A 57,628-nucleotide genomic window follows, 5' to 3' on the forward strand; every position below is an offset into this window, starting at 1 on the left:
AAACATTAGAAAACATTTTCTTTTCTACTCTATTCATGTAGCCAGTCCAATTTTAGCATGTTGGGATTGTCAATGCTTGTAATATTTTCACTGTAGCAATTTTAATCAAGACCTTCTTTAATGGCATTTGTTGTTTTGAAGCACGATATGCACTCTGCATTAAACTGCAGGCAGCAATACATTTTAACACCTACAGTACAGTGCTGGATCAGGAATGGGACATCCTGAAGAAATTGTTTGCTTGATAGACCGATAACAGAAACAGGAAAAGAATGGACAATGCCTGAAACAATTAACAGTTTAAGTTAACCCAAAACTATTGTTTCAATGTTTTTGGAGGAAAAGGAAAAGGAAAAGTCTGCATGGATCAGAATTTGAAATGAGTTTCCTTTCATCTCTGACAAAATTCTGATTTTATCTGATTTGAAAATAAATAGTATGAATTTAGTGATATATATATGTCCCAAACTTTTGAAAATGTTAATAATGAGAAGAAGAAGAAAAAGTTTTTGAGCACCAATTCATTATTGTTCATTATTACCAAAACATTAGTGCTGTTTTTACCATATTTTTAATCAAATAGATGCAGAAACTTAGAAACTTTTGACCATTTGTGCAACTGCATGTACACTGTGTTTTAAGATGATCTATCAAGTATTAATTTTATAAGAAAATAACACTGTTAGCCACAAAATTACTAAATACAGAAAATGCAGCTTTTGACTGACCGGTCAGTAGGCTTAATATACATAATGTCAAGGTGAATGTTCCTTTCAGCAGAAAAGCACTTCATTTTGTTAATGTGCTCTTCATCTGTTTAGAGGATTGTACTGATGTTGCTCCTGGCTTGCTTTCTGCAGTGTCGGATCAGCAGTCCAGCAGCGGTCAACAGCGACACTGACCCCACAGCCGGCAGAATAGCGACAGGCAGGTCTGGATTTCTTGAGATGCTATGCTGTGCTGGATTAAAAGAGTAAAGGATCATGTCAAGAAAACACAACACAAAATATAACAATTCCATTTGAGAGCAATACTCTTACTACAAACAATTATAATTATAATTGAGATCACGTGACCCTTCAGCAGCAATGCACGCATAGTCCTTCGCTCTACTCACTTTGTCAGAAATTTTATATATCCTGTCAGTAAATTCTGAATCACTTTTTACCTAGCCCACTATGAGTACTCAAGCAGTCAAGGACGTTCGTAAAAGAGAGATTGAACAATCGCACATAAAGAAAATATTCAAAGATTCCACTATCTCCAGAGAGGATCTGGACGCTGCTACAGCTAACAGTATCAAGCTAGCACTCAAAGAGCAACCAAGTACACTCCATTCGGTTGGGGCTTCAACTGTAATAGAAGCAAGACTCTGTACTGTCTCCTAAACTCCATGATCTACATTTGGATATACAAACAACCAACGATTCTGTAAACGAGCTAAAAGTAGAAGTTGAAAAGCTAGCCAACACAGCAAAGCAGAGACGGGACCGGGTTGATTCCGTTAAAGCAGTCATAAACTTAAGAAATCAGCTGGAACAACTCACCGAAAAAATGACAGACATTGAAGATAGGAGCAGGAGAAATAACATACAACTGGTGGGGTTGCCAGAAGGAGCGGAGGGATCCCTTCACCAAAAGGCCGAGACATCGAGATTGACCAGGCACATCATGTGTATGACGAAAGGAAAAACTCAGATCGGCCGCATACTCTCATCTTCAGTGTACTAAGATGGCAAGACAGTTCAGTGATCTTGAAAGGATTTTTTTCCCGACTTTAGTCTAGCCACAACTACCAAGAGAAAGCTTTAATCCAGTCTTGAAGAAGATGACAACACTTGGTCTCCAGCCCTTCCTAACATATCCGGCGATTATTAACCATTTTTAGTGAATTGTTGGAAAATTTTAATTTACTGTACATGTACTTAATACTTGGTAGGGGCTCATTTTGCTTTAGTTACTGCCTCAATTCGGCGTGGCAGGAAGGTGATCAGTTTGTGGCACTGCTGAAGTAATATGAAAGCCCAGGTTTCTTTGACAGTGGCCTTCACCTCATTTGCATTTTTTGGTGTCTTGTTCCTCATTTTCCTCTTGACAATACCCCATAGGTCTGGTGAGTTTGCTGGCCAGTCCAGCACACCAATACCATGTTCATTTAACCAACTTTTGGTGCTTTTGGTAGTGTGGGCAGGTGCCAAATCCTGCTGGAAAATGAAATCAGCATCTTCAAAAAGCTGGTCAGCAGAAGGAAGCATGAAGTGCTCAAAAATTTCTTGGTAAACAGGTGCAGTGACTTTGGTGTTCTAAAAACACAGTGGACCAACACCAGCAGATGTTATTGCACCCCAAATCATCACAGACCGTGGAAACTTAACACTGGACTTCAAGCAACTTGGGCTATGAGCTTTTCCACTCTTCCTCCAGACTCTAGGACCTTGTTTTCCAAATGAAATACAAAACTTGCTCTCATCTGAAAAGAGGACTTTGGACCACTGGGCAAGTCCAGTTCTTCTTCTTAGCCCAGGTAAGACACCTCTGACGTTGTCTGTGATTCAGGAGTGGCTTAACAAGAGGAATACGACAACAGCCAAATTCCCAGACACGTCTGTATGCCTTGACCCCAGCCTCACTCCATTCCCTTTGAAGTTCACTCAAATTCTTGAATTGATTTTTCTTGACAATCCTCATAAGGCTGCAGTTCTCTCGGTTGGATGTGCATCTTTTTCTTCCACACTTTACACAGCTCCGAGGTGTGAATCTCCCAAGGGCTGTACCGCAAAGTTTCGATTTCAAAAGATTTACATGCTATATAGGCTTTGCTCTCCTAATTAGAAAGGTGTCAAAAGCTGTATTCACTCAAGTGGGTTAAGCTGTGTATTTAAGAGGAGTCAGTGCGCTGGCACAGAGGCATCAGCGGAAGCATCAGCCCTCGTGTGAAGACCGAGGTTGTATATACTGTACCAAACATAGTACACAAAACTTCCTTTTCCTCATTCTACTTCCTTTCCTCTCTCCACCACATTCATGTGCTTCCATTATATTCGTTTTATCTCTCAACTGAAACATTCGTAATACGCAGATGACGGCTCAATCATGCCAACCTGTGTGGTATCCACATTTCCTTCCATTGCACCCCTTTCTTTTTCTATGGGCCTCTAGAATTGTCAGTCAGCTGTCAACAAAGCTGACTTTATTCCAGCATTTGTTACTCAGTCAGCTCTAGTCTATTGGGCTTAACTGAGATCTGGATTAAACCTGAAGACACAGCAACCCCTGCTGCTCTTTCCAAACAACTTCTCTTTCATCCACTTTCTCTGTCAGTTTGGGAGAGGTGGGAGTATTGGTCTCCTCATTTCCAAGAGCTGGAAATGCCTCACATGCTCTTACAAGTTTAACAATTTCCTGACGTTACAGTCACACTCCCTGTAAAAATCTACATTATAGTTTTTTAAACCCCTTCAGGTCAGCTGGGCAGCTTTCTAGAAGAACTGGATATGCTGCCATCCTCATTCTCTGAGGATGGCGGGCTTCTAGTACTTTTTGGTCACATGACCATACACCCTGAGAAGCCAGATGTTGCTGACTTCCACTCTCTCATAGACTCTTTCCACCACAGGTACCCATAAATCATGTAACCAGCTCAAACCCATCTTTACACGCAATTGTATGACAGATAACATCTTGGTCAAACCCTTATCTCAGATGATTTCTTTTTCAAATTTAATTGACATATACCACCTTCTGGCCCACCAACCCCTCTCCGTTTAGATAAAACCTAAAGTCTCTTTCTCCTCCTCAACTTTCCTCTGTGGTATCATCCTCTCTTCCCACCCCCACACACTTCTCAAAATTAGATGTGAATTGTGCCACAGATATGCTGTTTTCTACCCTAACTTGCTGTCTAGACAGTATCTGTCCTATTTCCTTCAGACCAGCACATGCTTCTCCCTCCAACTACTGGTTGACTGATGTCCTTCGTGAGCATCGGACTAAACTCAGGACAGCAGAGAGAAAATGAACCAAATAAAAAAATTCAGCTGATCTCAGCAAGTATCAGTTACTGCTATCTTCATTTTCACACTGCCAATCAATGTTCTAATAATTTTTTTCTTGATGAGCAAAACTGGTCTCTATTGGTTGGACATTTCACCTACTTGAGCAAAAACATTCTTTGTACCAGACCTGTACAGCACACACACAATTAAACCAACATGGTCATATTTAAATAAAACCAAATGCTAATAAAAATAAGTAAAATTAAAATGAAAACTGTGATTAAAGCTAATCATAATATTAATAAAAACTGATCGTCTATAAATAATACTAATATAAAACAAATGCAAACTGACTTCCCATTCAATTAAAATTCCTCCAGAATGTTATAAACTCACCCTTGACTGTAATGTTCATTGTGCTACTCTCAGTGCCAAAGTCATTTTTTGCTTCACAGATGTAAATCCCTGCATCTGTTATCTGGATTGATGAAAAGTTTAAAAGCACAGCTGATTCATTCCTAACTCCCGTCGCTGCGGTCTGGGACTGTCTGTACAGTTTCAGTTCTGCTGGCCTGCCGTCTGAAGAACAGAATATGCTTAAGTTCTCTCCTTCTTTCAGCTCTCCTCCATGGCTTAACTGGATTTTGGGGGTGTTTGGAGGACCTGCATTTAAACGAAGCTTAAAGATCATGACCAGGTTTAAAATGGTAAGACAAGACAGCTAATTTCATCCTTTTAATTTACCCACCTACAACAATGACGTTTACACTCATTTGCTGGCTTCCCACGTTATTGCTTGCATTACACCGATACCAACCTGCCTGAGACCAGGAAGCATTACTTATTATGAGCTTGTGGTTCTGGCTCTGCTGTTCAGGCTCAGTCACCCCTAGTTTCCACCACAAGATTGTTGGCTTGGGGTTTCCGTCTGCATGACATGTTATCTCCAAATGATCGCCAAGCTTTACCATGGTATTATTGCTGGAAACTGTCACAGTCCCTGGACCATCTGGGAAAGAAATGTAGAGTTTTCATTGATGATACATGAAAAGTGATTTAATTCTATGTAAACTTGCTAAAGGAATATTCTGGGGTCAATACTATTTAAGCTCAATCGACAGTACTTGTGGCATAATGTTGATTACCACAAAAAAATAATTTCTAAAAATTAGTCTGGGTCATACTGAGGTCGAAGTGTATGAGGCATTAAAATACTCAATGTTTCAACAATACAAGACGTAATCAATATGTGTGTTAAGTGTGAAAAATTATTTACTTTTCTGTGTAAAGTTATAGACAATATTAAAACTTATCTGATATGACAACGTAATGCCTAAAACGACTCTAAAAATTAGAGAAACTTAACAGCTGCAATACTACACAAGTTTTAAAAGAAGGCAAAAAATTGCCAAATTCACTTCCACCGTAAGTACCTCACTGTGATCTTTATTTTTATAAATGAGGCATAAGTAAATTATTTTTGTGTCAACATTATGTCATAAATGCTTTTGTTTGAGCTTAAAGGGATAGTTCATCTAAAAATAAAAATTCTATTCATAAAGTCATAAATTACTAATTCGCAGGTTGATTGTAGTCATTGACTTCCATAGTATGTTTTTCCAGTCAGTGGCTACTGGCAATTGTTTGATTATTTTCATTCTTCAAAATATCTTCTTTTGTGTTCAGCAAAATAAAGAAACTCATACAGGTTTGGAACAACTTGAAAGTGAATAAATGATGATAGTATTTACATTTTTTGGTAGGGTGGTCATATGCGTCAATTATACAGGACACGTCATGGCCAGAATTTTAATATTGCCCAAAATATCCAGGTTTTGGTTATTTGCACTGTGCAGGTCAATCACTGTGTGACATTCATGAGAGATATAGAGAGCAGATCAGATGGCTCCTTTTACTTTCCTAATTTGGTATCTTTTTTTAATCAGTTTGCAGCGGTGCTTCAAGTCAAACGAAAGAACAAATCGTACATTGTTCCTTGTAGATCTCATCTTCTCACGAGCAGCACCATGATTGGTCGATTATGTATAATACCTGCATGTTATTGGTAAAACTGCTTTGGGTGTTTTAGGCAATATTAAAATGGGGCAGCTGTGGCCTAATGGTTAGAGAGCATGACTAGTTACCAGAAGGTCGCTGGTTTGAGTCTCGGTGCTGGCAGGAGTTGTAGGTAGGTGGGAGGGAGTTAATGAACAGCGCTCTCTTCCAGCCTCAATACCCATGGCTGAAGTGCCCTTGAGCAAGGCACTGAACTCCATGTTGCTCCCCGGGCGCTGGATCTATAACTGCCCAGTGCTCCGGGTGTGTGTTCACTGCTGTGTGTGTGCACTTGGATGGGTTAAATGCAGAGCACCAATTCTGAGTATTGGTAACTATACTTGGCAAATGTCACAACTTTCACTTTCAAAATCCTTGCCAGGATGTGTCCCGTATGAACGGTGCATATGGCCACCCTGTTTTTGGGTAAACTATACCTTTAACTTGTACTGAACCTGGGATGTTCCTTTAATAATGACTTACATTCAGCAGTTGTTGTTTTGTTCCAATCATTGAGATTCAGGGTTGCCTTACAACTAATATTCTTGCCTAGATCATCGACAGAAGGTGTGTAATTGAACACAGAGGAATAATTCTGAACATGGTCTGAATTTTTTGAATAAAGTTCTTCCTTTTGGAGGGATTTATCTCCACGAAACCACTCAATGTGAAACATTTCCAAAGGGTAAATGTTGTGGACTGTGCAGATGAGCTTCTTTTCTTGGTTTGCAATGAGACTCTCGATTTTGGGCAGTACGGGATCTTCTGGAAATGCTGCAGAAAACACACTTTATCACAACAATATCTCAATCATTTACACAATAAAAAATACTCTATTTATATCATGGAATATAAATAATAATAATAATATAAAAATAATGAAATATAATAACCATTGAAACACAATTTTCTATAAATTTTCTGTCAATTCCTACTAATAACATTTTTATCACTACAGAGACAATCAGCTTTAAATGGATACAAAAAAATGCAATCAAAATTGATGCTTCAAAAACCATGCAAAACAGTAAAGAACACGAAAAGAAAAGAAGGGTATCCACACTACCCTAGATGAATCAATGTTTTCTGAAGAAAAATGTTAGGTGTAAGAGAAAATAAGATTTTAAGATTTAAAACTTTTACCTAAACTTCCAACCATTACTTAAAAAAAGCATGTTGTGAAACATAATGTAAGCGTGTTGTGAATCTTGCACAGAGAACTGTAACCTTTTGTTTGTATTACACATCTGTTGTCATATCATTTAAGTGTTAAGTTTGAGGGATCCAACCACCAATGTTCCCTATATTTTTTTTTCTTGCTATGCAAAATGGTTCTGCACTGGGTGGAAATTTCTAGCACCTGAGCAAAAATATTTTCCACACCAGACCTGTACAGTGCACACACACAAAATTGTGTAACTTTTAACTTCAGTTAGCTATTTATATTTGACCCTTGATGTAACTAAATGATGCACATTTTAGTTTAACAGGAATTCTAATCTTAAGGAATTCTATTAAAAATCATGCAGAACAGTTCAATTCTTTATAATATTATAATATAATATATAGGGATGGCTAAGTTAATATGTTATTATCGCCAACAATTATTTTACCACGTTAACGCAGTTTTTTTATTATTATGAAAGTCCATTGCTCGCTGGCTCTGAATACACATACAGACAAATCATGGGTCACAGGAGGAGTGCTCCCAATCAAATTATTTAGGCTAAGCATCAACATTCACAAACCACTGTCCAACAAGCTCGTAATCGTGACTTTATTCGTTGGAAATAGGACGTTTCCGATAGCATGTGAAGACAACCGAGAAGCGTTCTTGCTCAACACAGTGAAGTGTATCGTTTTGTTAACTTTGTGATTTATTATTTTGAGTTGTATGGAACGCAGTAACACACGTCCCTATCACAATATATTGCTTTACAGATCTATCGTTTTTGCCGATCTGCACTCCTGTGTGGTTAGCGTTCACACTCACAGATCTATATAAACTGAACCACACTCTTGGCCACCTCTTCCAACCGAGCCAGGGACTGTTAAATGGAGCTATCACACTTGTCAAACAAACCAGGCTTTGAAGGTTAAGATTGTCTAGTGTGATCACACCATAATTATTCTCCCGCATCGAGCACACACGAGTCTCTACCCGCCCATCAAATGTTGTTCAGCGCCACACTCTGCTGCGATGGGTCCTGCGATCATGCAGGTCTCAATAGGAAGATGCCTGGTATAATGTTATGATCGAGGCACTGGACTCTGAGCGTAACTTGTTTTTCTATAACAAAATATAAAATATTTTCTATGAAAACTTAATTTTCCTGACAGTGACAAATGTCTTGTTTTATATTTAATTTAATTACATTAATGTTAGAAGTTGAGATTTAGGCTAAAATGAATAGTTTAACTGAGCTATGTAAAAGGAACACTGCTGTAGAAAGCACCTTATTTGTTTAATGCATTTACAAACCAAATGTTATCACACTTTTGTTCATATACCAGTAGGCCGACTTTTAAATGAAAAGAGTTCACAATACATTACTTTTGAATGCATTATTAGTTTTGTGCATAACAATGCAATTCATTGTGATTAAAATTTTTAATCTTTGCTCAGCACTTTCAAAATTATAAACACAACACTTCATTTTTCATGAGCTGAACTCTAAGACTAAGACTTTTCTGTGTACACAAAAGGCCAATTTCTCTCAAATATTTTCCACAAATCTGTCTAAATCTGTGTTAGTGAGAACTTCTTCTTTGTTGGGTTAATCCATCCACCTTACAAGTGGGGCATATAAAGATGCTGATTAGACAGCATGATTATTGCACATGTGTGCCTTAGGCTAGCCACAATAAAAGGCTACTTTGAAATGTGCAGTTTTACTGTACTGGGGGGTCCAAAAACCAGTCAGTATCTGGTGTGACCACCATTTGCAACATCTCCTTTGCATAGAGGTGCTGGATATATAGCTGGCCACTGCTCCGGGAGTGTGTGCACTTGGATGGGTTAAATGCAGAGCACCAATTCCAATTATGGATTACCATGGATTACTCTGCAAATTTAATGACTTTTACTTTTTTATTTATTTAGGAAATGTGTATAGATCCTTGCAACATGGGGCCGTGCATTATCATGCTGCAACATGAGCTGTTGGTTGTGGATGAATGGCACAACAATGGGCCTCAGGATCTCATCACAGTATCTCTGTGGATTTAAAATGCCATCAATAAAATGCTCCTGTGTTTGTTGTTCATAACATACGCCTGCCCATACCATAACCCCACCGCCACCATGGGCCATTCGTTCCACAACTTTGACATCAGCAAACTGCTCAAAAACACAACGCCATACACGCTGTCTGCCATTTGCCCTGTACAGTGAAAACTAGGATTCATCCGTGAAGAGAATACCTCTCCAAAGTGCCAGACGCCAACGTATGTGAGCATTTGCCCACTCAATTTAGTTACAGTGAGAAACTGAATTCAGGTCGAGACCCCAATAAGGACAACGAGCGTGCAGATGAGCTTCCCTGAGACTGTTTCTGACAGTGTGTGCAGAAATGCTCTCATCTTGTTGCGTGTTGAAGTCTGTAGTGGCTTTGTACAGGGCCAAGGGCCGGCCTGTGGCATAAGCAACATTTACTAGAGCGCAAAATGACTGGGGGGCGCCTCATGAAAATGTTTATAATTTTAGTTCACATAATTTTAGTACTGATCGATCATCAAACTGATTAAAATCATGTTAGAATAAAATAAATAGACAAAAACGAAAATTCTTAAGATTTAACAACATGTCATGTTGGACTAATTTAAGCACTTTCTGCATCATGACTTAATTATAATACATCCTCATAATGCATTAATTAGGCATGATGCACGCAGTTAAAATAGTTTTGCCATTTATATTCTATTAAAATAATTTCTAAACAGGCCTGGATTGGCCGATCGGGAGCACCGAAGGATTCCCTTTGGGACGGTCTGTATTTTTGTCCGCGAGGGCGGTGTTGTCATGCCACTGGATTGAAATATGGATGCTATCTGCTTGCACTCATAGCAGCCCCACTCTTTTTATTTAATATTTTCTCGCAGCCCATATTGTTTTTTTCACTAGACCATATCAATAACAAATTCTCAATTGATAATGAATCATTCTTTTTGTGCAAATCATTGTTTTATTTGTGAACTAGCCATTTGGGAAACGTTTTAAGACCAAGCGGAATCCTATGTTGGCTGCTCCCGCCTCACAGCGAGCGGGACTCACGCTAACTGCACCTTTCACCGTCCGCTTTTTGATAGTGAGTTGTTGGAGCTATGCGAACAAAAAATAATGGATCAAAGAAAATGGATAAAAAGTGGCACTGAAAAGGAAAATACAAAAAAACGAAAACAAAGTGGGCTGGTCTAAGGTATGAAACTCCAGGGCTGAAAATGGCCATTCCGGCCCAGTTTCTGCACAAGGCAGGAAGCGACACAAAGAAGAAGAGCAGAAAAAAAAACAATCTAGAGGTAAAAATTACAAGTTAACAACTGTGTATTAGCCCATGTGGTTTATGTAGTATTTTGAACTAGCCTTTTTATAACATTTTAACTGGCAACACTGACACCGTGGAATTTTCTTTAAAACAAATGTGAGCTTCTGTAGGGTTGTTTTAATTTCAGTTACTTTACTGCTTGCTTTTAATTCACCAAAAAGTGTCTAAATATCTTTTGAAAAAGACCGTGACTATAATCTAGCTTTCATAAAATGAAATAGGCTAATTAAATTTAAGTAATTTTCTACTGTATGCAGATAATTGAAATGAAAGGTATGGGTATGCTAATTAGACTAACTAACTAGCTAGCTGGCTAACATCTACAAATAAATTACAAATTGTTGCATTTATTTTATTGCCAGTTAGACTAATTTAGGCATTTCATAACAACAGACAGCAGTATGGAGTTATTATTAAGGTTGTCTATGTAGGATATCTATGCAATGAATATAATGTTAAACATTCAGTATTAACACTTGTATAGCTGACGTGCGTGAGCTGATAAAGCACGCTGAGTGGATTGAGCGTGCATCGGTTGACATGCGCGAGCTTGTCGAGTGAACATACATTTCATCACTGGAAAGTTTGTAATTCGGTCGGATATGTCAAAAACAAGTAAAACAATGCACAACTTACTTAATGGTAGGGAGGGGGAGAGAGAGAGATAGAGATAGAGAGAGAGAGAGAGAGAGAGAGAGAGAGAGAGAGAGAGAGAGAGAGAGAGAGAGAGAGAGAGAGAGAGAGTGCTCGCTCCATAATCCATAATCATATGGATTAAAACTTTATAGGGGCATTTACTATAAACATAATTTTTTTTCAACCTTGGGCATACATGACTTTCTGGCGAAAGTGAATCTAGCAGCTTGTGTGTAATGCGCTCTGCAGTATGTTACTCCTTTCCCTCTCATTCTGCAACAGAACAAATACATGCATGCGTTGCGCGTGTTTTGCTTGCTTGAGAGTTTCTGAATTATATGAGTGGCTTTTGGAATATAAATCGCAGCACGTTTCAGATAAAAACAAAAAACGTGACTTCTATTTGTGAAAAATATCAACGATTTATAACGAGTGGTTCCCTTCATTATTACAGCAAAGCGCGTCATTACAGTATTAAGTCGCTGCAATGGAGCAGCTCTAATGCTTTTAAATTACAGATTATAATGTCGTAATGTCGAATGGACCAGATGGCTGCTTGCCTGCGCTGGATTGCCTCTACCCCCAATTTCCATCCACCGTTGCAAAGTCGTGTGTTTGTATTGATTATGTGCTTCTGTTGCTGAGGTGTTTTTCCTGTTCTCACACTGTACTCGCAAAGGAGCATAGTCTGGGTGTTGTTTTTTTCTCCTCACTAATGTTATGCTGTATTTCTTCCTCAATTCCCTGTCTTTCTGTCCTGTCTACCCCCTTGTCATATTGTATGTATGTATATAAGGACAGGTTGATGGCTAATTTTGCTGGTACTTGTGACTAGTGACAATAAAGGGCTACTACTACTGCTACAGATTAAAAAAATAAATAACAAAGAAAGTCACAAAAACTTGTAAAATACATTTTAATGGGCATAAGTGTGAAAATAACCAAAGGATAAACAGTTAAACCAAAAATTATTCAGATGCCAGATTTTTTTTAAAAAAATTATATGTTTTTTTACTAGTGGGTGTAGGACTGTTACAGAATACCACAGGAGGCTGAGGAATAACAGAAAGACAGTTTATTAAGGCACAAGCAGAGGAGCGGGTAGTGCTGGGTAGAGTGATGAATGGCAGTGATGAATGGATCCGTAGTAGCAAGGCGAAGACGTCAGAGGAGGGAGGTGTACCACACACACACATGGAGGAGGCTTGGATCTTCGGGGACTCGCTGGAGAGAGGTAAGTAGAGGTAGAGTTAGTCCTTAGAGTTAGCATACAGGTAAGACCTTGTCGCGAACTAGACCGGATGCTGACTGAGTGCGTGTGTGTGGTATTTATAGTGCCGATGTGATTGGATGGTGATGAGGGTCAGGTGGAAGTGCTTGGTATTCAGGTGAGGCCGTGCGTTGTAAATTAGTGGAGGTGTAACCTGGCGTGTTTGTAACAATACCCCCCTCCCCACGGCCCACTCCTGAGGGCCGAGGACCCCGATGACATGGTGGACGTCCTTTTCCTCTGGGAGCTGGTCGGTTAGGATGATTGGAGTGGAAGGTGTTTAGTAAGTTCGGATCCAGGATGTCGTTGTTTGGGACCCATAAACGTTCCTCTGGACCATATCCTTCCCAGTCCACTAGATATTCAAGTTGTCCACCATGCCACCGGGAGTCCAGGATGTCTCTTACTTCATAGGCAGCACCGTCTTCTAGGAGGAGTGGAGGGGGGGGGGCTTCGGCTTTGCCAGGTTCTGTGGAGGGAGAGACAGAGGGATGGTGAGGTTTCAGGAGAGACACATGGAAAGTGGGGTGAATCCGGTAATCAGGAGGTAATTGCAGTTTGTAAGTGACCGGATTGATCTGCTGAAGGATGGTGAATGGGCCAATGGATCTGGGACATAGCTTGTGGCAGGGCAGGCGCAGGCGGATGTCCCGGGTGGACAGCCAGACCTTCTGACCGGGTTCGTAAGTTGGGGCCTCGGATCGGCGAAGGTCACCTGTTGATCTACACCTGCTGGAGTTGTTGGTGGGCCGCGTCCCAGACCCTCTCACTCTCCCGGAACCAGTAGTCGATGGCGGGGACATCCGAGGGTTCACCTGACCAGGGGAAAAGTGGAGGTTGGTAGCTGAGTACGCACTGGAATGGAGTGAGTCCGGTGGTAGGTTGTCGCAGGGAGTTCTTTGCGTACTCGGCCCACCCTAGGAACTGGTTCCAGGAGTTCTGGCGGCCGTGACAGAAGGTACAGAGGAAGGTACAGTTCCTCTCCGTCTGCCCGTTTGACTGGGGATGGTATCCGGAGGACAGACTGATGGCCACACCTAGGAGTGAATGGAAAGCCTTCCATACCCGGGAGATGAACTGAGGACCTCTATCTGAGACGATATCTTCTGGGATGCCGAAGTACCTGAAGACATGGTTAAATAATAACTCCATGCTGTTTCCATGGCCGTGGGCAGACCTTTCAGGGGGAGAAGACGACAGATTTAGAAAATCTATCCACTATGACAAGAATGCAGATATTATTATCTGAAGGAGGGAGATCAGTAATAAAATCCACCCCTAGGGTTGACCACGGGCGATTAGGGACGGGCAGAGGATGGAGCTTGCCTGATGGAAGATGGCGTGGGCTCTTGGAGATGGCGCAGTATGTACATCCGTTCACATACCTTCTGACATCCGAGGCCATGTTGGGCCACCAGAAGCGTTCCCTAAGCAACGAGAGGGTTTCATTGACCCCCGGGTGACCAGTGCCAAGAGATGTGTGAGTGGAGTGAATGAGTGGAGTGCGCTGTGTCCTGGGGATGTACTGGTGTCCCGGTGGGCAACCCGGCGGGGTGTTGGTAGCAGGATCGGTCGGAGGAAGGGTCTCGGCAGACCAGGTAATGGGGCTGATGATGACCTTCTCTGGGAGAATCGTTTCGGGTTCCTCGAGATTTTCTTCGGGGGCGTGACACCGGGACAGGGCGTCAGCCTTCACGTTCTTTACCCCTGGGAGATACTAGATGGTAAAGTGGAAGCAGGTGAAGAATAATGCCCAGCGGGCTTGTCTCGGATTTTAACCTCTTGGCAACTTGAAGATACTCCAGATTTTTCTGATCCGTGAGAACCAGAAAGGAGGTGTTTGGCTCCCTCCAGCCAATGCCTCCATTCTTCCAAGGCCAACTTGATGGCCCACAGCTCACGGTTGCCGATGTCATAATTTACCTCCACCGGGTTGAGCTTCCGGGAGAAGAAGGCGCATAGGTCGAGGTGACTGGGATAACCCTGCTGTTGAGATAAGACCGCTCCTACTCCAGTAGTAGAGGCGTCGACTTCAATGACGAAGGGTCGGTCGGGGTCAGGATGGACCAGGAGGGGAGCGGTTGTAAATGCCTCTTTGAGGGCGTTGAAGGCCTCTGTGGTGGATGGAGTCCAAGAGAGTGATTTCGGTTTATTTCGGAGGAGACTAGTGAGAGGGCTGGTGATGGTACTGTAGTTTTGGGTGAATCGTCTGTAGAAATTGGCAAAACCAAAGAATCGTTGGAGTTCTTTGATGGTGGTTAGGAGTGGGCCAATTTCTTACAGCATTCACCTTCCCCTAGTCCATCCGGATGCCACTGCTGTTGATGTTGTAACCAAGGAACTGCACTGAGGGCTGATGGAAGGAGCATTTCTCGGCCTTGAGGTAGAGCTGAAAGGCCCTCAGGCGTTGCAGGACCTCCGCAATGTGGCGACGATGTTCCGCTAGGCTCCGGGAGTATATGAGGATATCATCAATGTAGACGAGGACGAACTTATGGAGGAACTCCCGGAGCACCTCATGAATAAAATCCTGGAAGACGGAGGGGGCATTAACAAGTCCATACGGCATCACACAGTACTCATAGGGGGGAAAGTGGGTATCGGAATTTGACGGTTATGTTGTTGAGAGCCCGATAATCGATACAGGGTTGTAAGCCTGACAGGTTCTGGGGAGCTGACGGCTTCTGGTCAGCAGAGTGGCGAGGTGGAAAACGCCTGGCCCTGGTGCTCTTCTAAGCACGACTGCATACAGGTGGCGAAGCGGATGGAAAGCTGGATGAACTGTTCAAGTCAGATGGTGTCCTCGTATGCAGCGAGATGCAACCGCACTCGAGGTTTCAATCCCTGACGGTAGGTAGTCAGCAAGGCCTGTTCGTTCCATCCACTGGAGGGTGCTAGAGTCCTAAACTGAAGAACATATGGGCCATGGGACTGGCATGTACGGAAAGTGAGGAAGTGCTGGTGTCATTGGCGGAAGTGCTCGCTGGTGTTGGGGATGCAGGTCAAGTAGTGAGTGTCCTACGTAGTGCATCGACCAGGTCTTGAAAGGGGTCCGTGAGGCTCATGCTTGTGCCAAGTGGTGTTGGTCCGGACTTCTGTTACAGAATACCACAGAAGGCTGAGGAATAACAGAAAGACAGTTTATTAAGGCACAAGCAGAGGAGCGGGTAGTGCTGGGTAGAGTGATGAATGGCAGTGATGAATGGATCCGTAGTAGCAAGGTGAAGACGTCAGAGGAGGGAGGTGTACCACACACATGCACGGTGGAGGCTTGGATCTTCGGGGAATCGCTGGAGAGAGGTAAGTAGAGGTAGAGTTAGTCCTTAGAGTTAGCATACAGGTAAGACCTTGTCGCGAACGAGACCGGACGCTGACTGAGTGCGTGTGTGTGGTATTTATAGTGCCGATGTGATTGGATGGTGATGAGGGTCAGGTGGAAGTGCTTAGTATTCAGGTGAGGGTGTGCGTTGTGAATGAGTGGAGGTGGAACCTGGCGTGTTTGTAACAAGGACACTATAGTTAATCTTTATAAGTAAAGTTAGCAAAATAAAGTAAACTGTGACACATTATACCCCAAAAATTCTGAACCTGGATGACAGCATGGCCAGGAGACAGCAGGCAGTCATTAAGGCTAAGGGTTGCCCGACTAACTATTGATAGATGTGTAAATATTGTCATACTAACAGCTGTCTGAATTTTTTTTTTTTTTTTTTGGTTAGTTGTAATCCATTACATACCTTTCTATCACAGTTATCTAACATTATCAAGATGAATTTGTTCTTGTGATATTTTATTACCATCTTCTAAACTTTAGAGATGAAACTGTGATAATGTGTAAAGTTAAAGGTGTGTTTTGAATAAATTTTGGTTTGACTATATCTACTTAATAAATGAAGCTAACATGCTAACATTATACATACTCTTTTGGTTTCTCTACCCAATATTTAAAAAATGTACAAATGCAAAAAAAAAACAAATAAATAAATAAATCGGTATTGGCAAGTACCAAAAATAAAAGTATCGGGTATTGTATTATATTTGACAAACTATTTTTACTGCCTAAAATCAAGTGTTGTGACTTGTGGAGGGCTCCTACTGCCCTAAATAAGGAGGTGGAGTTGTCAGTTTGAAGTTTCTACACTACATTTTTGGTAGAGAAATTAACACTAAATTCATGGGCAACAGCTCTGGTGGACATCCATGCAGTCAGCATGCCAATTGCACGCTCCCTCAAAATTTGCTACATCTGTGGCATTGTGCTGTGTGATAAAACTGCACATTTTGAGGTGCCTTTTATTGTGGCCAGCCTAAGGCACACCTGTGCAATAATCATGCTGTCTACTCAGCATTTTGATATGCCACACCTGTGAGGTGGATGGATTATGTTGGGAAAGGAGAAGTGCTCACTAACACAGATTTAGACTGATTGGTGAACAATATTTGAGAGAAATAAGCTTTTTGTGTACATAGAAAAAGTCTTAGATCTTTGAGTTCAGCTCATGAAATATGGGGGCAGAAACAAAAGTCTTGCGTTGATAATTTTGTGAAGTATAATATAATATTTGAAAAAATGTATCAGATATTTCTCATGAATTCCTTGCTTGAAGTCAATTATTAAGGCCTATAATATAATATAATATAATATAATATAATATAATATAATATAATATAATATAATATAATATAACTTAAGCATTTACACTGAGAAAATAGAATAGTAAATACTAAAGTATTTTAACTGAGAAAATAGTATAGAAGAGAATAGAATAGAATAGAAAACAAGCTGAAGCATTTAAACTGAGATCTGTAAGCTAAAAATTAATCAAGCCACTCTTCTTTTAGCATGAAGACATTTTTCACGTCGTTTGTTTTGGCTCTCGAATCGAGCTAATTCATCCGCAACCAATCATTCTGCTCTCTCTGACAAATAAGGATTTCTCACACTCTTCTGCTCTGTGTTTCATGGAAACCTGGCTGAATGACGCCATACCGGACAGCGCGGTCCATCTGCCAGGCTTTCAGCTGTTTAGAGCGGATCGCGAAGCATTGTGCCATTGTGCACTTAGTGTGAATATCATATGACTAAAAAATGCTGCTATTTGCACTTAGTGTGAATATCATATGACAAAAAAAAGCTGCTATTTGCACTTAGTGTAAATAGCATCTATCGCTAAGAAAATATGCTATTTTCAGTTAGTGCAAATAGTCGCTGCCTTTCTGTAATAGCCCCCTTATTATAGAATTATGCTATAATAACCTCTATAAATACAACTAATTATATACACTATTAGCACTTTAAAAGAGACAGAAATGTACTTTGTAGATGTTTGTGAAAGATGTTTTCTGTTCTGTTTCATTTTTAAATCATACCCTATATATTGCATCAAATTTAGTATATTTTACTATATTTTTGGGGTGGATAATTTTATCAGCTGTTTATTATTCATGCAACCATATATATTGCTGTTGTAGTTTTTATTTATAACCATTATGTAGCTGATAACTTTGTCTAGGTTCGGAGCCTTACTCAAGGGCACCTCAGTAATGGTATGACTGGCCCGAAATAAACAAAATAAACCAAAATGATTTAAAATCTTTTGGAAATTACATAAGATAAATATATTGCTGACCCAAAACTGCAACTTCCTATTTTATTAATTTTCTAAAGTGTCAAATTAAGAGGAAAATACATGTCAAAAAATGCTTATAATAGCTGGATCTGGCAACACAGAGGCTGCGTCTCGCGCTCTCCCTCACAACTCTCTAAAGACTTCCCTTATGAAATCACAGACATAGATTATCTTTGTAAAAATCTGTTTGTGTTCCACAGAAAAAGATAAAAAAAAGAGAGAGAGAAAAAGAGGTACATATCTGCAACGTCATTAGGGATGAGAGAAGCTTCATTTCTGAAGTATCCCTTTAATGTCATCACAAAACAAAAGTAAAATAGTTTTGTACAAGAATAAAACTGCTAGTTGTAAATTACTAGCAAAACTGGAATAGGTTGTATATATATATATATATATATATATATATATAACATTACTTACAGAAGATCTTTATATTTGAAGTTTGCTGTAGGGGTCTTCCATCACATTTAGTTGTGCACACGACAGTTTCACTGTGTGTTACAGAAATGTTCCTGATCAGTAGTTGGGAAACAGTATGCTCATTTTTAATTTCTGCTCTAAGAAATTGGTCCCCTGCAGATGTCCACATGAAGGTCACATTAACCGGACAATCAGTCACTCGACAGGTAATCTCCAAATCCTCACCAACATGAATCACTCGCTGTAATGGAGTTAATACCATTTTTGAATTGTTTTCTCCTGTGGAAAAAAATGTGTACTGTCAAAATAATGAAATGTGGAAGGTTAAAATTGAATAAACAAATCAAGGTGTGATGTCATCTTACCAGTTATTACACTGTGAATATAAATCCACAGCATAAAAGTGATGCATTTCACTCCACACATTTTGTTTTTGTTGTGTTTCACTAATTCAGCATGCAAATTCAGAAACAGCACGATAATGGTGCTGAATATTCCCACCACAGCTCTTTTATGACCAAGATACTGATCAACCATCCCGCCTGTTCCTTTTAACTTTCTGTTTCTCCAAATTATCCATTCATTATCCATTCAACTCACTTATCAGACTCCAAGCCACACCTGCTCACATTTCCTCATATATTCCAAATTGTGCATATAACTAAATGGTTCTTGAATATTTAGCATTGATTTACTGTTTTGAGTGTATCTTTTTGTACAGCACAAATCAGTCAGTCACAGTCTTTAAACATGAAGAGATCTGTGTAATGACAGTGGTTTAATGCATCTAAAGTATATTCCAGTTAAAATTACAACTATCTGTACAAAATGTTTTACAAATCATGATTTCTGTACAATCATATTCCTAAACATAATTGAATCAATATCATGTGATCATACATGCATATTTCTTTCAAACACACCCATACTGTCACACAACTGCATCTGTTAGAATTGTGACTTTAAAAAAAAAAAGAGAGAGAGACAGAGCTGCTTCATATAAAATTAGTCGAACAAATGTCAGCAGATACGTTCCATTTTGGATGTTGAAAAAAAGCCAATTAACTACTGAATAAATTTGTAAATAATCCATCAGAATTATATAGCCCAGAGTTTGGCTTTTTAAGCCCAGAGTCTGATTATTATTATTATTGTTTTTTTTTGAGAGGATGATATTAATACATTAATATGAAAGGATGTGATCAAATTATACTTAATAATGGAATACACTAAATAGCTTTTAAAACTTGAACTGATTTTTAACACATTAGTGCTTGGTTTCTCTGACAAGGTTTAAGCCTAGTTCTAAAATGAATGTTTGAGCTGTTTTAACTGAAAGCAACTTGCACTCATATATCTTAAAATATGTCAGTGCCATTGATTTGTATTAATATGCACACCAGTGATGTTTTTTTTTCAAAGCACATTTAAAAAAAAAACTAAAGTAATCCTGGCTTAATCTAAGTGCTGTCTGTGAAAGCAGGCCTACCCTTACGAAAAAGTAGTATACTTCAAATTAATTTTACTAAGTATACTTAAGTATCCATTGGTTACACTTATGGGTCTGTCACATGATTAAGGAAAGACTCAAAAACACGAAAGTCTCATGAGATGAACTAATCAATTCTCTTTCCAGCTCAGGCTTCATTGACTGAAACAGGTGAACTAGACTAATTCCAGTACAGAACCTATATAATTTTGCGCATGCGCAACTGAATGAATCACTCTCCCAGATGACTCATTCTTCCCGAGTCACATTAAAGATTCGTTCAAAATGAACTAAAGTGAAGGAAAATTGGTAAAACTGCAGTAGTCAGTGAAAATCAAGCGTTGGCCACCCTTACCAAAAAGTAGTATACTTCAAGTTTACATTATTATGTACGTATACTTAAGTAAAGTTCAAGTATATTTTTAAGTATACTTTATGTAGCAAGTATACAAATATCTAGTACACTGTAAAAAATAAAACGGTGTTTTATTCAGTAGAGTTGATATTTTTAGTATTCCAGACAGGAAAATGTGTATTAATATAAATGTATGCAGAAAACCATGTTAGACCAATGTTTTGCATATCAATGATGTGTAAACATGTTTTTGAGAATAAACTGAACATAGAAAACGTATTAAGCACAACAGCCAATTAGAATGCGAAAAGCGCATGCGCATGTTGTCTGACATCCGGGGTTTCAACATGGATCTCAACGCGGGCTTTCCTCTCCCTCGAAGTTGTCTTTCTCTCATCTGCAAGTTATCCAGTTAGGACTATCGGGATTGACGGCGTAAAAGTAAGTATTAAATTACGTTTTGAAACTACACTTTAGTTGTGGAATGATTTAGAAGAATTGGATGATTTTCAAAAAAAGCATTTAATCGAAAATATTTCGTCAGAAGATGTGCTAGTTTGAATTGCACTGTCATCGTTGTAATACTAACAACCTAACTTAAAATCCCACTAATTTTTTTTTTCGGTGTAGAATTCCACCATTAAAGTGTGGTGTTCAGATATTATACCTATGTGGCCAGAAATATATTGTAGCCTATTGTTTCAATACATTTCGTGTAAGTTAATTGTACCACATTCTAAGTTGATGAGCTAAACTTGATGAGGTAGTCATGCCTGTCTATCAAGAACTAGAACATATTGTCTAACTTGCAGCTAGATGCTAACAGCAGAGGTGGTTTAGAAATCATAGTACTAGACTAAGTTAGCTAACTAGCACGAAATCAAGGATCTTTGGTAACAGTTAGCCCAGCATCCAGCTATTTTGTTCGGAGTAACCTATGTTATATGGCTAGTGAAGATATTTTTTCAGCTAACTTGTCATTGTAATATTCTATTAGTGGTTTTACTCTTAATCTGATTTACACCTTAAAACATGATTAATGGCCTTACATTTTGGTTATGGTATATATACTTTTATGGAACTAAAATCACATTATTTACTTGTAAAAAATGCTATGGAAACACACTTTATTTAGCTAAAGTAAACTGGCATTTTAATTATTTCCTTGAATGAACAATATAGCCTCCGGCTTGATGTAACCTAAGCAGTTTTTTTGCATTGTGTGGGTCCTATGTAATATTTTGTATTATGTAATATTAAGTCTTTGAATGTCATAATTATATGTTTCAGGTGAGAGAATTGGCACCACATGCATTGCAAGTTTTGCGATTATTCCGCAGACCAAGACCGTCTCATCAGACATCATCAGCTTAACCACAGAAGACCAAACCATTGGCCGTGTGTTCACCCCAACTGTGTGTGTGTCTTCAAAACTCAAGGAGCTTTAAGGTCACATCTTTCAAGAAATCATCGCAAAGGTGCATCTGTTCACCATCAATCTAATTATACATTCAAATGTGAATGTTGTGATTAATAATAACACTCATCATTCCAGAAATACATGGAGAAAAAAGTAACATAGAAAGATGGGATGGAAGAAGATTGCCTCAGCTACTAGTGAACACACAGAGCACACAGTGAATCGAACCTGCAAGCCTTCGATTACAAGCCCGAACCCCTAGCCAGCAGGCCACGGCTGCCCCATTACAATTACAAGATGAAGATGATGTGTGTGTTTTGTGTTGTGTGTTGAAAATCACCTTTTAATGTTTTGACATCTCTATTATAGGAAACTGATCCAGATGATGTGGCCATAAAGGGAGTGGCTGTGGGGGTGCTTTATGTCCTCGAGGACTGTGCTGTGGAAACCTCCTCTTCAAAGGTGCAAAACATTTCATTGATTGTGGAGGAATCTGTAGTTGTATAGGACATCGCTGATACTCCCACTGCTGTGGCATACCTTTTTGGCCTTTTATACGCCCTCAACATTTCCTACCCAAAACATCTCAAGTACACTTTTGATACTCTACAGAGCGTCTTTATGGAAATGGGACCTAAATGCACAAAGCGTGTCCGATCGCTTAAGAACAAACTAGCATTGTGAAATACTGGAAAATGGGGCCAAGGGCAATTTCTGTATAGGCCAATAGTAATATGAATGTACTGTTCTTATTGAGTAGCTCATGTTAAAAATAGTTTGCACCTTCATGTGTGGTTGATTTCAATGTTTTGTTTTTTTGCACAAATGCAAGAGACACTTATGGCATTCTTAAGGATATCGTTAGGATATCTTTCAAGTTTTTTGTTTTGTTTTTTTGGTGTATGGTGCTTACAGTAACATACAATATCCCAGATCTCTCCTGCCTTGGCCTTCTCTTCTGTTTTGCTCCTTGGCAACTCTAATGCTGATGGACTCTTCTAACCAAATGTTCAAACTTCCACACATCCCAAGAGGATTGGTTACAGTTGCTCAATAACCATCATAATACATGCATAAGATCATCACAGACAAACATTTACATTAAACACACAATCATATGCACACAGCCTAAAAAAACACCATATTTTATTTTGTATCATGATGCTCTAACGTAATGCTGGATGGGCTCTTTTAACCAAAATGTTTTTGAACTTTTCGCATTGCCCAAACAGTAATTCTGTGTAAATTTCAGGTTTTTGTGGACGTATTTGATGTCAAATTTTATGTGTATTAATAGTTTTTCATTTATGGTGGTTGTGTTGATTGCATATTTACACTTTTCACATTTTAATTGCAATTTGACCTGTATAGGCCCATGTTTCTGAGCCCCAGAAGTTCTGGATTGTAAACCTCTTAAATTGGTATCCTTTCTGTGGTTTCATTTTGGAGTTATATGGTATGTCATTTGACATGCATTTATAGTTCTTGTATGTTGGTTACAATGGTAACATTTACTCCCAACACGTTTTCATGTTCAGCTACTGTGAATTACGGCTGTTAGGGCTATGTTCTGAGTGCCAGAACACTGTGACAGTGTCTACTGTGACATTTATCTTAATTGAAAACATTTATGTGGCCTTTCTGTGTTTATTTTTCATTAATATTATTTTGAAGAGGTTTAATTGCACAATGCCACCTATTTTTTTGTTTTTAATCAGTACAATACACCCTTGGTCACAGTGAAATAAAATACTTGAAATGTATGACATTGTTTGTTATGGATTTATTTTAGTTTGTGAATTAAAAAAAAATATGTAGGCCAAAGGAAAATAAGTGAGTTTCCAGTATAGTGGAAAGAGAATCAATATATTCTTGATAAACATTTTCTAGTGCTGTGAACGAGGCTATTGACTGAGCAAACATATATTCATTGGTAGAACGAGGAATTTAAAGTGCTGTTCATCAACAGAACTAAGTAATATTAGTAAGGACAACAACATTATTGTTGTTGGGGTAATCACATGGCTAAAGCGCTGTCCCTTATCAGAACTAAATAATATTAGTAAGGACAACAACGTTATTGTAATTGGGATAATTACATTGCTAATCGTTGGGAAAACATAAAAATGTGAATGCAATGTGTTGCCTTGAATTTTTCAATATTAGCAATGATTTTTTTTTTACAGTGTAGTGTGTTCTAGTACTTGTAAGTGTACTGTTTCAATACTCCTTGGGACTAAATTGGCCCACTTTCTAGTATATAAAAGTATACTTTTAAGTATCCTTTATGTAAAACAGTAGTAAACTTTGAATACACAACTAGTTTACCTCTATGTTTGTAGTTTGTACTGCAATTATACTAAAAGTGAACTTTGTCAGTAAACCTATGTTTAATAATTACATACTTTGTACACTTTGAAGTATAGTCTCAGTAAACTACTAGTTTTATACTGCAAGTATACTCATTCGTTTTCTTTAAGTGAACTTTACATCATACTTTATGTATACTACTATGTCCCTATTTAGGTTTTAATTTGTATAAATTTTGTTATATGAATATCTGAACTTACAAAACATCCAAAGAAAGAACAGGGTATCTGCTTGTAAACAAAAACATTTTATTCTAGCTTCATACATTCTTTTTTTAAACACTTTAATGTTGGTAAGTTTCATAAAAAGAAAGAAAGAAAGAAACAAAGAATGAAAGAAAGAAGTAACATTTTGAACAAAAAGCTGAAAATAGATTATGAATTGGATTCAGAATGATAATTAAAGCATAGGTTAGTAGTCGATCAACACCCCAATGCTTGAATGTAATTATTACCTCTTTATTTGTCAACATTTTATTCCATAAGGTTATAGTTTTGATGCGGTTTCATGTCAGATGATCATTTTAGATTACATGTGTTCGTATCTGTTGTTTCTTTTTCTTCTTTACTTATGTTTTCTTAGAAATTCTTTTCAGAAGATGTGTACTAGCGCCCTCTGCCGTATAACAACGAAAACATGGATTCTAGGAGCACAAGTATAGTTCAAATATATTTAGACTTTTTCTAAGTACTTAAATTTCAATTTAAGTATATTTCTGAGAAGTACATAAAGCCAATTTCTGAGAAGAACATAAAAAGTACACTAAAAGCGTACTTTTCTATTTTTAGTTTAAAAGAAATATACTAGTAAGCACACTTTAATAAACTTATTTTTCATAAGGGCACTCGCTGAAATGGATCTGCTGAGGTACCACCCTAAAAATCTGCTTAGTCCACCACGCAACGGACCTCTACGAGAGTTTGGCTGACCACCGGAGAACAGACTACAGCTGGTTCTGTTCATAGGCCTGACTGTACAATTAGCGCTAACGGTATTAGCTCCAGTAAGGCTGTTAAGGTTGGCTTTGGCCTCTTGATTGAAGTTTACATGTGAGGGAGGAAGTCAGGGTCAGCAGAGGTGTACCCAAAGCTGAATCCTGATGGAGGTGTGAAGGAAGGAGGTGTGCTTCTCATCATCAATGAAGTTGTTGTCATCGTAAAGGTTGCTGAGGGAATGGGCTAAATGGGGACTGAAGCTGTGCAGGGTGCATAAAGCAGGGTTAACAAAGTCTGGGTTTGTAATGTTTGTGTAATGAGATACCAATGCCACAGTACAGTTTATATCACAGTTTTGGTGCCATGGTTTGGTTCTGTTTGCTGTGGGGGTAGCGTTCATGGCATTTCACTTTTAACTTGATAATAATAATAATAATAATAACAACAACAAGAAATTGCTGTCTGTTGGTTAATGTTAATTAATGCAATAGCAAATGAGACTTTAAAAAATGTTACCAAAAAAACTATTATAATATAAATTATAATATAAAATAATGCAAACAAGTCACTGAAGAACATTACTTAGGCTACATATAAAATGCATGTGCCATGGATAAATAAAATGGAATAGCTGGACAATAAGGTAATTATTTTAATCAAATATTTAGTAACTCAATCGGACACTCTAGAGTCATAAGCTGTTTGAGAGTGCATTGAAGACCGTTTCTCAGAGAGTGCATGAGTACTTTATTGGTTAAAATAGCTAAATTACTTTTAAATAGTAAAATGACCTCTTGGCCAGCAGAAATTAAATTACCTCTAGGTGGCGCTTTTTGAGCAGCTAGGCAATCTGCTTATTTTTTTAGCTTTTTAAACTATTTTAAGTTAATATAGTTTAGAAATTCAAGGACAGATCATTTATTTGTATGATTACATGGCTAAACTGGTGGTCAGGACAGGATGGATTTATTTCTGGGAGATTTTGGATGGATTCTTGGTAATTCAGCCTACTCTTCTAAAGCTGGGTGGATGATAGTAAACTATCGCTGAGGAAATTATCAAGTAATTGTTTCCCTCAATTACTTACAATGGCACAACCTGGACATTTGATTGATTTCCATGTTTTAAGAAGTCTAAGATGTGCATCTCCTTTGGCTTCTAAAGTTAAGAACATACTGCAGCTAAATGTGATTCTATGACTGTAAGAAAGATTCTAAGAAAGCTGGGAGAAATGACATTCGTTCAATAGGTACAATTGCTGGAAATCCCCCTACTTCTTGTGGAACTGCAGTGGATACTAAAAGACAGTTGACTGAGCAGAGACCATTTGTATCTGACTATTGCTACCATCCTAAGAACTTAATTCGTATCAAGATAAATCAACACAAATCAATACCATCTATGCCTGGTTTTCTCCTTTCCAATGTGCTCTCTTTATGCCACCGATGTGATGAGCTACACACTGCGGCAGTGAATAAGGACTCAGCAGTTTATTGCCATTTCAGAGACCTGGTTAAATGCTGGTATTCCAGATTCAGTTGTAATGTTTCCTGGATATACAATACATCAGCGGGATTGCGAGGGTGGTGGGGGGTTGGTGTGGGGGGTGGAGTTGCCTTAATCTGTAACACCATGAAAAAAATTTGACTGACTCAGCTAGAAGAGCATGAACATGAAGCTTTGTAGGTCTGGTTATGTCCCAGTCATCTTCCTCAAGGTTTAAGTTGTATTATTGCTGCTGTGCTCTATTTTCCACTGCGTTTTTCAGTAATAGCCCAATACACAGTATTTGGATAGGTGCCCTGCTCAGATATATTGAATGTAACTACCAGCAGGCCACAATTTTCATTCTGGGTGATAAAAATAAGTGTAAGTCTCTCTCTTTTTATTTATTTATTTATTTTTTATTTGTGCAATTTGAAGTGTGCTACACACAGTTGAGTGGGGCTGTATAAACCACCTGTAGTAACACACTCTCCTCTATGTGCACTAGACACTTTTTCTCACACACACTGCTGTGTGTACATAATCCCAAAAAAGACTCAGTAATATGTATATGTTTACATGCTCATGCACTACAAATTATCTTGCACTGTTCCCCAGCCAGCTGCTTGACTTACAATGTTTCTCTTTGCACATGTACAATGCATTGTTATAGTTTGTATTTTGTTTTTTAGTTTGTATCAGCAAACATTTATATATAATATATTAGAGGTGGAATAATTACAAATACTATGTTACAGTAATTGATGACATTTAAAAAAAAAACTACTTTCTTGGGTATAATTAAATTGTGGCACTTTTACTTAATTTAAATTTCTTTTTTACCAAAAGTAAGAAAAAAAAAAATAGATAAAGGAGCGCTGATGGAGTGCACAATTGCTACTCAAACTAGCCCAATTGCATCGTGAGGGGGGCTTCCCATTAAATATCACGTTCCAGGGGGTAAAATACACATTTTTGGCAAATTTACCACTGATAAAATTCGCACTCCGGACTAGCCTAAATATCACATTATCGGGTCACTTTAACCCACGGCAACAATGATAAAGTAGCCCAATTCCGTGGGAAAACTGCAGACTTGGCAAAAGTCCAAAACAGCCCATAATAACTTATGACAAACAGGATTTACTAATTTGGACAAAGACATCCAGCTATGGCTACATCTAAAAAAAAATAGATAAAAAAAATGTGGTACTTTCAGGTCATTTCCAGGTATTAAATATATATCATATGAATAATGAAGTGCTAATTGACTTAACATTTACAAGAATATTGAAACTATTTTGCCTTATTATGTGTTTGTATAAGCCTAAAATTGTCAAAAAAATAATAATCTAAAATACAAATGATTGGTTATCCTTAGCAGTGTATTTGATTTCTTAGCCAATTAAAAGACATAAAGAAAAATAAAGCCTGGCAATAAGACAAGTCAAAATATCTATCATAATATCAAAATATTTTTTTTACATTTCTGTCCCCCTCATTTCTGAAATGATGGCCATGCCTTTATGTGTGCAGTACAGAAAACAGAGCACAGGACTTCTTGTGCTTGAATAGTTTAAAGCCATATCAAAATGAGCACACAGGAATCAATAAGAGGAATCAAAATGTACATTTTTTAACAACTAGACAATTCCTTACCTTAAGCATCCTGTTCCAGAATTGGAATAGCTTTTGGATTCCCAAACCTAGGTATGGTGTAATATGTTTTTCTTTCTTTTTTTGTCCTACTGAAAATGTTCCTGGAGTTCACCTTTGTTATTATTACAAACTATACTTTTTAATGTGATTTTAAACTGTTCAAGTCACGAAGACTAGGTTTAACGCATATTATCAGTTAAGGGTAAAAAGGCCACATATCACAGAATGTTTCTTTTTTAGAGTCTTACTGCACACAAACTCTTTGTGGCTCTTATATGCAAACTGAATAATAGATGATGTAACAGACCTTTTGAAAAGTTAATGTGTTAAGTTCATGAGACAACCTGACCTGAGTCCTGCTGCCTCTACACTAACGTTACGCTAACACCTCATGTTACAAGAAAATCACCAATCATTGAACGTTTCAATCATTGGGCCCTATGAAATCCATTTTATTTTTCCCAAATTCCGTTTTTTTCATTTACATTTTTCTGGATTACATTTTTTTTATGTTTACATTTTTCTAAGCTCTTTTTTAATGGTTAAATTTAATTGTATTAATCAAAAAGCATGTCTAATTAATTAAAATCACAACACATATATTTTCACAACAATTTATTGAAAGTTTAACAAAAATTACATGTTAAGGGCCCTATGGAAGGTTTTATTTTTTCTTCACCATATGTTTTATTGTTACCTAATTCTGTGTTTTAGCGTGTCTAATGATTTAAATGCATAAAACAACTTACTTTTTTTTTTTTCTTAAAATAGCCTTATTTTTCCCCCTCAGAATTCTGTTGTGTAGGCTATTTACATTTTTCTGATTATCAAATGAAGACATAAAACATTAATTAAATTTTTCTTTCGCTTATTGAAAATTAAGCAAATTTTATTTTTTGGTAAAGAGGGGATTTACTATTAAAAATAAAACATGGAAAAATGTTGTGTGGTTATTCCTTAAAAATAATGTTTGTACATATTAGTAGTAGTAGTAGGCTATGTACATTCTGCTGGACAATAGTAATACATTTCTGTCAAATACCGTGAATAACTTTACAGTTCTGTGTATGTGATGTGACGCTAGTTTTACTGAAATCAACGGTCAAATGCTCATGAAGTGACTCTCAGTGCAGTTTTGGAGATCCTCGTGTGTTCAGGTCCTCATTAAGTGAGACGACAGAAGCTGAAATCACCTCAAGCATCACGCGCACTTCAGTGTGTGTAATAAACGAAGCCACGCTTCTGCGCCATTCATTAATACAGACACGTAGAACATGCAGGATTCATATTTAAATAGACTTTTCTGGCTTAATATTTACAGGTACTAGCCTAGTCCATATCGTGATTTGATGTAAGTGCAATGACCTACTTTTGATTAATTCATTAAAAATTGGACAAATTCTGTGACATTCTGCGTTAAACTGTAAATTCAGTTTTTATGACTGGATTCGGCGATTCCGTCTGCGTTTTCTGCATCACGGAAATCACAGGGCCCTACAATCATATATCAATTTAAAGAAATATTAACATACAGTAATAGCGTAATCATGAAATATTTTTATTGGGACTCGAGTGGACTCGTTAAAAGGTCTGATTCCTAATATGTTCCAGTCCCTGTCAATACCGAGTCAAAATGCATGCAGTCCATGACAAGACCAAGACCATTAAATACGAATCTGAAAACCGATGCAACTGGTTCTTGACTCGAGAACGAGTCAATATTTTGTTCGTTATCTGGCTCAGCTCGGTGTTCATCTTGAGTTCTCTCTTCACAGCAGTTCAGTCAGTGTACTGTTTGAGTAAATGAATTACTCCGGGATATTGGTTTGTTTTAACTCAGAGGGAGTTTCAGCCAAGTTAAAAAAGTTAACAGCTTAAGTCATTTGTGGATTAATGCTTAAACGATGTGAACCGTTTCAAACGATTCAGTTCGATTTGGTGAACTGGTTCAAGAAGAACCGGTTAAATGGAAAGATTCGTTCCCGAACAGGACATCACTACACTGCAGCGTTGTGAATGCGCTCACAAAATGTATTTTCGATGCTTCAACAAATTCTAACTGCCCCTGTACATGGACTACTTTGATGATGTTTTTATTACCTTTCTGGACATGGACAGTATACCGTACATACATTTTCAATGGAGGGACAGAAAGCTCTCGGACTAAATCTAAAATATCTTAAACTGTGTTCCGAAGATGAACGGAGGTCTTACAGGTTTGGAACGACATGAGGGTGAGTCATTAATGATATAATTTTCATTTTTGGGTGAACTAACCCTTTAAGTACAATTTCTTAGTACTCTTTCCACCACTATAATATATTTATACAGTAGATTAGATGTGTATAGGTACAGTATTTATGTGAAGAATTTGTATAGTTAGTATTTTTTAATTTATGTATAGGTAAACCATATATATATATATATATATATATATATATATATATATATATATATATATATATATATATATATATATATATATATATATATATATAGTAAAAATCTGTCAGGAGGTTAGTTGGGCATAGGTTTATACTCTTTTTAATTGTTTGTTGTATGTCTGTACAGTTGCATCTGAAAAAAATCAGAATATCATGGAAAATGACTTTTTGTAATAAACATTTTTTTAAAGCAAATTTTCTTTTTTCTTTTTTTTTTTGATTCATTGCACACAGCCTGAAATGTTTCAAGAGTTTTACAGCTTATGGCTTACAGCTTAGGAAAATAAAAAATGTAGTATTTCAAAAAATTTGAATATGCCGTTTTTAGCTTGATTAGTTTGATTCATTTTGAGTATGAATACTGGGTACCTCTTGGGCTAGTTTAGAACATGCAACCAGTGGTGTCAAAAGTATTGACATTCATTACTTAAGTAGAAGTATAGATACTAGGGTTTAAAAAGACTTTTGTAGAAGTTGAAGTATCAACTCAAGCTTTTTACTCAAGTAAAAGTGTAAAAGTACTGGTTTAAAAAACTACTTAAAGTATAAAAGTAAAAGTAATGTAAGGGAAAAAAATGCCATTTAGAACAAAAGCTTAGGCCGCACCACAGGGGCCTATTGTGCACTACCCCACCTCCTCAAAAAAACATTATTCTAAAAGCCATAGGCCATAATGACTATAATGTTATATTAAAATGTTCATGTTGAAAAATTTGGGATGCACTAGGCTACCTGTTTCAGCCGCATATATGCCCATTGAAAATGAACGTACTTTAGTACAATGCAAATACATTAAAGAACTAGAAATATGATGACTAGTTGCCTAGGGTGACCATATGAGCCATTTTCCCAGGACGCGTCCTTGCCAGAATTTCTATATTGCCTAAAACATCCAAAGTAGTTTGACCAATAACATGCAGGTATGTTACATAATCAACCAATCGTGGCGTGTGATAAGGTGAGATCTACAGAGAACATCAGAGTAATGCAAATACACGTACATGTTAGGTGTTTGTTCGTTCATTCAACTTGAAGCGTCGCTGCGCACCAATCATTGTATGACACTTATGAATGCCATACAATGATCGATCTGCAAAGCACAAACAGCCAAAATCTGGATATTTTAGGCAATATAAAAATCCTGGTAAGGACGTGTCCTGGGAAAAATGGCTCATATGGTCACCCTATAGTTGCCTATAAGTATTGTTATGGTGCAAAAAGTCAAACTTCAGAGGCATGTCATCAATAAGCTTTAATGGAATGTAAATGTACATCCAAGTTTAGCTGCAGGAATCTGCGAGGGCAATGGACAAGAACATTGGTGGAGGCTAAAAAACAATTAGCCTTGTATGGTTGTCTATATACAAGAAAGATTATAGTGCTGTCAAAATAAATGATTAATCCAAGTGATTAATCAAAAACTAAAAATGAAAAAATAACTCATAATCCTGATACCTTCTTGATTGATAGCTTCCTGTATTTGCTATGTCCAGTCTGTGTGTGTGTGGGGGGGGGGGGGTAACGAGTTACAAAGTTGGTATAGCCTACTTATCACAACATTGTCAATCGCGTCGTCAATCGCAAACGATAATTTATTAAAACGTCTCGCTACCGAACTACCTACAGTAGCTTAATTTGTGGAGGACGAAGAGAAAGCACCCATTTGGTCTATGAGCCAGTGAGAAATAATCCAGTGCCATTTCGATACTTTTAAAACGGTACCGGCGCCTAAACGGTGCCTGAACCGATACTTTAAAAAAAAGACCCACAAAAAAACTATGGATAACATTAAAGAATATTTAAAATAAATACATAGCTTTCACTTTGGATGCTCTTATTTCCCAAGTTATGCTTAATCTAAGGCTAATAAATGTATTTCATAATCTGGGTCATTACTTAATACAAAAACCACACATAATGTTTCGACTGTATCTCTGTCACTCACTCTGATATTTAGTTAAAATGAGTGCTGTCTGTCACTGTCTTTAATCCATTCTGTGAATGACTGTATGCTCATTCTTTATAAAGTAGCAACAGTCGTTTGTAAAGTAGAGTACTGTGCAAAAGTCTAAGGCACATTAGTATTTTCACCCCAAAAAAGGGTTTTAAGCCAGTTATTTATATATATGCTGTAGTGTGTCAGTAGGAAATATCAGTTTGTCATTAATTTTATTAATAATCTAGTGCGATTTTGAATGCACAAGCAGTCTGACAACGGCGAAATGAATGTTTGGAAATTTAAACAGATATTTTATACTGAAACAGCAAAGTATATAAATAACTGGCCAAACACCATTCTTTAGTGAAAATACTAACGTGCCCAAGACTTTTGCACAGTAGCTGGTGTATGTATAAAGTACGTACGATTAAATTAAGTATATTTAAATAAGTGTAAGTGTTCGTTCATATGTGTTAAGGGCTAGATTTTTGCTGGAGGAAACAGCTGTTTAGTGATGAGCGGTGAACGCAGCGAAAACTTTACAGAAGATGAGAAACCGACTGCTCCCTCGTGACCTTTTGTAAACTGTATTTATGACAAAGAACTGCACAGATACGGATATTCTAACAATCTTTCGATAAACACATACCTTGTGTCCTCTGTGTTTGTTTCCGCTCGCGCTGCTCCGCCGCGGTCTGCGGATTGAAGAGCGCGCTGAAAGACGGAGAGGAGACCGGTCTGACGCCGGTTTCATATCAAACTTAAAGGGACTGACTCTGAGGCGATCACAAATTTGTATACAGTTTATGGAGCTAAATGCTACAGCCCCGCTCAGGCATTTAAAAGGCACCGAAATCTGCTTCCTCTTATTCAGTTTTTTTTTTTTTTTTTTGAATGATGACAAGCCGGAATGAAAACAAGCCGAAATGAAATAGCAGTAACGAAGCTATTTTTAAAATGTAAGGAGTAGAAAGTACAGATACTTGCGTGAAAATGTAAGGAGTAGAAGTAAAAAGTCGGCTAAAAAATAATTACTCAAGTAAAGTATAGATACCCCAAATTTCTACTTAAGTAATGTAACGAAGTATTTGTACTTCGTTACTTGACACCTCTGCATGCAACCACAATTATGAGAAAGACTAATGACTTTACAGTTTTCCAGAAGACTATCATCAACACCCTCCACAAGGAGGGTAAGCCACAGAAGGTCATTGCTGGAAGGGTGCTGTATCAAAATATATTCAAAGAAAGTTGACTGGAAGGAAAAAGTGTGGTAGGAAATGGTGCACAAGCAACAGGGATGACCACAGCCTTGGGAAGATTGTCAGGAAAAACTGATTCAAGAACTTGAGAGAGCTTCACAAGGAGTGGACTGAAGCCAGAGTCAGTGCTTCAAGAGTCACCACACTCAGATGTTTTCAGGAAAAGGGCTACAGCTGTGACATTCCCTATAACCAAGCCACTACTGAACCAGAAAAACAAGAAAACAAAAACAAAAAAAACATCAGAAGCATTTCACCCTGGGTAAGGTGAAATAGAACTCGACTGCTGCTCAATTGTCCAAAGTCCTCTTTTAAGATTAAAATAAATTTAGCATTTCATTTGGAAATCAAGATTGGAGTCTGGAGGAAGACTGGAGAGGCACAGAATCCATAGTCCAGTGTGAGGTTTCTGAAGTCAGAGATTATTTGGGTGCCTTGAGGTCTGCTGGTGTTGGTCTATGTGTTTTTTCAAGTCAATGCAGCAATCTACCCAGAGATTTTGGAGCACTTTATGCTTTTATCTGCTGACAAGCTTTATGGAGATGCTGATTTCCTTTTCCAGCAGGACATTAGCACCTGCCCACAGTGCCAAAACCAGTTCATTTTTTTTTAACTACTTCCAAGAGGTTATCACCACTTCCAAGGTCGCTATCAAAGCAACCTGGGCTTCAGTAATGCCTCAGCAGTGCCACAGGCTGAACGCCTTCATGCCAGTGAGTTGAAAACCTTTCATGCATGTTTTGAAGCAACAGTCTGCCGATGTGCACAGATAAAAAGAACAGCTGCGTCAGTGATTCGTGCAAAATCACTGTATTGGATGATGAGGTTTGTTGAGCTCTGAAGTGTGTGAACATCAGGAAAGTGGCTGGTCCAGACGGGATTTCTGGTCGTGTATTGAGACCATGCGCCACTCAGCTGGCTGGATTGTTTATATCCATCTTTAACGAGTCCCTTGCGCAGTCAGTTGTTCTTACCATTGTTTTATCTGCTACAGGTAGGCAGACACTTCTGCAGTCTGATGGCAAAAACGGAGAGACACAGAAGGAGTTTCTTCCCCCACGCTATCAGACTACTAAACATCAACATTAAACATACTGCACTTTAGAGACTCTGGTAGTGAAGGCTTACCCAATAACTCTCTGCAAACTGCACTTTTTTTAAATAACCTAGCTATGCAGCTTATCCTCACTGCACGTTGATTACATCTCTGCACATGCATGTGTAGCAGTTTCTGTGTAACATCTCTACATGTCATCTATGTAGTAGTTTAATGCATTGTGTATTTGTATCTTATTTTTTCTTCTTATTATAATTTTTTTATATTTCATCATTTGTAATTAATTTTCTTATTTTTGCACAGTCTAAAAAGAGTATGCCCGAACTACATTTCACTGCTTGTTGTATGTAATATAACTTGTAGGTAACAAATTAAATCTTGAATCTTGAATCTTTTTATGATTGATCTTTGAGAAAATATTCACATTTTATGAGATACTGCATTCCCCATCGAGGGAGAGACGATGCGTCGATAACGCCTTGGCAACGCATACTGTGTGAGTGCGTCTGAAGCATCCATGTCAACTAGTCCAATGGCGAGAGTGAGCGTCAGGAGTGACGTCACGACCAGGAATTGATAAAAACCCCAACCGGAGCAACCGGTGTTAGCTTTCTGTGCCTCAGCAAGCGATCTGTGTCAAACCTGTCTGTCATATTTACTGTTGTCTTGTACAAGTTTATATCATGGTGAAACAACTTTTCAAACAGTGTGTTTCTCCCTGCCTGCATTATTTAACGGGTGGGGATACACACGAGCTTTGTGTAGTTTGTTTGGGAGTGGAGCATGCAGTATCAGCCTTCGAGGAGACTGATTGCCAGCATTGTGAGAAGCTTTCGCTTCGCATGCTCCACTCCCGCTCCCGCTTGTCACTCTTTGATGAGAAGAGCGGCGAGCCTCGCGCTCCTCAGGGTGCAAGACCCGCTTCTGCCGAGGCAGAACGGGGAATGCATTCCTAGGGTTCACAAATGGATCTCTCAGCGGGGTTGGAGACGGGTCCGAGGGTTCTTTCTCCTCCCTTACCTGGGAGATCCATAGCTCGATCTCCGGTGTCGGAAGCCCGCCCCGCGGAATAAGCCATATTTGTCACGTCTTTTCAGCCCTCAAGTGCGCATTTATTCTGATATAAGAGGACTGAAAGAATATGGTAATAAAGCGATGCCCCGGGCGGAACAGACGCTCGCGAGCTATCTTTCCCCTGGTTCAGCATCATCTATTAAGAACCCGACTTTGCCCACGAAGCCGTTAAAGATAACATCTAATTTAGTGGGTAAAGCTTACACAGCAGCAGGTCAGGCTGGAGCTTGCCTTCACTCGATGGATTTGCTTCAGGCTTATCAGTCTGAGCTGCTGGAGGATGTAGATACCAATGAGGGAGTCAGCCGTGACGAAATTCGTGAACTTCGTCGGGCTAAAAAAGAAGCTTTAAAAGTTTTCTCCCTCGCCGATCTAATCCTCCTGAGGCTGCTGGGCGTGCAAGGCAGCCCCAGCCGTCATGCTCCTCATATCGTGTGTTTCAAAAAGAGAGTGTTGCGTCTCGCGCTCCTCCTCAAAAATCACGGGGACCGAGCCAGCACTCACAGCCAAAGCAATTGAAGCAGAAGCCGGATCTGAGGACCGTTCTTCTCGCTAAGAAAGCTTCGGCTCAGAAGAAAAGATCCTGACACCAAATGGGTCAGACCTGTGAGGGCAGCCTCAACCGAGAAGGTGCGGTGTACACCTCAGTATAGTCTCGGTGCTCTCACAGGGCCATTCTGCCAACCCCGCCACCCTTGGTGCCTCGGGGCACAGCGGTCTCCAGTGGGTCTCTGGCGCTGTGTCTCCCAGACGCTGCATCAGGCTCGCTCCCTCTGAGGGGGGTTCAAGAGCAGTTAGCTCGTGTGGTTCCTGCACTTCGGCTTCAGGTCCCCGAACTAGCTGTTCAAATTACACCAGAGGCCAGCCTCGAGAGGTAGAATTCCCTTAGTAGAATGTCTGATAGAATGGAAAAGTCTGCCGAATATATCTCAATGGGTCCTGCAGATAGTAGAGAAAGGTTACAGAATCCAGTTCGGTTCTCGTCCCCCACGCTACAATGTAAAGAGTGTGCTCACAGTAGTGCATCCCGAGCAGGCTCTGGTCATGGAGCAAGAAGTAAAATCTCTTTTAGCAAAGAATGCTATAGAGAAGGTGTATCCTACCGACAGGGCATCGGGTTTTTACAGCCGTTATTTCATTGTTCCAAAAAAGGATGGAGGGCTGCGTCCCATTTAAGATCTTTGTCTGTTGAATCGTACAGTTCATAAATTAAAATTCAAGATGCTGACACTCAAACAGATCGTGACTCAAATCAGATCCGAGGACTGGTTCGTCACGATAGACCTAAAAGATGTGTACTTCCATATCTCCATCCTCCTCTGCACAGGAAGTTCCTAAGGTTTTCTTTCGGGGGCAAAGAATACCAGTATCGGGTACTTTCCTTCGGTCTAGCTCTCTCACCCCGCACATTCACGAAGTGCGTAGATGCAGCTCTGGTCCGGCTCAGGCTGCAGGGCATACGTATTCTAAATTACTTGGACGACTGGTTGATTTTAGTGGAATCAGAACAGTTGGCGGTTCGGCATCGAGATGTCGTCCTCGCTCATATGCAGAAGTTGGGTTTGAGGCTCAATACCAAGAAGAGTGTGCTATCTCCATTACAGAGGACCACTTTTCTTGGGGCGGTATGGGATTCGGTCACGATGCGAGCCGCTCTTTCGCCCATTCGTATAGCCAATATCCTCACAGCCACATCAGAGCTAAAGCTAGGCCAGTCACGCACTGTGAAACAGTTCGAGAGATTGTTGTGTCTCATGTCAGCAGTGTCCAATGTGATCCCCTTTGGCCTGCTGGGCATGATACCTTTACAGTGGTGGCTCAGGACCAGAGGGTTCTCCCCAAGTGGAAACCCACTTTGTACGATCAAGATCACGTAGCGGTGTCTCCGCGTCTTGGTCATATGGAGAGAACACTGGTTCCATTCCCAGTGTCCGGTATTGGGAGCTCTTTGTCATCGGGTTACTATCTCGACAGATGCTTCCCTTACCGGCTGGGGAGTGGTAATGGAAGGCCGCTCAGCTCAAGGTCTGTGGGAGAGCCATCATCACTCCTGGCACATCAACTGCCTGGAGATGATGGCTGTCTTCAAAGCTTTGAGGCACTTCCTGCCAGACCTGAGGGACCATCATGTGCTAGTCCGCACAGACAATACATCGGTGGTCTCTTACATCAACCGTCAGGGGGTCTGCGCTCGCGCCCACTCTGTAAATTAGCACACCAGATCCTCCTGTGGCAGTGTATATACCAGGGACTCAGAATATTGGAGCAGACACCCTGTCGAGGCAGGTGCTGAGGCCAGGGGAATGGAGGCTTCACCCCGAGGTGGTGGAGCTCATATGGGAATTTTATGGCCAAGCAGAAGTGGATCTGTTTGCGTCTCAGTACATGACCCACTGTCCACTATGGTTCTCCCTTACTCATCCAGCCCCCCTGGGGTTGGACGCTATGGTACAGACGTCTTTTTCCCTGTTGCTCTGCTCCCAGGAGTTCTGGAGAGAGTCCGCCAGGACGGAGTAAGTCTACTTCTCGTAGCTCCACACTGGCCGAGTCGAATCTGGTTTGCGGACCTGATCCATCTCCTCGACAGTCCTCCCTTGGAGATCCCGATCAGGAAAGACCTTCTATCTCAGGCCGGGGGCACTATATTTTACCCCCGGCCAGAGATTTGGAAGCTTTGGGTGTGGCCTCTGAGGGGGTGCAACTCATAGAGAGTGGTCTCTCAACTGAGGTTGTGGAGACCATTCTTAGCTCCAGAGCTCCAGCTACGAGGAAACTTTATAGACTCAAATGGAATGTTTTTTCTTGTTGGTATTACCAACATCAGTGTGACCCCGTCCACTGCTCTGTTGGCTCAGTTCTTGAGTTTTTACAAGACCACTTCACTTCTGGTCTATGTCCATCCACCTTAAAGGTTTACGTGGCGGCCATTTCGGCTTTCCATGCCCCGGTGGGTGGTGCATCTCTGGGTCGAGACCCTCTTATCTCTCGTTTTCTTCTTGCTATTTCGTCCCTTAAAAGAGTCGGAGACCTTCAGGCTCTCTCGGTTACTCCCACCTGCCTTAAATTTGCACCTGGGATGGTCAAAGCATTTCTCTACCCTAAGCAGGGATACGTCCCTAAGGTACCGACCTTTGTTCCGAGACCTATTGTTCTGCAGGCTTTCTGTCCTCCCCCGTTTGCATCATCGGACCAGGAAAAGTCTAACCTCTTGTGCCCGGTGCGAGCATTGGACACTTATGTTCATTGTACTTCTTCTTTTCGGAAATCTGATCAGCTGTTTGTTTGTTTCGGGTCACCTAAGCTAGGTCTTCCTGCCACTAAACGGACACTTAGTAAGTGGATAGTTGGGGCTATCCATCTTGCCTATGAGTCTTCTGACCTACCGTGCCCTTTGGGGGTCAGAGCTCATTCTACTAGGAGTATGGCGGCTTCTAGAGCCTTATCATCTGGGGCCTCTCTTCAGGATGTCTGTGATGCGGCAGGCTGGTCCTCGCCACTCACATTCATCAGGTTTTATAGCCTAGACCTGGACGCTACTCCCGGGTCTCAGGTTTTTTAATTCTTGAGGTGTTAGTTCTTTCTGGCTGACACTCAGGTATTTGTAATTATGGCGGTTTGGGTATTCTCGTTCCCAAGGCGTTATCGACGCATCGTCTCTCCCTCAATGGAGAACATCTCGGTTACGTCTGTAACCTTGGTTCCCCAAGAAGGGAACGAGACGATGCGTCTCCCTGCCATACTTCCTTCGTTCCTGTGATCAACTTGCTTCGGCACTGTCGAAGCTAACACAGGTTGCTCCGGTTGGGGTTTTTATTAATTCCTGGTTGTGACGTCACTCCTGACGCTCACTCTCAACATTGGACTAGTTGACATGGATGCTTCAGACGCACTCACGCAGTATGCGTTCCCAAGGCGTTATCGACGCATCGTCTCGTTCCCTTCTCGGGGAACCAAGGTTACAGACGTAACCGAGACGTTTTTTATTTTCTTAAGCTGTAAGTCATAACCATCTGAATTAAAACAGAAAACTTTTGACATATTTCAGTTTGTGTGCAGTGAATATAGTTTGCTTTTTTAATTTTTTTTATTAAATTACAAAAAATAAAGAACTTTTCCATGATATTATAATTTTTTAAGATGCGCCTGTATTAATGTAGCAACGTGGTCCTGTATGGCATTACCTTTCGTTCTACTGTTCCATACATGTATTGGAATGACAATAAAGCTCAACTTGACTTGAAGTCTGAAACCAATTGTGGCTGGAGCTACAAGAAAGGCCAGTCATCTAGACTCAAATTTTCCCAGTATTTCCTCCATGTATCAGTCACCGGAGCATTTGCCTTCACTTGGCTCTTTTGACCATCAGTCTACTTTGCTTAATGCAGGAAACTGGCCCACCACAAGCATATTTTTTGTAGAAAACATACCCCTGGGAAATTCAGGCAATTGGGCCTTCTCGTGAATATTACAGATTTTTCTCACATTCATGAAGCTACGGACCCTGAGGATAAGGTTGGTGCATTTACCCCCACTATCAGGTCTATCTTGGATAAAACAGTTCCGTTGAAGAAAGTCTCCATCACAAACAATGATATGCCTCGGATGACTGTACAAATTAAGGATCTGATAAAAGATAGAAAGCATTAATTTTGTTCTGGCAATAAAACCTCTTATAGGAAATTAAAATCAATCATTGCCAAAAAAATCAAGAATGCAAAGATACAATATTAACAGCATGAGATGGAGGAACTGTGACGCACCAAGCCTAAACAATAATTTAAGACTGTGAAGACATTAACAGAGATGGAAGGAGACAAGAGTGATGTGGTGTCTCACATCAAAACATGGTGCAACATGAGTGTGATATTCTGGCTAGGCACTTTGCGTCTGTGTGGAATTATCTAAGCCACACTTCTCTGTCTGACAAAGATGTGGGCAGCCATGCCATTGTTTTCAAAGTCTCCGTTTGGTCTGTTTACACTGAAATGGAACCCCAGAGTTTACAGTCTAAACAGGGTCTGCAGCGTTACGAAGGTCTCCATTTTCGAGGGTCAAAAACCCTAGGGTAATGTAAACGACAGGCATAACCATAGCAAAAATTATGCTTTTTAAAATGAAAACGCACTAGTGGAAACATCGCCTACTGTAAGTCTGTTGACATGATAATTAGTGCCAAGAGACATGACAACATTCCCTCCCCTTCCTCTCCTGTTTTTTCAGGACATGTTATTAGAAAAGTTTCCACCTTTAAACTGCTTGGAGTTCAAATATCCTCTGATTTGTCATGGGATGACCACATTAAATACATGATTTTGATTGTGCGCCCTAGAATTTAGTCTTTGTGTTGTTAAAAAAGCAGGTGCAAGTATTGACTTCTATACAGCCAGTTCTTGAGCATGGTAGTCCACTATGAGGTAGTCTACCTAAAGGTCTCTCTGAGGAGTTAGAGAGGATCCAAAAGTGATGCTGTCGGATAATAGGTATTCCGACTTCAACTTTACCAACTTTGAGTGAGAGGCGGGATGAAGCCACCATACATGATTTTACTACAGGTTGATGTCGTGTTCCAAGTGGTTATAGAGTTTGACTAAGGTTGTGGGTTCAAGTCTCAGGTCGACAATACCATGACTGAGGTGTCCTTGAGCAAGGCACCGAACTGCCAACTACTCCCTGGGCAGCCGCAGCGTAAATGGCTTATTTTCATGACTATGAAAATTGTAGAGTCACACTGAAGGCATCAAGGGCTATTTGACCAAGAAGGAGAGTGATGGGGTGCTGCGCCAGATGACCTGACCTCCACAGTCACCGGACCTGAACCCAATCGAGATGGTTTAGGGGTGAGCTGGACCGCAGACAGAAGGCAAAAGGGCCAACAAGTGCTAAGCATCTCTCGGGGAACTCCTTCAAGACTGTTGGAAGACCATTTCAGGTGACTACCTCTTGAAGCTCATCAAGAGAATGCCAAGAGTGTGCAAAGCAGTAATCAAAGCAAAAGGTGGCTACTTTGAAGAACCTACAATATGACATATTTTCAGTTGTTTCACACTTTTTTATGTATATAATTCCATATATATAATTCCACATTTGTTAATTCATAGTTTTGATGCCTTCAGTGTGAATCAAATATATGAAAATATAATGAAAATGAAATAAAGAAAACTCTTTGAATGAGAAGCTGTGTCCAAACTTTTGGTCTGTACTGTATATATATATATATATATATATATATATATATATACATACACTGTGTTACAAATTATTATGCATTGATATGTCAATAGAATGATGAGTCAGATTTTTGTTTGTGTGGTTTTTCACATTTCATCATTTCAGCTAACTGGTATCAATCTCAGACAGGTTTGGTCAATAGTTTTCCAGGTCTTCTTTGGCAAATGGAAACCCTACTTAAAGAGGTTGTTCCAAATTACTAAGCAAGTCACAGTTCTCATGAAATATGGTGAGAAAGAAAAATGTTTCTGAAGATGAAAAGTAAAAAAAAAAAAGGCATAGACTTGCAAAAGGCATCAAAACAACCAATATTTTGTGAAAAGCAAATAGAGATTATTGAACTGTCAAAAGATTTGTGAGTGACTTAGAGCACAGAAGATCTTGGTCAGACCTTCTGTATATAAATTCTTCCAGTTTATTAGGCTTACTTTTTTTTACTCGGTACATGATTGTCTTGGAGTATGTATATGTTTGACGTATTTCAGCATTTTGTGTTACAATATCTTATCTTGTCACACTTCAAATTCATATAAATTGAAACTAAATTATAATCATGAAACCTGCGGGAATGTGTAGATTTACGTGCAATCCAAGCATTTCGTGGTGCTGTGGAAAGACGGGAGGAAGAGAGGAGTTTTGAAAGACTTGGAAGGGGAAATGGTGCCTGGAGCTGAGCTTATTCCACTGCCAAACAAGAAAAAAAGAAGACAAATAGCAGAGCAGTTTATTAATAGGTAATTATTTGTTTAGGAGTTTCCCTTCGGAAATGTCCTCATGGAATAAAGGAAGCTTTCTTTTCAGTTCAGTACCTCAATAAAATTAATGATTTTCAAAACTGCGATGCTTTTAAGTGATAGCGTGGCATTTGGTACAGGTCACTGCCACTGTTGTGCAAAATTTAGTCCCCCTATACAAAGTGATTTTATTTACTGAAAGAATTGTTTATGGGTACTTTATTGGGTACTTGACTACAAATAGAAATTAATTTTATGATGCAATATTTTTGTAAATCTAAGTCAGCATGGAATTAAAATATATAACTACCCATAAATAAATAAATTATATATATATACATATATATATATATACATATATATATATATATATATATATATATATACATATATATATATATATATATATATAAAATGAACTCATTCTGTAGTGTTACAAATCACAGTGTCAATAGCAGTCTTACTTTATTGTACACTCAGATGTGATTGGTAGATTCAGTTTCTCAGAGATCTCACCTCATCCACACTTGGTATCGTCCATGCTGGAGATGAGATGGGCCATGTTTCTCTCCTGTTGTCGGCTTTGCCTCAGCTGCTGTTGCTTCTGCTCAGACCGATGGAGATCACCTTGCACCCACATACTGTGCTGCTTCCTTGAGAGAAACTTAGTTCTTCTAAACAGAACCTCTAAACAATTTTTTGTCATTATGTGCCTAAGTCTGTCTGTAGACTTTTTGACTTTGAAGGTTTGGACTTACTACTATTCAAGAAAGTGCTGCTGTGGTGCAATGATGGAGCCTGGTCTGCAGATTCACATCCAGGCAATGGCCTCAGGTGTTGTGAAGAGATAATGCTTCATCAGGTAGCAGCCTATCAGAGTGCCTGTACTGCCAAGGACAGCTTTGAACAGAAAATAATAATATAATGTTTTAAAATCCAAATAATTAAAAATTATATTTAAAAAAATATATATTTTAATGAGAATCATTTGAATGCTTCCCTTCAAAGCAGATAAATAAGATCCATCATGGACAGGTTGCATGACTTACCATCATCCTCGAAATCTATGAACAAAACTAAAATAAATAGGTATGCACTGATGTTTCGGGCGCTAGTGAGCAGGCTATGGAGTAGACATTTCTTTGGTGAGGTTCGTCAAAATATATATGAAAAAACATTAAAATGTGATTTTTTTTTTTTTTTTTTTGGTGCAGTGTGATGAAAATACAAAGTGACATACAGCACATTGTGAAAATTACACAAACTTGCACACTTAGATGGCTAGAAGATTACGTCAATATGCCTACCTAGGGAAGGAAGTACAGCAACTAACAGTTCTGGCACCAATGATCCAAAAGTGTAAATATCAGAGAAGTTTTGGCAAGATGCTTTAGATAGGATGCATTACTCTTCAATTTGTATGTGTCACACTCTCATTCAGTTCAAAACTGTTAAGAAATTACAGTGGTCTAAGGTGAAACTGGCCAAATTTACATCAAAAGTATATACAATATGTGATTGGTGCAGAACAGAACAAGTCAGTTTTTCACATATGTTTTGGTCATGCTCAAAACTTACAGACCTACTCAAGACACCAATCAAACCCTCTCCCATAACAGCTATATTTGGAAAGCCAGAATATGGCACTAGTTTAAACAGCAGTGCTGAAATTGTGGTAGCCTTTTTCACCCTTTTATAAAGACTTTTACTAATGAAACAGAAAGATAGATATCCACCAATTTTTACTCAATGGATTGGAGACTTCATGAACTATTTTTGACGTCTTTCAATGGCCGCGATTGCTATCCTAAGTGTCTGGACCTTCAGCCCGAAAAAAAAGCCTTTTTCAGTAAAAGGTCATTGCTGTAAAATCTATGTTGCTTGGAAGCCAGTCTTGACATGGATATGTAACATGGATCATCTCGGTTCATGCAGTGGACCGGCTGTCCACTGCATCGTGATGTGCTGTAATAGCAGCAACATACACTTTCAAGGTGGAGGTTGACAGCCTACATTCATACCTTTCTTGCAGGTAAGAAAGCATGACCCTAATTGAGCATCTCAGGGGGTCTTCTCAGTGAGAAAAACATCAATTTGTGAACAGACTCCACTTCTTAGACTCACCTCGTATGGGAGCTCTAGCCTGAGTTATAGTGTCTACCACTGCTGGTGGCAGACCACTTAGGTCTCCCTTGTCCCTTCCATGAGCCACACGTGGAGGTCCCTTCCTCAGGGGGCTGTGCCAGGGAGGGGCTTTCGCAAAAAGCATGAGTTCGTGCGAGCAGGCTCATTGAGGAAAATGCACACTTGCGTAGAGTGTACAGTTCAGCACAGGCAGTTCAGCACAGATTGGGCACATTCGTTGGTAAGATGTGCCCTCATACTCCACACCGAGATACAAGATTCTCTGCACAGAGGAGAGCCCAATTCAAGACTCGTAGATCCAAGATAGGTCAAAGGCCACAGCTTTTCTTGGGTATGATGAAGTAAGGGCTGTAAAACCCCTTTCTCATCTTGGCTGGAGGGAACGGCTCAATTGCATCCTTCGCCAATAAGACAGCAATCTCCTAGCCCAAGACAGTGGTGTTTTCGACTGCCACCGAAGTCTTGAAAACCCCGTTGAACTTTGAAGCTTGTCTGGAAAATTGAATTATGTAGCAGAGTTGAACCGTCCGAATGAGCCAGCAGGACGAGTTGAGCAGCGCAAGCCTTACTCCCAAACTCTGTTAAGTTGCGCCAAAGGGACAGTCTACATACCTGCAATAGTGCAGTGATTCTGAGTTGTGCTGGGTGGCCCAAAAGTCATTGTGTTCAGAGTCATGACAGAAAATCTTCCTGTATCCCTGGAGGGACTGGCCAGAGATACGTGGAGAGATGCATCTCGGAACCATGATCTCTTGGCCACTGGAGATGGGGACATCGTAGGTGAGGGTGATGAAGCAGTGCGTTGCTCACTGTCAACCTATGAGCCTTGCAAACTGGAGGAAAAGCAAATGGCTCTTTCTTTGAAAATGTGTGTTTTGCTGGCCACTGAACCAGTGGCGGAACAAAAAGAAAAGGAAACAAAGGATTATCTACCCGGCTCTCCTCCAGGGGAAGGCACTGTCCTCACTACTTTCTGAAGAGCAGTAACACACATCTCTGGGTTGCCCATGTCAGGGCTGCTTCATCGTCTTCTTGGAGGACTTAGAGGCTGAGTGTGACACTAGGGGTGCCACTCTCCTGCATGGGGTGCAATGCGCCGGCTACGACAATGTCTCAGCGGTGGGCGGAGTCGGTGTGGAAGACACAGAAGGGTGCCCATAGTGATGAGCAGGCTGAGAGACCAGGACATAACAGCTGGAGGATCAAGTTGGGGCAAGATGTTCTGTACATCTCTGATCTCAGCCAGATTGAGCTAGAGTGATCCTGGACCACCAGAGTAGACATGACCTTCCTGAGTGGCCAAGCTGTGACTTTCGTCACCCAAAGGGGGAAGTCAGTCACCATGCACAGCTCCTACATCAACCTCAGGTCAAAAGAGGGAAACGAGCTACTTCTGACCATAAAATGGGCCGTCTATGACTTCATCACCTCTTCAGGCACCTCTGGGAAGAAAAGTCGTGCTCCACGCTGAGAAACCAATCATCCAGCCACATGCGCTCAGGGCTGGGCAATGTAGTAACCTCCAGCCCAATGTTCACGGGTCCCTGGGCAAGCATGGCTATGTCCAACTCGGCAGTAACAAATACAATTGAGGGGGGGCAGCTCCACCAAAATCTTCATCCTTAGAGGCTGATAGCCCATCCCTCAATGCTGCGATCGTCATCTGATCCTTCGGAGGCACACCGAATGACACGCTGGGACTGCGGTGAGATGGCCCAGCAGAATCCCTCGTCAGCCACACAGGACATACGCTGTAGTAGAAGTTAGAGGTCCATGGGGTGTGGCCTGGCGAAGAAGCTCTAAATTTAACCCTCAAATCTCCCAGAGCACTAACCGGCGGTCTTGGCAGAGAAACCGGGATGGATAGTGACAGAGGAGTCTGCTTCACTCCCCTTGAGGAAAGAGAGATGCGTTTGCAGCAATGCCATGGTCATACACCCACAGTAGATGCATAACTCATCCACGAGCACCGCTTTAGTGGGCTAAAGGTCCAGACACTGAGGAAAGCGATCGTGGCCATTGACAGACATCAGGAAACGACCACATCCACAAGGACACTGATGTAATGCCATCTTGAAAAAGACGAGAATCGTCCATGATTTGCTCTTTTAGAGGAAACTGCTCTTTTAATCGATGCGCCCAGGGGAATCGCTGCTGACAGGGACACCACTGTAACGCACTGTAATACCGACCAGGAACAGCATCTCACACATAAAGATGAAATGGCTTTTTAGTAAGTTGGATACCATCTATTGCTCGGCTCTGAAGCAAAAAACAAATGATTAGATACATGCTGTCGCTTTATATACCCGTGTGCACGGGGAGTGGCTCAGCATGCTAAATCCACTAATCAATTCTCATTGGCATTTTTCTCTTATAAAGATATTTGGGCTCTCAAGTTAGATCCTTAATGTCATCATGACATAACTTGTATTGACTGACAGATAGGGAACCCAATTCAATGGTGTCTGGACCAATTTCTTTAATTATTCTCTGTTATTTATTCTCTAAACCAGGGGTGCCCAACCCTGCTCCTGGCGATCAACTGTCCTGCAAAGCAATCCTAATCAAACACACCTGAAGCAACTAATTAAGGTCTTCGGGCTCACTTAAAAATTAAAGACAGGTGTGTTTGATTAGGGTTGGAGCCAAACTTTGCAGGACAGTCGATCGCCAGGAGCAGGGTTGGGCACCCCTGCTCTAAACTATTTTAGCCATTACTATTATTTTAGTTAATAAATTAATTAATTATTGTTATAATTATTTTCTTTTCTTTCTTGTTTCATTTTCTTTCTCTATATGTGTATGTACATGAAAATGTACTATATGTTATAAATTATATGTTATTATTATTTATTTTTTACCATTTTTGTTTTAACATGCAGTGAAAACTTCTGTGGGGATGGGAGTCTTTGTACGTATTACCAAAATTATTATAAAAAGACTCTGATTTAAAAAAAAAAAAAGATGCAGTGATGTTAAAATTCTGGTCAGCACCGATAAGCCAATGATTTGCCAAAAATTTAATTTAAACAAACCACTAAAAACTGAAATCAGTCACTTTAAATGCAAGAATTAATTCTGCCATCACCTTACATCTTATATGAATGAAATAGTGTTTTTAAAGATGCACTTTGAGTGGTAGGTGATAATAATAATCATGAACAAATAAATATCCAATATTGACTGATACCAATCAATTATCATAATTCTAAAATCAGCTGATGACCAATATGTTACAGATATAAGGTATAGTCATTTATTGCTGATGAAATTTTGCTGATGAAATCCATTTCATTCAGATTTGTAAAAAGTTTCAAATGAGGGGGGAAATATATATATATATATATATATATATATATATATATATATATATATATATATATATAAATATATATATTTGGGCTGGGCAAGTTAACACAGTTTTTTATTATTATAAATCTCCATTGCTCACTGGCTCTGAATACACATACAGACACATCGTGGTTCATAGGAGGGGATGCTCCTGATCAAATTATTTGGGCTTTTAATGGGTAGTCCACTGAAGGTGAGTGTAGATGAACCCAAGTGCAGTTTATTTACAAGGTGCAATCCGAAATCCAAACATAATCCAAACAAAAAGACTTGACGAGGTATGAACAGACTTGACTTAAACACACTTGACTAAAACAGACTAGACTCACCAACAGCAGGTAATACACGACAAGGCACAATGGCAAAAACATGACTACTTATAACAAACAATACAGGTCACATGATGAGAACAAACCAATGGGAAACAAGACACATGACTAAGACAACCAATCAGAACATGACATAATAACCAAGAGGAACCAATAGCATGAAGACAAGAGAGCAAGGGAAGCATGAAAATTTAAAAAAAAATTTTTTTACTTTTTGGTTTATTATTCTGAGTCGTATGGGACACAGTAGTACATCCCTCTCATAATATATTGCTTTACAGATCTATCGCTTTTGCCGCTCATAAATCTTTGTGCAATCATGCAGCACGTATCAGAAGATCTGCACTCCGTTGCGGTTAATTTTCACACTCACTGATCTATATATAACTGCACCGCTTGCCCACCTCTTCAATCTGAGCCAGGGACTACTAATCGGAATGATCACACTAGTCAAACGAACCAGGCTTTGGGGGTTAAGATTGCCTAGTGTGAGCACACCCTAATTACTCTCCCGCACCCCGCACACACGAGTCTCTACCCGCCCATCAAGTGTTGTCCTGCGCCACAATCTCCTGAGATGGGTCCCGCGATTGTGCAGGTCTCTAATAGGAAGGTGCCTATTATAATGTTATGATCGAGGCTCTGGACTCTGGCCATAACTTGTTTATCTATAACAAACTATGAAATATTTTCTATAAAAACGTTAATGTCCTGGCAGTGCCAAACTTTTTATATTTCATTTATTTACATTAATATTATAAGTTGAAATTTAGGCTACAATAAATATTTTAACTGCTACTATGTAAAAGGAACACTGCTATAAAAAGCACAAAAGTGTTTGCAAACCAAATGTTATTACACTTTTGTTCATATAGCAGAACTTTTAAATAAAAAAATGTGAACAATACACTACTGCATTATTAGTTTTGTGCATAACAATGCTATTAATCGCAGACAATAATGTGATTAAAAATTTGAATCGTTGCCATGCACTAATATATATATATATATATATATATATATATATATATATAGCAAAAGAAATTCTGGCTCCTGCATTACACTTTACAAAAATTGCAGGTTCATACAATGTCTCTACTCCATTTTGAATGTAATAGTGCACCTTATTGAGATGGGGGGAAAAGCAGTGGTCCTCTTGCAGTGGACAGCTATCGCACCCTTGTTGCTCACACAGATGTGCAGAAAGCATCTTGTGAGGAGACCACTAGACATGGTGCCCTCTACAAAGAACAAGTCGTGATGTTCAAACCCGGCATCTGTGAAGCACCAATCTTCATAAATCTTCTTCTTCAGGTCACACAACATCTGTAACATTGTGAAAGTAGGAAAAGTTTACTTCTGGAGCATGGAGTGGATAACAAGTGGAAATACAAAAGCGTTAGGTTTCACCGCGGCAGCGGTCCCGGCAGCCCTCGTGTGAGCCCTCTTCGTGTGAAGACCAACGAGTGTAAAGACAATCGACTCTACCTGCGCAACTCCACAGAGCAAGGACACTGACAGGGCACTTGAGTATTGCTTTTCTCCTCTTTCTTTACTTTTTGAATACCTTGTTCTCAAATATCTCTTAAACTTGTAGTCATTATGTGCTTTCAGATCTCTACTATCACTACTAAAACTCGGAGAGCACGCTATGTACGTCGCAGGAAGGCCTGTCTGACAAACCTACGGCCTGTCCCTCTGACCTCTACTTCTACGCTCTCTATTCCAGTTGGTCTCTGGAACTGCCAGTCTGCAGTTAACAAAGCAGACTTCATTTCTTCTATTGCTACTCATTCCGGTCTCAACCTCATGGCACTGACAGAGACTTGGATCAAACCTGAAGATACTGCAGAATGGAAATTTGATCTTCAGCCATCACCTACAGGTACTGGTTCATTTGAATCACATGCCATTACTGTAACCCACCCTGTTAAAATCCACTTTGTGGTCCTTTATCGTCCCCCAGGTCAATTGGGAAACTTCTTGGAGGAGTTGGATGTGCTGCTATCTAACTTTCCTGAAGATGGTACTCCTCTGGTACTGCTTGGTGACTTCAACATCCACCTAGATAAGCCCCAGGCTGCTGACTTCAAAACTCTGCTCACCTCATTTGATCTCAAGCTAGTGTCTACTACAGCGACTCACAAATCAGGCAACCAACTGGACCTCATCTACACGCGTTGTTGCTCTGTGGACAACTCTTCAGTTGCTCCACTGCACACCTCAGACCACTTCCTCATTACTGCTAACCTAGCACTTACTCCTGAAGTTCCTCACACTCCAACGCAGGTCACCTTTCAACGGAACCTACGCTCACTCTCTCCATCTCGCCTATCTTCTGTGGTTTCATCCTCACTTCCTGCACTCTCTCAGTTTTCTGCTCTGGACACGAACAGCGCTACGGACACTCTTTGCTCCACTTTATCATCTTGTTTAAATAACTTTTGCCCACTGTTGTCTAGACCAGCACGCACCGCCCCATCTGCCCCCTGGCTGTCTGAGGTTCTCCGTGAACATCGCTCTAAATTCAGGGCTGCAGAGAGGAAATGGCAGAAATCAAGAAACTCTACTGACCTCAGTGTGTATCAGTCTCTCCTCTCTTCCTTCTCTGCAAATGTCTTCATGGCTAAAACATCCTACTACCACAACAAAATTAACAACTGTTGTGAACAAAATTAACAACTGTTGTGACACTTGGACACTCTTCAAGACTTTCTCTTCTCTTCTTAATCCGCCGCCACCACCTCCTCCACCAATTCTCCACACCGCAGACTGAGGACAATCTCAAGCTCAAGCACAATGACCGACGCACACTCTTTCTCCTCCTTCTCCCTACTCTCAGAGATGGACGTCTCCAAACTTCTCCTGTCCAATCATCCTACTACTTGTCCACTTGATCCGATCCCTACTCACCTCCTTCAAGCGATCTCTTCTTTAGTCATACCTTCGCTTACTTACATTATCAACTCCTCTCTTCACTCTGGAACATTTCCCTCAGCATTCAAGCAGGCTCGGGTAAGCCCACTGCTCAAGAAAGATGGGCATCTCTGGAACTGCACTCCTGTGGGTTAAGTCCTACCTCTCTGACAGATCCTTCAGTGTGTCTTGGAGGGGTGATGTTTCAAAGTCATACCACCTTGCTGCTGGGGTTCCTCAAGGCTCAGTACTTGGACCACTTCTCTTCTCCATCTACTTGACATCATTAGGATCTGTCATTCAGAAGCATGGCTTTTCTTATCACTGCTAAGCTGATGACACCCAACTCTACTTCTCATTCAAGCCAGATGACTCGACGGTAGCTGCTCGCATTTCAGCCTGTCTGAGTGACATTTCTAGCTGGATGAATGGCCATCACCTTCAGCTTAACCTTACGAAGACCGAACTCCTGATTATTCCAGCTAACCCATTGCTTCATCACAACTTCTCTATACAGCTGGGTTCGTCAACCATAACTCCTTCGAGGACAGCCAGAAACCTAGGAGTTGTGATGGATCATCAGTTAAGCTTCACAGACCACATTGCTACAACGACCCGGTCCTGCAGGTTTGCCTTATTCAACATTAGGAAGATTAGACCCTTCCTGTCAGAGCAAGCAACCCAACTTCTTGTCCAAGCTCTTGTTCTCTCCAGACTGGACTATTGTAATGCTCTCCTGGCGGGCCATCCTGCATGTACTGTCAAGCCTCTGCAGTTGATCCAGAATGCAGCAGCGAGGGTTGTCTTCAATGAGCCGGAAAAACTCACGTTACTCCTCTCCTCATCAGGTTACACTGGATACCAGTAGCTGCTCGCATCAAATTCAAGGTACTGATGCTTGCCTACAAGACGACCACTGGCACGGCACCAACTTACCTAAACTCACTGGTTAAATCTTATGTGCCCTCCAGAAGTTTGCGCTCTGTACGAATCTCAATTCGTACAGCTGAGTCTTTACTCATTTTCAAGAAACATCTAAAGACTCATCTTTTTCGCCTGCACTTAACCAACTAACCCTAGCACTTTTCCTTTTCTTGTCTTTTCATTTATTAAAAAAAAAAAAAAAAACACCTGGCTATGTGTTCTACACTAGACTCATTGAGACTTGTCATGGCACTTGTATACTGTAGTTGTTCTCTTGTTGACCTGACTGCTTCTATTGTTCTCATTTGCAGTGTTGGGGAGTAACTAGTTACATGTAACGGCGTTACGTAATTTAATTACAACATTATTGTAACTGTAATTAGTTACAGTTACTAAGAAAAAATGAGTAATTAAATTACAGTTACTTATGAAATTTTTTACGATTACAAAGGGGATTACATTTGAATATTTACACACATCCACATACAGATTTAACTGATTTCTTTCCCAAATTGCACTGACTATTCTGAGACATACCGCCCTAATCATTTCCGGGATGCGGAAATACAGTCTGGTTCATAGAATCCAGTCATAAAAACAAAATGCCTAACGCGGACGGAATATCCCACATTTTGGATGACTAAATCAAAAGTAGGTCAGTACACTTGAATCAAACATGACATCGACTAGTGTCTGTTAATATAAAGCCCCAAAAATGCAATATATGACTCCTGCACGTTCTGCGTGTCTGTGGAAATCAGGCGCGGACTGCATGGACACCGGGAGAACCGGGACAATTCCCGGTGGCCTGGCAGCCGATTTTGCCCCACTATTTAATATCATTATTGTATAATTGCCTGCCGAATGTACTAAAGCGATCATTTGCGAATCCGCCATTTGATAATTAAATCTCTGATAAATCATGAATTGTTAGTCATGACTCGCGCGCTCTCCGCACCTCTGCCAAACGGTTTGGATTAGACTTAGAGTAATCAATGCGAGAGAGAGAGAGAGAGAGAGAGAGAGAGAGAGAGAGAGAGAGAGAGAGACTATGGAAGCGCACAGCTGGAGCAGAGAAGCAGAACTCCTGTTCAGGGTTTCAGGTCAGTTTCATCTGTAAAGATGCCTTTTTGTCTTTGTTTTTTTTTTTTATTTAATCAAGCAGCAGCACGTTGCTCATCAGTCATCACTCAAAATACTATATAAAGGACATCATTATTATCTGTTGTGATGTTACAGTAGTAGCTAATTTAGCTGAAAATAATTCCGTATTTTTTTAATAGGTTTAGGGGGAGCTACGACAGACAACAACACAACCCTTACGAAAATTAACATTTTAATATTTAACTATAAATCCAGAGAAAATGTTTACTATTGTTTAACTGTGATAACCAAAAATGTAAAATTATTTTACAAATGTATTTATTTATCCATTTGCAAAAAAAAACAAAAAAATAAAACAAGGTTATTTTACTTTTATATAGGCTAATAAAAGCATGGTAATTTTTGTAAGGGAAAAACATGACTCCTGTACAGTATTAGGATTTTTTCTATAAAGATATTTTAGCATTGTAGAGTATTGTATTGTAAAGTATAGTTTTGTTCAATCTTAAGTATTAAATTCATGAGAGAGATGGATAACAGGGCAAAATAAAAAGACTGAAGAGAAAAATGGAAGTGAAGGTGCAGTTCAGGAGATAACTTTTAATTATTTTGCATGTCCCCAAATTAAAGATTTAAACCTTTTTTATGTCAGGTCCACACAAAAAAATAGTTTTGTCAATGAATTTGTTTGTATGAGTTTGAATTTTCCATTCTGAATTTTTTTCCCAGTCCGCCCCTCCTGTAAATTAATGGCAAAGACATGGTTTCATTTACTATACATAGGCCTACTGAAGCTCGCAGTGTTTTCAACCTCTGCCATCTCAATATAGGAGTACACGAGCACATAAACACAATTTCTAGAACTGCTTTGTGTCACTTAATGTGCATTTTACTTATTTTGAGAAAACTATCATCATATACAGAGACAGCAGTTTCAAAAAAACACCAATGTTTCAGGAGTTCATTACACAGAATACGTCACATGCTTATTAGATAACTGTATTTAAGTTGATGTATATGCTTTTATTTATTATTCTTTAATTTTCACAAATTTAGAAAAGTAATCAAAAAGTACTCAAAAGTAATTAGTTACATTACTTTAATAAAGTAATTGAAAAAGTTACACTACTATTACATTTTAAACAGGGTAACTTGTAATCTGTAACCTATTACATTTCCAAAGTAACCTTCCCAACACTGCTCATTTGTAAGTCGCTTTGGATAAAAGATTCTGCTAAATGATTAAATGTAAATGTAATCAGTAAACTACTAATTTAGTAGTTTTATACTGCAAGTATACTCATTGATTTAAGTATACTACTATGTCCCTATTTAGGTTTTCATTTGTACATATTTTGTTACATAAATATCTAAACATCCAAAGAAAGAACAGGGTATCTGCTTGTAAACAAAAACATTTTATTCTAGCTTTATGCATTATTATTTTAAACACTTTAATGTGTTTAATAAAAAATAAAGAAATAACGTTTTGAACAAAAAGCTGAAAAAAAAACTATGCATTGGATCCAGAATCATAATAAAAATCGATCCACACCCTAAAGCTTGACTGTATTTATTATCTCTTCGTCAGTCAACATTTTATTCCATAACTTTACTGTTTTGATGCGGTTTCAGATGATCGAGTTACATGTGATAGTATCTGTTGTTTCTTTTTTTCTTCACTTGTGTTTTTTTGGAAATTCTTTGCAGAAGATGTGTACTAGCGCCCTCTGCTATATAACAATGAAAACAGATTGTAGGAGTATAGCTCAAATATACTTAGAATTTTTATAAGTCAGTCAAGTATACTTAAGTGTCATTTTAAGTATATTTATGAGGAGTACATAAAGCCCATTTCTGAGAAGTACATAAAAAGTAAACTAAAAGCATACTTTCCTATTTTTAGTTTAAAAGAAGTATACTAATAGCACACTTGAATAAACTTCTTTTTCGTAAGGGAAGCCATCCAAGCTGAGTAATATCTCACTGCCTTTTAAGTGCTTTTCTTTCCTGCCAGAAAACTTTCCAGAAATACTCCACCCACACAAACTACCTCCTTTGTATTGAGCTTCCTGTTCTTCAGTTATCACATTGTGTGGTAGGTCCTTTATGTAATCCATTTGATAGTGCCTGTGCCAATTCTTTCTCCCGTGTTAGACTGAAATAACAGATAACTGGACTAAAAGTTTATGACCTGGGTATAAAGTGAGTTATTCATCTACACTGTCCAGCTTTGATACAAAAATAGTTCAAGAATGTCACAATCTTTAACCTTCCTAGATATTAACTATATAGATTAATAGTTAAAATGAATGGTGCTTTTAAGAAAAATGCTTCTTTAACGCACGTACCTTGCAGATTCATTGTAAACAGTCTAATATGGTTAAATCATTATGTGCAGTTCCCAAAAGCAGCATCTCTATATAGATAAAAAAACATTAAAGCATGTTCAATAATATTTATTTATTTAAATATTTATATATATTATAAGTTTGTGTCAGACAGGGCAGGTATGACACATTGGTTCCAAAGATCAGGGCCCGGTACACCTCCTCTGGAGTTCTTTCAAGTAGATTACCTGCATACTAAAGCAAGATGTCATGAATAGAAATTTCTCTGAGACTCTAAATCAAAAGGTTAACTGGGACCTATTAGTTTTTTCTTATTCATAATCAGTTTGTTCCTGTTGTCTGATGTCTCTCAAACCCTAGAACATGAGGGTTAAAATCAACACAATTGTCATCTAAGGTCATAAAAACAAAGCTGGACTCACCGCATAGGCACAGATGAGGAAGGCTGCATTGGCTCTCTTTCGTTGGTCATAACTGGTGTAATGGATGGTGGGCTTTCTGGACAGAGTGAAAGACTGCAGACATACACAACACACATTCATTTTCAGAGCTGGTTGAAGAGATAATTCATAAAAAAAAAACATTCTCATCTATTTAACTTCATCTGTTCCAGACCTATGTCAATTTATTGATTCTATGAAACACAAAAGGAGAATTAAGGTAGAATGTCAATGCTGCTTTTCATACAATAATGTGCCAAGTTTGAACATACACATATTTCACACAGGACCACTTTGGAAAGTTACTTTAGTTTTTGAACACAGTTTATCTTTTTCTGTGTGGTTCCTTATAGGGGTTCTTGCTCCCAAATTAATTGAACATACAAGAGCTTAAACATTAACCCCCCGGAACCATCAGCTTGGAAATACATGACTATTAAGACACTTAATAAATTATGTTTTTATTAACAAGATTCGGGAGGAGCGCGTCAGATACTTAGCCTAATTGACACAGGTGGACCATAATCAAGTAATTAATCCCATAGTATGAATATCGCTGACTTATCTCTATCCATTGACGGTTTATCAGCATTTTGGTCCGCATGAATAGCACCATGTCCCAAAACAGAGATTCCTCGTCCGAAGACACATCCAGTTCTTCTCCGGCCCCATCACCGCAGCTAGCCGGCTCTAAGGCCACCCCTACCCGGCGTGGCAACCAAATCGAGCCCCAGGCTCCAACCCGTGGGCGCGGTATGATGCTCCCAGCGGCTATCAAGCCGCAGCAACAGGCCATCAGCAAGCCTGGGCCGTTCCCCGAATCCTACCACCGGGGTGCCCGCGATGTCGGCTGGTGCCCAGCCTCCCACCGCGGCTTCCATCCCAACAGCACAGGGGACTGTAGCTCAAGGAGGCTCCTGGCTGCCTCCTCCACCCATCTCAGCCCCATCGCATGGAACTTTTAATCCAGACCTCGCAGCCCAGGCAAGCGCTTGGCCGAACTGGTTGCCAAATACAGCGCCACCTCTCGCTTTTTCCAGCTTTGGGCCCGAGGCTCAAGCTAG

The 57,628-nt window shown here is 39.6% G+C and overlaps 1 protein-coding gene and 1 pseudogene across 1 annotated transcript; both read right to left on the reverse strand.

Moving 5' to 3' along the window:
* Positions 1–506: 506 nt before the first annotated feature.
* On the reverse strand, positions 507–19,096 carry LOC132154296 (vascular cell adhesion protein 1-like). The gene is made up of 6 exons (XM_059562849.1): positions 18,916–19,096; positions 18,551–18,829; positions 6,534–6,824; positions 4,744–5,004; positions 4,392–4,658; positions 507–960 (listed from the first exon to the last, which is right to left on the reverse strand). The coding sequence occupies exons 1-6, from the start codon at positions 19,085–19,087 to the stop codon at positions 818–820; spliced, it is 1,413 nt and encodes a 470-aa protein (XP_059418832.1). The 5' UTR covers positions 19,088–19,096; the 3' UTR covers positions 507–817.
* A 24,422-nt stretch (positions 19,097–43,518) lies between these two features.
* On the reverse strand, positions 43,519–57,360 carry LOC132154364 (dual specificity protein phosphatase CDC14AB-like; annotated as a pseudogene).
* Between the last annotated feature and the right edge of the window lie 268 nt (positions 57,361–57,628).

Source organism: Carassius carassius, chromosome 12, assembly GCF_963082965.1.
Source record: "Carassius carassius chromosome 12, fCarCar2.1, whole genome shotgun sequence".
In the NCBI taxonomy this organism is placed as follows: Eukaryota; Metazoa; Chordata; class Actinopteri; order Cypriniformes; family Cyprinidae; genus Carassius; species Carassius carassius.

What these genes read in the sequence shown, in the direction of transcription:
- LOC132154296 (XM_059562849.1), bottom strand. Translation starts at nt 19,087, where the DNA reads ATGGTTGATCAGTATCTTGGTCATAAAAGAGCTGTGGTGGGAATATTC. An exon ending in TATTCACAGTGTAATAACTG is followed by an intron (nt 18,830 to 18,915) that starts GTAAGATGACAT and finishes TTTTTTCCACAG; the next exon opens with GAGAAAACAATTCAAAAATG. An exon ending in TGTAAACGTCATTGTTGTAG is followed by an intron (nt 4,659 to 4,743) that starts GTGGGTAAATTA and finishes GTTTAAATGCAG; the next exon opens with GTCCTCCAAACACCCCCAAA.